Source organism: Solanum lycopersicum, chromosome 12 (assembly GCF_036512215.1).
Source record: "Solanum lycopersicum chromosome 12, SLM_r2.1".
NCBI classification, from domain to species: domain Eukaryota; kingdom Viridiplantae; phylum Streptophyta; class Magnoliopsida; order Solanales; family Solanaceae; genus Solanum; species Solanum lycopersicum.
The window spans coordinates 60,696,995-60,769,083 of record NC_090811.1 but is presented as its reverse complement, the minus strand read 5'-3'; the positions used below and the strand labels follow the sequence as shown (position 1 = coordinate 60,769,083).

Sequence of the window (72,089 nt, the reverse complement as noted above, 5' to 3'; positions counted from 1 at the left end):
AGTGAAGATGGTCAGATACCAATTCGTATCGCCTAGATACCAATGCAAGTAGTAGCACGAAAGAAAGAATGAAAGAGTGAAATTTTCCTAAAGTCTTATAGCCTCTCAAAGAAAAGTAAAGGCGTCCCCCTACCGTTCCTTAAGACTCTACTAGACCTGTTCTTGTGTGATGAGACCAACGAACCTAATGCTCTAATACCAAGTTTGTCACGACCCAAACCGGGTTACGACTGGCACCCACACTTACCCTCCTATGTGAGCGAACCAACCAATCTAAACCTTAACATTTCAATGTGATAACAGCAGAAAATAATGCGGAAGACTTAACTCATTAATAAAATCAATTCAATAACTATCAATATTCAACATCTATTATTCCCAAAACCTGGAAGTCATCATCACAAGAACATCTACGATCAAATGACTAAACTAAGAGTATTCTAAAAGCTAAAAATATATAAGAAGCTAGTCCATGCCGGAAGTTCAAGGCATCAAGACTTGAAGAAGAAGATCCAGTCCAAGCTAGAAGCATTAGCTCACCCTGAATTTCCGATGTAGTAAGACTGGCTTGAATTACTGTTGAGTTGAAGACGATGGCACGTTTGCTGCACTCCACAAATAAACAAGAAGAAAACATAAAAGTAGGGGTCAGTACAAAACACGGGTACTGAGTAGATATCATCGGCCAACTCAAAATAGGGAACAGTATATATATATCAATATTATCGTAAATCAACTATAAAACTCAACATGTAGCCACAACAAGTATTATAATCATCAATAAGTACCATCAAGTTCATCCATGAGGGCTCAAGCCTCAACACCATACTCATTTGGGAATTATGTTCGTTAGATTGAGTATATTAACATCTTTCAAGATTCATTATCTTTAATTCTCTTGTGTCGGTACGTGACACTCCGATCCCTCATATTCATTATTCCTCTTGTGTCGGTACGTGACACTCCGATCCCCTAATTCTACGTGTCGGTTCGTGACACCCGATCCCCTAATTCTACGTGTCGGTTCATGACACCCGATCCCCTAATTCTACGTGTCGGTTCGTGACACCCGATCCCCTAATTCTACGTGTCGGTTCGTGACACCCGATCCCCTACATCATTATATAAATCATCAGGCCTTCTCTATACCAAGGCATCATCAATCCCATTACTTTAATTCATCAAGCCTTCTTCTATACCAAGGCATCATCATTAATAATGTATATTAAAGTTTCCTTTCAAGATTTGGGATTCAATATTTTCATCATACTTATCTTATCACAATCACATAATCATATTCACGCAAACATACAATTAAGCATATAGTAGGGTTTACAATACTACCAATACATATCATTCTCTATTAAGAGTTTACTATGAAAGCATGAAAACCATAACCTACCTCCACCGAAGAGTTGAATCAAGCAAGAATTTTCCCAAAGCTTTGTTTCTCCCCTCTCGTTCGATTCTCTCTCTCTCTCTTGTTCATTCTATTTTCTTTATTCAAACCCTCTTTCTTTTACCCTAATTAGTATATAATTAAGAATAAAAGATGGCAATAATACCCCACTAATTAACTTAGGGTTACCTCTTTTAACCCCTCAAGAATTTGAGTTATTAATATAAACCCTCGAACTTCATAATTAAGGCAAGAATAGTCAAAAACGTCCCTTAAAACTTAACCATAAATCCGACTCTGCCTGGGATTTGCGCAACCTGTGACGGGCCGTCGTGCCTGCAATGGTCCATCCTGCAGGTCGTCGCAGTGTTCAGAGACCCAAATTTCCACCAAGGATCTGTGACGGTCCGTCACACCTGTGACGGTCCGTCCTGCAATTCCATCACAAAGTTCAGAGAGTCGATTTTTAGTACCCAATTTCAGATTTTCTAAGTGTTTTGAAACGAGACCCTGCGACGGTCCGTCGTGCCCATGACGGTCCGTCGTGGGGTCCGTCGCTTCTGCCAGTTTTTCCAGAAATAATGTCTGCTGCTCAAAACGACTAAATGGGTCGTTACACTAACCTGATGAATTTCATTTGCCACCATGTTTAATTAAAATTGACACAACTTTCTCCATCAAATCAAATCTAAACGTTTTCAACCTTCAATTTTAATTATTTTTCCAAAAAAAAATGATAAAATATATCAAAATTCAAATATAAGAATAATCTTCACTTTCTGGAAAAAAAAAACAAATGGTGCACGTTTATGGAAAGAAGATAACATATTAGAGTTTTTTAAGGATAAAAATCATAACTTATTAGCATTCAAAACGAATTGAGACATTTATGGTGTATATCTATAGTTAAAATATTTTCAAATCCCTTAAAATGTGCACATTAGTTATCAATTAATAATATTAATTAAATTCACAGAAATTATCCAATTTTAATTAATCAGTTTTTTTTACGTCCTAATTTTACAGAATTAAAATTAACTTTTTTTTAAAAAAAATGTTATAACTTGATATATTAAATGTTATAGAATGAAAATCAAACTCTTATGCCATAACTTGAGAATATGACTACATAAAATGCTATATACCTAATTTACACATTGATTAAATAGGCTTAATTTGGATAAAAATTTGGACGGGTTGGGCTGCCAATTTGAGCTAAGGCTGTTGTAATTTTAATTAGAATGGATTAAATGATCAAAATTGACCCTTTAATGGCTAAGAAAAATATCTATGTCAAACTAGAAGTTAAATAAAATAAATCAATAAACTAAGTTAACGAGATTCTTAATTTTGACGAAATAGGAAATAGTTAATTTAAATACACATCAAATAATTTAAAATATAGACGATTATGCAATCAAACTAATTAGTAAAATATTCAAACGAAGTAAAATCTTTACGAGATGATTTTTCAACAAGCGTAAAATATACCGATCACATATATGACTACGTAAGACATATATATTATATAAAAATATTATAAAGAGTGATAAGATTACATTAAGTAACTAAATTTTTTTAAAACTTTATGAAAACTAACTATTTCAAAATCGTATAAAGTTAAGAAACTCGTTAATTAATTTCTATTGGGGAGGGTCAAAATTGGGTGTCAACAAACTCTTCTACTTATCTCTTTGTCATCTGAACCCTTAGACTCAATAAAACACAATTTATAGGACCCCTCTGACCATTGACCACGCTTATGTGACTTTAAGATGGTTGAGTTGGCGAAAGTGTGTGATTTCACACTCCTTAAGTCAATTGAGTACTATATTTTAATTTTAAAAATATTAATAAAAGAACAAAATAATACAAAAAAAAATTGTAGGGTTTTCTTAATTTCATTCTTCTTTAACCATCTTCAATTTTCACTTCAAAAAAAATCGACCAAAAAGATTTCAAGAAAATTTGTGGGGTTTTCTTAATTTGGTGAAATATTTGTGGGTTTTGTTCCATTTTTGTTGATTTTGATTGTAGAGTGAGATAGCTGGAAATGGTATGTTTTTCCGGCGGCGTAGGGCAAAGAAGGTGGAGGAGTACGATGAGTTGTAGCCGTTAACAGATGCTACTCATAAAGTTCATGTTCTTGCTGTTGATGATAGTCTTGTGGACAGAATAGTCATTGAGCGTCTCCTCAAAAATACATCTTGTAAAGGTGAAAAAAATTAGATTTTTATGAGGTGAATTTTAGGGAAAAAATGTTTTCTTGGAGATTTTGAATGTTTTGTGGTTGGAATTGTACAATGCCTATTGTGGATAGTGGGATGAGAGCTTTGAAATATCTTGGATTGGATGCAGGAGAGAATTCTGTTAGCATTGATGTAAGAAATTTTTTTGGTGGACTTTTTTTTGAAGTGAAAATTGAAGATGATGGTTGAAGAATAATAAAAGAGTAAAAAAGTGAAAACAATTTTTTTTCTTAAAAATAAATAATTAATGATGTGTGATTTAAAATCTGACGTGGATAACGACGTGTCACTTTTGTTGAGCATTTGAAGTTCACACAAAGCCAAGGGGTTTTAAATGTTGAGTTTCGTTGAGTTGAAGGGTTTAGTTGACAAATAGTTAAGTAGAAGGGTTCATAATACAAACTGATACAAGTACAAAGGTCCACTAGACCATTCCGCCGTGTTCATTATATTTCGACTTTAATTGATAAAAATTGAATAAAGAATAAAATAGAAAATAAATGCCAAAAATGATTCATTGTATTTCAAATACAATTGATACAAAATAAATACTGGATACAATACAAAAGGAAATACAAAATGCAATCCTCTCTCCTCCCTCTCTTGATCTCCCTTGTCTCTCTCCTCCCCTTCTTGATCTTGCTTGCTTCTCATTCCTCTTTTGATCTCGTTCGTCTTTCTCCTCTCTATATCGATCTCGCACACCTCTATCCTCGCTCCCTCGATCTCGCTCGCATCTCTCCTCTTTCTCTTGATCTAGATCGTCTTTCTCCTCCTATCTCGATCTCACCACCTCTATCCTCCCTCTCTCGTTCTCTCTCTCCTCTCTCCTCTCTTTATCTCACTATTTCGCTCGCCTCTCTCCTCTTAGTATGTAATCATTTTGATATAAATCAATTTATATTTGTATTTTTTTCTCTAGAATCTGCGAAAAACTACTCTCTCTCCTCCCTCCTCCCCTAATATTTTATTATGATTCATAATTAAGCAAATTATAGCTATACAGTGCCTAATATTTGTTATTTTGAAAAAATTTCCTTTTTAGCAAAAAACTTAAACTTTAATTTAGTGTAAGCTCCGGTGTAGGCTTCAAAAATCAGGGAAACAAAAAAAAAGTACTTCAGTAAATTATTTATCCTAACAATATGCAACATAACTTTGTCTTGTAATACCCAAAACCTAACTCGTAGTTCAACCCTATTTCCTTTGCCCTTGATCTAACCATTTCACCCCTTTTTTCTCTCAGTTTTTATTTTATTTCTCAAAACTGTATTAATGTATAAATTGTACTCCTAATTGAGACGGAGTGCAACTCAACGTATATTAGTACAGTATATCGTAGAATGTTACATTATATTGTTGCAGGAAAGTGCGTGTATAATGGTATATGATATTGTTGTGTACCATTAAGAAATCGTTTGCTTACTTGTTTAGATGTGAGTTATGCAAAGGTATGAAATCATTTATAAGTGACACCATGTTTGTATCTAGTTAGGAAATAAGTTATTTATGTATAAAATTAGAAAAAACTATGTAATAACATAGACACTTCTATCAGATCACTAGTTCACCTTATATTTTTTTAAGAAACTAAATGTTGATGATCTAACTAATTAATAATTTCTTACCAAAGTTTTGGTTATATATACTGTCACGACCCAAAACCGGGCCGCTACTGGCACCCACACTTACCCTCCTATGTGAGCGAACCAACCAATCTAAACCTTAACATTTCAATGTAATATCAACATAAAGTAATGCGGAAGACTTAAACTCATTAATAAAAACCAATTCCATAACTATTATTTCCCCAAAATCTGGAAGTCGTCATCACAAGAACATCTACTTCAAATTATTAAATCTAAGAGTTTCTAAGAAGCTAAAAATACATAAAAGCTAGTCCATGCCGGAACTTCAAGGCATCAAGACATGAAGAGAAAGATCCAGTCCAAGCTAGAAGCATTAGCTCACCCTGATGATCCGATGTGACGAAGACTGACTAGAATTGCGGTTGAGTTAAAGACGATGGCACGTTTGCTGCACTCCACAAATAACAAAGAAGAAAACATAAAAGTAGGGGGTCAGTACAAACATAAGTACTGAGTAGGTCTCATCGTTTAACTCAAAATAGAAAACAGTATATATCAGATAATATCATAAAATCAACTAATATCCTTAGCATGCAGCATTTACAATTACCATAACCCTTGGTTACAACACCAAGCTCATCAATGAGGACTCACACCTCCTCATCATACTCATTTGGGAATTAGGTTCATTAGATTGAGTATATTAACATCTTTCAAGATTCATTATCTTTATTCCTCTCGTGTCGGTACGTGACACTCCGCTCCTCATATACTATCCTGGTGTCGGAACGTGACACTCCGATCCTCATTCTATCCTGGTGTCGGAACGTGTCACTCCGATCCTCATATACTATCCTGGTACCGGAACGTGGCACCCGATCCATATACTATCCTGGTGTCGGAACGTGACACTCCGATCCTCATAATCTATCCTGGTACTAGAACGTGGCACCCGATCCATATACTATCCTGGTGTCGGAACGTGATACTCCGATCCTCATATTCTATCCTGGTACCGGAACGTGGCACCCGATCCATATTCTATCCTGGTGTCAGAACGTGACACTCCGATCCTCATATTCTATCCTGGTACCGGAACGTGGCACCCAATCCATATTCTATCCTGGTGTCGGAACGTGACACTCCGATCCTCATATACTATCCTGGTACCGGAACGTGGCACCCGATCCCCTAATCTCACTACTTTCGTTCATCAAGCCTTCCTTTATACCAAGGCATCATCATTAACAAAGTAGATTAGGGTTTCTTTTTCAAGATTTAGGATTCAATAGCTTCATCATGCTTATTTTATCACAATTACATAATCACATTCATGCAAGCATACAATTAAGCATATAGAAGGGTTTACAATACTACTCATACATATCATTCGCTATTAAGAGTTTACTATGAATAGTATAAAAACCATAACCTACCTCCACCGAAGACTAGTGATCAAGCAAGAATTTCCCAAAGCCTTGTGTTTTTCCTCTTCGTTCGTCTCTCTCTATCGATTCCCCTTCTCTCTCTTTCTGTTCTTTTCTTTTTCTTATTCAAACCCTCTTTCTTTTACCCTAATTAACATGTAATTAAGTGTAAAAGATGACAATAATAACCCATAATTTAACTCAAGGTTACCTCTTTTATCCCCCAAGAAATTGATTTATTAATATAAACCCACGAAATATATAATTATAGCAGGAATAGTCCAAAACGCCCCTTTAAAACTTAACCAGAAATCCAACTACGACTGGGATTATGCAACCTGTGACGGCACGTCGCGCCTGCGACGGTCCGTCATGCAGGTTCGTCAGAGACTCGATTTCCTTAAGGAGTCTGTGACGGCCCGTCATACCTATGACGGTCCGTCCTGCACTTCCGTCACGACGTTTAGAGAATCGATCCCTGTACCAAATTCTCAAGAGTTGAAGTGTTTTGAAACGGCGGATCACGACGGTTTGTCGTGCCTGTGACGGTCCGTCCTGCAGGTCCGTCACAGAGTTCAGAGAGTCGATTTCAGCACTCAAATTTCAGAATTCCCAAGTGTTTTGGAACGAGACACCCTCGACGGTCCGTCGTACCCATGACGGTCCGTCGTGAGGTCCGTCGTCTCAGCTAATTTTCCATAAATAAAATCTGCTGCTCAAAACGACTAAACAGGTCGTACAATAGATACCAAATTACCCATCGTTCGTTCTCGAACGATCACAAGAAGGAAAACAAGGGCGAAAAGGAGTACCTGAATCCGTAAACAGATGTGGGTATTTTTCTTGCATATCTGCCTCCTTCTCCCAAGTGGCCTCTTCAACCGGTCGATTCCTCCATTGAACTTTGATGGATGCAATTTCTCTCGACCTCAACTTGCGAACCTCTCTATCTAAAATAGTAACCGGTTCCTCCTCATAAGTCAAATTCTCATCAAGCAAAACAGAATCCCAACGGATGATGTAGTTTCCATCCCCATGGTATCTTTTCAACATGGACACGTGAAATACCGGATGCACTCCTAACAGGCCTAGAGTAAAGGCTAATTCATAAGCCACCTCCCCTACTCGCTTAAGTACTTCAAATGGTCCAATATACCTTGGACTTAGCTTACCCCTTTTACCAAACCGCATCACCCCTTTCATGGGCGAAACCTTCAGCAAGACTTGTTCACCTTCCATGAACTCCAAGTCTCTAACCTTTCGGTCCGCATATTCCTTCTGTCTACTTTGAGCCGCTAGAAGCTTTTCTTGAATAGATTTCACTTTCTCTATCGAATCCCTCAAAAGATCAGTACCCCAAGGTCTAACCTCGAATGCATCAAACCAACCAATGGAGACCTACATCTCCTACCATACAATGCTTCAAATGGAGCCATATCAATGCTTGAGTGATAGCTATTGTTGTAGGAGAACTCTGCTAAGGGTAAGAAGTTATCCCAATGGCCACCAAATTCTATCACATACGCACGAAGCATATCCTCCAACACTTGAATCGTTCGCTCAGACTGACCATCGGTCTGAGGATGGAATGCAGTACTAAGGTCCAACCTAGTACCCAATTCCACATGCAATGTTTACCAAAACTTGGAAGTAAACTGCGTACCTCTATCTGATATGATGGAGAGTGGAACCCCATGCAACCGAACAATTTCTGAGATATAGATTTTGGCTAAAATCTCTGCATTGTAAGTCACCTTAACCGGAATAAAATGAGCAGACTTAGTTAACCTATCAACAATCACCCAAATAGAGTCGTACTTACCCATCGTCTTTGGAAGACCAACCACGAAGTCCATTGCAATTCTCTCTCACTTCCATTTAGGAATGGGCATTCTTTGAAGTGTTCCTCCGGGCCTCTGGTGTTCATACTTTACTTGCTGACAATTTGGACATTTGGCAACAAAGTCAACAATGTCTCGCTTCATTCTACTCCACCAAAAGTGTTGCTTTAGGTCACGGTACATCTTGGTTGCACCCGGATGTATCGAATACCTTGAACTATGAGCCTCTGTCAGAATAGTGTTGATCAAATCATCGACGCAGGGTACACATACCCTTCCCTTAATCCTCAAAACACCTTCCTCATCGATTGTCACTTCTTTAGACTCTCCTTGCATTACCTTATCTTGGATTCTGCGCAGTTTCTCATCATCAAACTGTCTTCCCTTAATCTTGTCAAGAAAGGAAGATCTTGCCTCCACATAAGCCAACAATCCTCCCTTCTCATTTACTTCTAATCTCATCAAGTCGTTAGCTAGAGTCTGAACCTCTCTAGCCAATGGACACCTGGAAACTTGCAAGTGAGCTTGGCTCCCCATGCTCCCTACCTTTCTACTTAAGGCGTCTGCCACAACATTAGCCTTTCTCGGATGATACAAGATAGTGATATCGTAGTCCTTCAGTAGTTCCATCCATCTCCTCTGTCTCAAGTTAAAATCTTTCTGAGTAAAGACATACTGTAGGCTACGATGATCCGTATAGACCTCACACTTAACCCCATATAAATAGTGTCTCTATTGCTTTAACGCAAACACTACCGCAGCCAATTCCAAATCATGAGTTGGATAGTTACGTTCATGCACTTTTAATTATCTTGAAGCATAAGCAATCACATTCTTCTCTTGCATTAGCACTGCACCCAAACTCGAATAGGATGCATCACAATAGACAATGAAATTCTTACCTTCCACTGGCAAGGTGAGAATTGGTGCAGTAGTCAACAAAGTCTTGAGCTTCTGAAAGCTTTCCTCACACTCATCCGACCATACAAATGGAACATTTTGCTTAGTCAAGTTCGTCAGTTAGGAGCAATAGAAGAGAATCCCTTGACAAATCGGCGGTAGTAGCTAGCTAACCCAACAAAGCTCCTTATTTCTGACACATTAGTAGGTCTTACCCAATTCTTCACTGTCTCAATCTTAGAAGGATCCACCATCACTCCATCCTTAAAAACTACATGCCCCAAGAAGGACACTGCATCTAGCCAAAACTCACACTTGGAGAATTTGGAATAAAGCTTTTTCTCCCTCAACATTTCCAATACCATTCTCAAATGCTCCTCATGTTCCTCCTTACTTTTAGAGTATATCAGTATATCATCAATAAATACGATCACGAAGAGATCCAAATATGGCTTAAAAATCCCGTTCATCAAGCTCATGAAAGCAGCAAGGGCATTCGTAAGACCAAAAGACACTACTACAAATTCGTAATGCCCATACCTAGCTCGAAAAGCAGTCTTTGGCACATTCGTTACCCGTATCTTCAATTGATGATAACCGGATCTCAAGTCAATCTTAGAGAAGACACAAGCACCTTGTAACTGATCAAACAAGTAATCAATGCGAGGAAGAGGATACTTGTTCTTTATGGTTACCTTGTTCAACTGCCGATAGTCTATGCACATCCGAAAACTCCCATCCTTCTTCTTCACAAACAAAACTGGAGCACCCCAAGGAGATGCACTTGCTCTAATGAAGCCTTTGTTCAACAACTCTTGAAGTTGGGCTTTTAACTCTCTTAACTCCGTGGGAGCCATTCTATAAGGGGTATAGAAATGGGGAGAGTACCCGGTTCAAGGTCAATACAGAAGTCAATATCCTTATCTGGTGGCATACCAGGAAGATCTGCAAGGAACACATCCAGAAACTCACGGACCACCGAAACCAACTCAATCGAAGGTACTTGGGTAGTGTCATCCTTGAGATGTGCCAAGAAAGCTAAACACCCTTTACTAACCATTTTCTTAGCACGAAGAAAGGAGATGATACGCACCGGATTGGAAGTGTAGTCACCCTCCCACACTAACGGATCTGTCCCAGGCTTGGCTAACATCACAGTTTTAGCATTACAATCCAAGATCGCAAAATTTAGAGAAAGCCAAGTCATACCCAGAATTACATCGAAGTCAACCATTTCTAAGATAACCAAATCTACATAAGTGTTGCTCCCCACAAAGTTCACCAAACAAGACCTATATACCTTTTCAACTACCACAGACTCACCCACCGGAGTAGAAACACGAATAGGCATATCAAGTAATTCAAAATGTAAGTTTAGACCATTAGCAAATGCGGAAGATACATATGAAAATGTAGAGCCAGGGTCAAACAATACAAAAGCCATGCAATCACAAACCGAAAGATTACCTGTGATGACAGCATCTGATGTCTCCGCTTCTGACCGCCCAGGAAAAGCGTAACAATGGGCCCTCTCACCTGTCTGTCCGTTGCCCCTACCATGCTGTGAAGTAGTGGCTCCTATTTGCCCATCACCCCGACCGTTTTGGTGACCGCCATTATCTCGACCACCGCGTCCTCCAGAATGACGGCCTCTTCCATAACCACCTCTACCTCTAACATTTGGAGGTCTGTAACTCTGTTTTGGACAATACCTCTTAATGTGTCCAATCTCCCCACATCCATAACACTCTCAGGGTTCAAGCATAGGTCTCTCAGAGAAGTGTTGACCGGTCTGAGGTGGACCCCCAGCTACAGTCTGTAGTGAAGACTGAATTGGTCGAACTGAGTAACCTCCAGAACCCTGTCCTCTAGTGTAAGAACCATTAAACTCACCTCCCTTTTGAAACCTTTTTGATGTCGAGGCCATGGTGAAGTCATCTGGCTTTACTCCTTCCACCTCTACCACAAAGTCTACCACTTCTTGGAAAGATTTCGCTGTAGCCGCTACCTGTAAGGCTGAAATCCGCAACTCTGACCTCAACCCCTTCACAAAACGCCGAATCCGCTCTTGTGGACTAAAACAAAGTTGGGTGGCATATCTGGATAGTGCACGAAACTTAGCCTCATATGCATTGACCGACATCCTACCTTGCTCTAGGCTCAAGAACCATCCCTTTTCCTATCCCTCAAAGTCCGGGGGATATACTTCTCCATAAACAAGCTAGAGAATGAGGCCCAAGTCATAGGTGGTGCCTCTGTTTGTTGACACTCAACATGTGACCGCCACCACATTTTGGCTTTCCCTTGAAACTGATAACTCACGAACTCAACACCAAACCATTCTACTATACCCATCTTGTGTAGTAGCTCATGACAGTCAACCAGAAAATCGTAAGCATCCTCAGATTCAGCACCCTTGAAGACTGGGGGTTTCAATTTCAAGAACTTACTAAAAAGTTCATGCTGATCATTTGTCATTATAGGCCCATTAGTCAGACGTGGAAACGTGTCTATGTCCAATGAGGCATCCATACGAGGAGCCATAGTGGCTGCATGTTGTACCTCTGAAACTGGAGGTGTTGATGCAGAAAACACTGGAGGTGCCTGACCCTGATCAGACAACCCACTAAGATAAGCGAGCACCTGATTTATCATCTCTCGGGTAGGCTGGGATGGCAATCCCTCATTCTGCACTTGTTCATTTTCCCCATCCTCCCCTTCTCTTATTACTTCCTCAGTCGGTGGAGGAGTCACTGCCCTAGTATCAGATGGGCTAGGTGCTCGTCCTCTTCCCCTAGAGGACGTCCTCCCACGACCTCTACCACGGCCTCTTGCCGCTGCTCTTCCTCGAGCTACAGCCCCAGTGGCTGGCTCAGACGCATCCTGTCCCGCCGGTGCTGGTGTTGGCGCAGTCGTTGTTCTAGTTCTAACCATCTGCGAAATAGAGTGAAGATGGTCAGATACCAATTTGTATCACCTAGATACCAATTGGACCCAAGTAATAGCACGAAAGAAAGAAAGAATGGAATTTTCCTAAAGTCTTATAGCCTCTCAAAAAAAGTAAAGGCGTCCCCCTACCGTTCCTTAAGACTCTATTAGACTCGTTCTTGTGTGATGAGACCAACGAACCTAATGCTCTGATACCAAGTTTGTCACGACCTAAAACTGGGCCGCGACTGGCACCCACACTTACCCTCCTATGTGAGCGAACCAACCAATCTAAACCTTAACATTTCAATGTAATATCAACATAAAGTAATGCGGAAGACTTAAACTCATTAATAAAAACCAATTCCATAACTATTATTTCCCCAAAATCTGGAAGTCATCAGCACAAGAACATCTACTTCAAATTACTAAATCTAAGAGTTTCTAAGAAGCTAAAAATACATAAAAGCTAGTCCATGCCGGAACTTCAAGGCATCAAGACATGAAGAGGAAGATCCAGTCCAAGCTAGAAGCATTAGCTCACCCTGATGATCCGATGTGACGAAGACTGACTAGAATTGCGGTTGAGTTGAAGACGATGGCACGTTTGCTGCACTCCACAAATAACAAAGAAGAAAACATAAAAGTAGGGGGTCAGTACAAACACAAGTACTGAGTAGGTATCATCGGCCAACTCAAAATAGAAAACAGTATATATCAGATAATATCATAAAATCAACTAATATCCTTAGCATGCAGCATTTACAATTACCATAACCCTTGGTTACAACATCAAGCTCATCAATGAGGACTCACACCTCTTCATCATACTTATTTGGGAATTAGGTTCATTAGATTGAGTATATTAACATCTTTCAAGATTCATTATCTTTATTCCTCTCGTGTCGGTACGTGACACTCCGCTCCTCATATACTATCCTGGTGTCGGAACGTGACACTCCGATCCTCATTCTATCCTGGTGTCGGAACGTGACACTCCGATCCTCATATACTATCCTGGTACCGGAACGTGGCACCCGATCCATATACTATCCTGGTGTCGGAACGTGACACTCCGATCCTCATATTCTATCCTGGTACCGGAACGTGGCACCCAATCCATATACTATCCTGGTATCGGAACGTGACACTCTGATCCTCATATTCAATCCTGGTACCGGAACATGGCACCCGATCCATATTCTATCCTTGTGTCGGAACGTGACACTCCGATCCTCATATTCTATCCTGGTACCGGAACGTGGCACCTAATCCATATTCTATCCTGGTGTCGGAACGTGACACTCCGATCCTCATATACTATCCTGGTACCGGAACGTGGCACCCGATCCCCTAATCTCACTACTTTCGTTCATCAAGCCTTCCTTTATACCAAGGCATCATCATTAACAAAGTAGATTAGGGTTTCTTTTTCAAGATTTAGGATTCAATAGCTTCATCATGCTTATTTTATCACAATTACATAATCACATTCATGCAAGCATACAATTAAGCATATAGAAGGGTTTACAATACTACTCATACATATCATTCGCTATTAAGAGTTTACTACGAATAGTATAAAACCATAACCTGCCTCCACCGAAGACTAGTGATCAAGCAAAAATTTCTCAAAGCCTTGTGTTTTTCCTCTTCGTTCGTCTCTCTCTATCGATTCTCCTTCTCTCTCTTTCTGTTCTTTTCTTTTTCTTATTCAAACCCTCTTTCTTTTACCCTAATTAACATGTAATTAAGTGTAAAAGATGACAATAATAACCCACAATTTAACTCAAGGTTACCTCTTTTATCCCCCAAGAAATTGAGTTATTAATATAAACCCACGAAATATATAATTATAGCAGGAATAGTCCAAAACGCCCCTTTAAAACTTAACCAGAAATCCGACTCCGACTGGGATTACGCAACCTGTGACGGCACCTCGCGCCTGCGACGGTCCGTCATGCAGGTTCGTTAGAGACTCAATTTTCTTAAGGAGTCTGTGATGGCCCGTCGTACCTACGACGGTCCGTCCTGCACTTCCGTCACGACGTTCAGAGAATCGTTCCCTGTACCAAATTCTCAGGAGTTGAAGTGTTTTGAAACGGCGGATCACGACGGCTCGTCGTGCCTGTGACGGTCCATCCTGCAGGTCCGTCACAGAGTTCAGAGAGTCGATTTCAGCACTCAAATTTCAGAATTCCCAAGTGTTATGGAACGAGACACCCTCGACGGTCCGTCGTACCCATGACGGTCCGTCGTGAGGTCCGTCGTCTCAGCCATTTTTCCAGAAATAAAATCTGCTGCTCAAAACGACTAAACAGGTCGTTACATATACCTGGTTCATGCATTTATGCTACTAGTTACCCTCTGAAATACATATTCATTGGAAGATATGTGACTGAGAAAGTCTCTTTATCTCATATACATGCAAATCACACAAAATACATGTATCTAAGATACTAGATATAATAGTTACAAACGGAGAGAGGTGAGCGAGAAATCAGGGAAAGAGACGAGTGAGAGAGTTTGCGTCTCTCATATAATATGAATCACATTATACATATATTTGGGATATGAGATACATTTCAGATACATTCTAAAATACAGTATATTCAAAATAAATTACACTTAATTTTGACTTTATGTATCCAAAGTTTGAATTCTGGTAAGATTTAAACTATCAAAAACTTGCATGAAGGACTACTCCTATTATTTGCCCATAAAATCAATATTATATTTGATTTGCAATTTAGAAACCCGCATAACTACTACATGTACAAGTAATGAAGAAATTTATGCATTATTTTATATTAGATAAATAGTGGGGTATCTACATAGACTAATACATGTAATACATAATGCATACATTTCCTCATAACTAATTTTTACATTATTAATACATGTATAATTCTGACCAGCTACAAAAACAACCCCTAATTAAGATGCACAAAATATGAATTGTATTCGGGGATATATAGTGTATATATCCACCAAGTATTTTGATACGTCCGCCTTGAACTAAATATTAGATAAGTATGCAATAATACATATAGTAATAGGATCTGAACTGAGCAGGAAGTTTATTTGGTGATCAGAGTAAATATCTCAAAAGATCACTCAATTAGTGCCGGTAAAATGAGTTCATATTTCGGTAATTCGTTCATAGTTTAATGGATTGGGTGAGTGATTTTTTTATATGGTTAAAATATGAGTTGATATCCATATTCAACCCATAAAAATATGGGTAAAGTATGGATTAATCAAATGAGTTAAGTTTCTAACTTTTATTCACTGTAAATTCATGACTTAACTAAAAATATTGTAATTTCTCTTCCTTTTTATGTTCTTCTATAGAACTAATTATTTTTCACAATAATTGAAAAGGTGAAGTCTTTGGCCCTCCAAAAATATATATTTAAAATGTACATTCTTTGTTACTTATAATTATATTTTTTTATTTGTTTAATTTTATATTTGATAATAAATAATAGTGCAAAATAAGCAAATTACGTATTAGTATTGACATTGCTTGAAGTGTATTAAGCATGTTTTAGTCTTCAACTGCAAATATTCATTTACTTTAAAATTAAAAATATTTTCCCCTTGTTATAACATAATTTTTATTTTATATAAAAAGATATGAGATTCTTTTAATACTTTTATGATACAATAAACTAAAAGAAGTATTTTCAACATTTTTCATCTAAAAAAAGACTAAAATATTTTCTCCATGTTGAATTGTAAGTAAAGACTATTTACTCATAATAAACTGGGTAAACTAGTATTTTACCCAACACATTTTTTATTCACTCCATTTTTACCCATATCAAATACGGGTGGGTTGAATTATTACCAATATTATGTTGACCCATTTTCGACTCGCCCAAATTTGACTTAACCCGCCCATTTGCCATCAGTACACTCAACTATGAAGAATTATCTAATGAAGTTATTCAACTTTGTTTTGTATCAATAAAATCACTCAACTTAGTGATTTTCTTTTATAAAGTCACTCAAACTTCCGAATCAAATCAATAGAAAAAATACATGGTGAAAACAGATTCTCATTGAAATAGTAGGAAACTTTCTAAATTTTTCAAACGAAAACATTTCTATTTTTCCTTTATTTTTTACCGATTCAATCAAAATATAGATAGAGATATCCATTGAATATTTTTTTAGAATACGAAAATAGTGATTATTTGTTATTTTTTGGTAACACGTTGTATCAACCACCTTTGAGGAGTCAAGATTATGAGTTTGAGCATTCTAAAAAACAAAACAAAAAGAGGAGATACTTTTTTTTAAACGTGGGGTTCAAACACACAACTCTAGAGTGAAGAACATTTTCACGACCCTTCCATACCATTGAGCGACCTAACAATTTTGTTCGAGATTTATAAGTTAATATATGTATATATTTATTTATTTATTTAATCTTCTAGTACAAATATAAAATTTATGAAAAAATTATTTAATTCATCGGTACCCACAAACCCCACCTAACTTTGCCCCTGTCTTTATTGATCATATGTGCCAAACAAGGTGTATATATGGTAATCGTATACCTAAACAGGCAGTTCTGGGCAGATGTTCCTCAAAGTTACTGGAAAAAAAAGGTAAGTGTCAAAATCACACCTAAGCTTATTCCTTATTTTGAGTTTCATACCTAAACTATTGAGAGTGTATGTTTCATATCTAAACTATAACCTATTAGCAAATGTTTATCTCACTTTAATTCTGAAAAAATAAATTATAAAATGATTTCTTATTTAATTATAATTATTTGGGAAAATACACAAGTATCTCCTTAGACTATGACCGAAATTTCAGAGACACTTAACTATTCTAAGTTCCTATAACCCTCCCCCCCCCCCCCCCCGAACTTTTTTTTGTAATTTTGTGTACCTTTTTGGTTTACGTGACATCCAAATATCTCCCATGCGCCTCAATTGCGTGGTAGTTACGGAGTGTGCCCATAAGACAAAATGTGTATAAAATTAAAAAAAATTAAGTTCAAGGGGTAATAGGACCTTAGTTTAGTTAAGGTGTGTCTCTGGAATTTCAGTCATAATCTAGGAAGATACTTGTTCATTTTCCCTAATTATTTGTGTCATTATTTAAACAAAAATTAATGACCAATATACTATGATCTTAAATATATGACATGCATTATCCGTCGAAAGATTGAGTACATAAAGTTATTCTATTTTGATTGATAAAATGAGATTAAAAAAATTATTTTCTACATTTTTATTTGTTTAAGTGATTTTAAAAGATAGAAAACAAGAATATATAGATTCTTTAATAACATTTTAATTAGGAAGAAGATCTGTTTAAAAAGAATATATATATATATATTGACTGCAAGAATATGTTTGAACCAAAGTATTAACGACAAACACATTTTTTAGTCAAACTATAAATGGATGACGTTTTTGTTCATTTCACATATTTAAAGATATTTTTAACGTTTTTCCTATTTTTCAAATATATTAGACAAATAAAAATAAACATTAAAATTTTATACATTTATCTTATCTAAAAACATCAAAATAACATATAAATATCAAATGTCTAAATTTGGATATTGCGTACTCCATTGTTTTAGGAAAAAGAAAAAAATAACTTTTTTTTTCACAAACAAAAAAACAGTGGCCGAAAAGCACCAAAAAATCCAATAATTAAGTAAGCTTAAAAATTAAGTTATCATAAAGTTTATGAGTTATGAAAATACAAATCTAAATAATTACTTATGATTAATTTACATTATTACATAACAATACGTATTAACTAATAATTACTATTTAATTTTAAATCCTCCCTGATGTTAATGCTTCTTCTTCTTCTTCATCATCATCGACAACGATTCCGTTTCGTCGTAAAGATCAACAACTAACCGGAACTGCCTTTTCCTTATTAATCTCTCAGGCGTATTCCTTCTTTTGCTTTCTTCTTCATTTGCTTCGAAATAATCGTCGTTATGAGAATCTCCGGTAAGCTGAATTAAGTGCAAAGCCGCGTCCATTTCCGGCTCCGTTAGCAGATATTTAAGTTTCGTTGATGATTGCGTCATGATTGTTGTTATTATTGAAGTTGAATGAGAAAAGTTGATGAATGTGAAATTGCAGAATATACAGAGGAGTTATATAAAGGGAAGCTCTCATATAAGAAATCATACTTCTTTTCGGAAAAGGATTATGTAAGGGTAAAATTGTAATTTACTTATTTTTATCATTAACCGCCTTTCTATTTTTGCTCAATTTTTTTCAAAAAAAGGTTTTTGTTTTTATTATTTGATTGAAGAAAGAAAAGATAAATAAGTTATATGACTGCTGAAATGTTTGTAACAAATTATATTGATATAATAATAAATAGTGATAAACTACTTAATTAAGAGTTTTCTTATTATATAATATAAAGAAAAATTCACCTTAATACATATATGTTGCAACTAGTGGTGGTAAATGGGCAGGTTGGGTCAAATGTGGATGGGTTGAAAATGATAAATATAAAACGGATAATCATTCAACCCGCGCATATTTGATATGAGTAAAAATGGATTGGATAATAAATGGGTTGAGTAAAATATTAGTTTATCCATATTTTACACATATTTCATGAATAAATAGTTTTTTACTTAAGAATTCAATGTGGATAAAATATTTTAGTATTTTTTTAGATGAAATGTGTTGAAAATGCTTCATTTAGTTTTATTTTATTATAAAAGTAAAAAAAACAAAGTTAAAGAAATTTTTGAGATGGAGGGGGGGGGGGGGGTTGATAGGGGGCTAGCGGGGGGAGGGGGTCCATTGTAGGATGAAAAAAAATTGAAGTTAAAAATATTTTTTAAAAAAACTTAATATTTTTGAAGGGTGGGTGTTGGTTGGGGGTCGGGGGTGGGGGGACGATGGCTGGGGTGGGGTGGGTTTAAGGTAGGGTGAAAAATAAATATTTGAAATTGAAAATATTTTTTTAAAAATAAATTTAATTTTTTTTTGGGTGGGGGTGGGAGGACGATGGCTGGGGTGGGGTAGGCTTAGGGTAGGGTGAAAAATAAATATTTGAAATTGAAAATATTTTTTTAAAATAAATTTAATTATTTTTTGAGTGGGGGTGGGGGTGGGGGTGGGGGACGATGGTAGGGATAAAAAAATGAAAGTTTGAAGTTGAAAACATTTTTTAAAAATAAACTTAATTTTTTTGGGTGGGGGTAGGTTGGTGGGCGAGGTCGAGGGTAAGGGTGAAAAAATGAAATTTTGAAGTTCAAAATAATTTTTTTAAAATTAACTTTAATTTTTTTTGGGAAGCATGGGGTGGAGGTCGAGAGTGAAATATTAACAGGGACTCACATATGAAAGTTTTGAAAAATCGATTCTAAAACTTGGTAACAGAAGGTTTTTGAAAATTTGGAGAAAACTTGCAATACCCATATTTGACCCATAGTTTACCCATAATATACTCATATTTTAATGGGTAAAATATGGATATAATCGCAAATATTATCCATATTTAAAATTACTCTTTCAACCTATATTTGAAGGGCTATTTGGGCGGGTCAGTGAAAAATAGGCTAAAATTGTCAGCATTAGTTGAAACCAGTTACCATATAAATTAAAAACTAGGATTAATCACGAAAATCCTATCTTTTAGTTTACTTATCATCATTATCTCTTATAAGTTTTACAAAATTTTAAAATCCCTCATTTTCGCAAAATTTCTTGCGTATCACATTAGTGTATCATGTATAAAATGTATCTAGCCCATCATATTAGAATATCTCACACATCAAATTAGTGTATCATACATAAAATGTATATCAGATTAATGTATATGTATAAAATGTAATGTATATTACTTAACGATAAATATATATCACGCATTAAATTAATGTATTAATACTTATATTTTTATACCCATTTTGAAGAATTTTTATAATTATGACCTTTTAAGAAATAGATTGTAATTTAAATTAAAATGAAGATTCATTTCTTTATCAATAGTCATTTAAATTAATTTAAGTTAATTAATTATCAAAAGTCTTCTTCTTTATTCTACCAAAAGTTAATTTACCTAACCTAATTGGTGTTAGTGCTCATATTCATCGAATTTTTGTATTTCTTCGTGAGATTTAAATGATGTGACAATTTTTATTTTAAACTAATAACTAAAACACTAATTAAATTTCTAGTTTTTTCTTGAATAGATAATCTATCCTAATACAAATAAAAAAAGTTTATTATCTAATATATGATTTACGATTTTAAATATCTTCTGATTCAATAAAAGTCGGTCTCTAACTTCATATTTTTATTCATAATTTCTATATAACTCATTTTAGATATTATTGGCTAAACACTATACTAATATATTCAATTACATAACTAAAAATTAATTGTATTATAAATACTAATTCATTTGCAAAGTGTATATTGACACGAATTTCTTTTAAAATATTCTTCTTATCTAACAAATTGCAGAATGTTTACTCACTCAAAATTCTTTTTAATCATTAAATCACAAAATGTTCTTCTTCCTTTATTGAATTTTAGAACGTATACCCGCTTAGAATTCTTTCAACATATTTGCTTACAAATTATTATTATTCCCCGTCCAATTTCATAATGTATATTAGGATTGTATATACATTGTTTACTCTATGTAGCCACCATATTGTATACATCATTGTATACGTTCTTATATATATATATATATATATATATATATAATTAAAGATGATTCGATTGATACTAATTCTTCACAATATGCATATTTGAAAATTTGGTGTATAGTCCACAATATGTATATTCACGTGCATATATATCATTATATGATGTATATCACTGCAAATTTTGTGTCTGAATGTATATCCATTCGCAAACTACTATGGTACTTCACAATATATATAATTGTATACATGATACTTTTCTTCTCCATTAAAATCACTATTGTTGGTGTTGAAGTATTATGTGAAAAGTTGATTATTACTCTTTTGAAAACATAAATAAAACAAATTTTCATAAACGTGATTTTTTTATCGAACGACTTTGAGAGATTTTGAGTCCAAAAGGAGATCTTAAGGAGAATAAATGAATGTGGGGCATATAACTTTATTTATAGTGATTCTCCAGAATTCGAGATATTGAGTAGAAGTAATTTTCATAATTTTTTTTAAAAAAATAAAAAATTCTTAACCTCAATCGATTTTCATAAATGTCTTCTGAAAATCACCAAATTACTTCAAAACCTTGCATACTAGTTACTGTGTAAAATTCTACAAATCATATACCGGATACACTATATTAAATACGGATATAAAGATAGCTAAATACCTAGAATATATTATAAATAATAGATTTTCAAAATTATAGGAGATAAAAGGAAAGAGAGTTAAAAAGTGGAGAACCGTTAAAATGAAAAATATAAAAACTAAAAAAAAAAGATGTATCATGATAAAAAAAAAAGTACATTTTTCAGGTAAAAGAGTAATTGTACAAACATTGAATAAAACAGTACAAAAGATTCACAAAAACCTAAAGGATTTATTTGACCTAATCGTGCCACGTGATCTCTTTAAAAAACGTTCTCAATGAGTTACTTAAGCTCCACAGACACCTTATTTTTAGGAAAAATTACATGGGATGGCAAACATTCATAGCTAATTATATTATAGAGGTATAGTTTAATTTATCTTATATAGTTATAGTTTATTTTTGTTTGTTATATTTAATGGGGTCCACAACCTATTATATAATCAATGGTATAAAAACATTATTTTCTAATTTTGTATATAATTATACACAAAACAATTTTCTCTCTCCTTTTCACATTCCAAATTTTTCTCCTACATTTAATACTCCAGCTATCCGGTTTGAAATTCAAATTTTTGTCCAAAATTAGATTACTCCCTCCCGAAGTTGAAGTCAATTTTGTAAGTACTCCTTAATTTTAGTTGTTTACCTCTTCTTCTTTTTTTTACTTATTCAAAATTTGTATATGTGTTCTGTTTACTATTTTTTTCATATATTTTGATGAAATAATCGATTTTTTGTTCTTGATAGATCTAAAATTGGTCACACAATGAATGAATCATCTTCATCTTTGAGGATTACCAGAGGTATTCCTTTGCATGTCGATGTTGCTGACATTTTACCATCGTTTTCAATGGGTTAACTCAAGATTTTGGGTTTGATGTAGGGTCATTGGGAAAAATCAAATCAAGTTATACAAGAACAAACAATGGAAGAGCTTAGATCAAAGAAAAAAAAACGACCCTACGGCAGTTCAACAAATTATTAACAATGCCAAAGCTAGATGCATTAAAATAGTACAAGGAAGAAGAAAGAGGAAAGCTGTAAACATTGAATCAGAGGAAAATGCTTCTGAAGTTGTCGGATCTGAAGAACATAATATTCATGAGGTACTGTATTAAAACACAAAGTTAGATACAATTTTTTGGTTAATTAGATGTCAATATACAAAAAATATTACTTAAATATTGTATATAGTATAATTGCATGTTTAGTAATTGTATATAGTATATTGCATATTTATGTTATTTTTGTTTTTTGTATATATATACAAAAAAGTAATTGGACTTAGTTATACAGATGAATTTTTTTTATATATGATTAGAATTTGTATATTCTATTACTTATATACAAATTATTGAAGTTAGTATATATTAAGTTTATATACATATACAAAAATTGATATGTACATGTCTGTTTTAATAGCTGGTAGTAGGGAATTGTATATTAAAGGCTCATTATTTTTTTTTATATACATATGTACACAAAGTAATTGGATTTAGTTATATAGATGGGAAAATATCATATGCGATTATAATTTGTATATTGTAGTAGTTATTTACAAATTATTGAAGTTAGTATATATTAACTTTATATATTATTGGAGTTTAACTAATATATTCATGTACATATATAAATATACAAAAAAAGGTAAGTTCATATATATATATATATACAGATTTTTTTTTTTTGAATTTGGACGTTTAGCTTAAAAAAAGGGACGTTTTCCTAAAATTGTGGCATTATCTAAATTTATTGTTAGCATATTTAACGCTTCAGTTACAAACCACTTTTTAAAATATAATTGTATAAATTAAAAAAAATATATACATACCTAAAATAACTAAACTATACCCATATAAAGTAATTAGGTAAACTATACCCATATAATGTTATTTAATCTAATAAGTTTGCCATATATGAACTTTTCCCTTATTTTTACCCTCTGAATCAAAAGTCAAACAAAATCAAAGTCAAAAACTAAGTTCATTTTTTTTCCATTTTTGTGTTTGTAGCATATGGAAATCAAAATAAATAAGATAAGAGTGCTTGACCTTCTTCCAAATTTCTTTTCAATCAATTGTTCAAATGAGACGGTTCATCATAGTAAAACAGCCAGAGGTCCAAAAATACCCAATCATATCCCAAAAACATTTCCAATATTTAAATGAATGATACCCTATACCATTTTTGTTCAAGAAATAGATAGTAAAAGAAATTTTCTGAACAATTTGTGCATTTTGCCCCCACTTAGACACAAAGGCCCATACCAACTTGATACAACAAAGAATTGTCAAAAACATGACCTAATTGTTGTAGAAGATGTTTCTAGAAGCATCTAGCACCACTCGAACCTCCCCGACGGCCCCCTCCTCCATATAGTCAAAAGAAAAAAAAAAGAGAATAACAAAAAAGACTCATTTTTTATTTTTTCAAGTATAAAACTGTGAACCCTTCTTCTTTAAACCCTTCCGTTTTATCAGTATTCTCCGTTTGGTTCCTTCAGGAAAAAGATCAATCGTACACAGCCGGAGTCCGTGGAACAGATATCTTTCTCTTCAAGGTATTGTTTGAATCACAAAACTCTTTTGTAGATCTATGATTTGATTTAGATTTGGTGATGTTTAGAGTTCTCTTTGTGAATTGCATGTTTTGTTAGGTGTAAACTGAATCTGTTGTATGTTTTGTTGATATAGGCTGTTGTATAGGTTGATGATTAGTAGATTATCGTTCCTGCATTGTTGGTTGATGTGACAAATGAGAAAAAATGATAATTAAATGAAGAAACTGAGTGGATTTTAGATTGATAATTGGGGCGGATGGGAAATCCTGTAGACTAGATTGGGTGCTGTTGTAATCTACTAGGTAGATAAGTCTTTGGTTTGTCCTCAATCAGATCAATTCTTAAGATTAGAGATTCACTTAGGGAGGGATGGGGGTGGGAGAATAGAGCAAGCTAATGGCTTTTTTGGATCAGTGTTTGGTTTGAGTTTTTATTATTGGAAGGAAATGTGTTTGGTTTAGTTTATACGAGGCTATGTAGAGCCCTGTTTTATTGATATAGGGTAAATTTTGGGCGATTTTGTGTATTGGGAGATAGTAGATTAAAAAAGATTCAGTTCTCGTTGATGCATTACTATCTTTTCCTGTCTTATCGATACGTGCATGAGATTCATGCACGAAAGTTTCCTTGGCGGGAAGTTGGATAAAATTTGGATACTTGGAGCTTTGGATATTGTGTAAATTAGAAAAAAGATACCATCTTTGAACTTGGAGTCCACGCCGGTTTGATTGTTGACTTTTTAAATGACATGTCTGGAGATCATTAAATACGTTAGGCCAGGTTATGTTTTCTCTCTCTAATCATAAATGGAAAAATGAACTTCTTTGCTCTATTCTGTGAATCCATCATTACTGGATAGGGTAGCCCCACCACGAGGTAGCCTCTTTCTTAGCTTATAAATGAAAAATCAATCATTTTATGAAGTCGCTCTTGGTTGCTACAATTTAAAACCCATCGCTTCTTCCATGACGCACCTTCAACTTATCGAGGACATGCTCCCTAGAAAGGGGCATATGGGATCAGGATTAGGGTAGAAGGTTAGTACATAGTCGAGCGTTGTCTAGTCTCCCTTGTCAGTACTGTTATTATTACTATCCTACTATCCTACTATCTTATTTGTCGATGGTTCTATTAGTCAATGATTTCATTATTACTTGATGTTCCCTTCTTTCAGTTATCTTTATTTTGTTGTTGTTGCTATGGTTATTTTCTCCGCTATTTTATTCGTGACTTCTTCACTTTGTTATTTCCTTTTGTTAATGATATATTTTATACCTGAGCCGAGGGTCCATGGAAAACCTCTCTACCTTCACATGGCAGGGGTATGGTCTGCATACACACTTACCTTCTCAGACCCTGCTTGTAGGATTACACTAAGTTTGTTGTTGTTGTAGCTTCTTAATGTGATACATCGGATGCTGGTGTTTAGTTGATTATATACTTCTTTTGATGTTGTCCAGGGACTTTATCGTGCTTCGTGCTTGTGCTGTTGGATATTGAGTGACCGAAGTCAGCAAGGATGAGTGTGGTTGGTTTTGACTTCGGCAATGAAAGTGGCGTTGTTGCGGTTGCTAGGCAGCGAGGAATTGATGTTGTACTTAATGACGAATCCAAAAGGGAAACTCCAGCCATCGTCTGCTTTGGAGAGAAGCAACGATTTCTTGGTACTGCTGGTGCAGCGTCAAGCATGATGAACCCAAAGAACACCATTTCACAGATAAAGAGGCTAATAGGGCGACAATTTTCAGATCCTGAGCTGCAAAGAGATCTTAAGGCACTGCCCTTCTTAGTAACTGAAGGGCCCGATGGATATCCCCTGATCCATGCACGCTATTTGGGGGAAATGAGAACTTTTACCCCTACCCAGGTTGTTGGAATGGTGTTTTCGGATCTGAAGACTATAGCAGAGAAGAATCTCAATGCAGCAGTAGTTGATTGTTGCATTGGAATCCCAGTTTATTTCACTGATCTTCAGAGGAGAGCTGTAATGGACGCAGCCACCATTGCTGGCTTGCATCCTTTGCATCTAATTCACGAGACAACAGCTACTGCATTAGCGTATGGTATTTACAAGACGGATTTACCTGAAAATGACCAATTGAATGTTGCTTTTGTGGATGTTGGGCACGCAAGCTTGCAAGTTTGTATTGCTGGCTTCAAGAAAGGCCAATTGAAGATATTGGCTCATTCATTTGACAGAAATCTTGGTGGGAGGGATTTTGATGAGGCTCTTTTCCAGCATTTTGCTGCAAAGTTCAAGGAGGAATATAAAATTGATGTTCTTCAAAATGCTAAGGCATGCATTAGACTTCGAGCTGCTTGTGAAAAGTTGAAAAAGGTTCTTAGTGCAAACCCTGAGGCACCTTTGAATATAGAGTGTTTAATGGATGAGAAGGATGTCAGAGGGTTTATCAAGAGGGATGAGTTTGAGCAAATTAGCATCCCTATACTGGAGAGAGTGAAGAAACCACTGGAGAAAGCTCTTGCTGAAGCTGGGCTTACTACTGAGAACATTCATGCAGTTGAGGTTGTTGGGTCAAGCTCTCGTGTGCCCGCAATTATGAGGATTTTGACGGAGTTCTTTGGTAAGGAACCAAGGCGCACCATGAATGCTAGTGAATGTGTGGCCAAAGGTGCTGCACTGCAATGCGCTATTCTCAGCCCTACTTTTAAAGTGCGAGAATTCAAGGTAACAGTTTGTCAACCTTGCATTCTCTTGACTGATATATTATTGTATAGTTATCTTGGATTGAGGGATTTCAATTTCATTAGGTGTTGCAATGTTGTTGATAATCCTTAGTTCTTATTTTTTAAGTAGGCACTAATTTAATATGTGAAGATAAATTAAGAAAATGCTTTTGATTTTTCCTTTTGTTTCATTTAGTGGTTTGAGTATGACCGGTTATGGTTATATGAATGACAAATTGGAGATAGAAGAAATTGTCGTCTTGAAGGATAAAGGAAATGGATAATTTATCATAGAACTACGAAGATCTTTATTGAAGCAGATGCTATACTATTAACCTTTAATAAAAGATTATTTACTAATTACACATCAAAGTTCCCAGAAGAAAGAAATTATGGTGATTTATGAGTGTAAGAAGTACTAAGAGTTATAGTTGGCTGATTGTAGGTCAATGAGAGTTTCCCTTTCTCAATTGCATTATCATGGAAGGGGCCTTCACCTGATGCACAAAATGGAGAGAATCATCAGAGCACAATTGTTTTCCCCAAAGGGAATCCCATACCCAGTGTGAAAGCTCTGACATTCTACAGATCTGGCACATTTACAACAGATGTACAGTATGCTGATGTCAGTGAACTGCAGGCGTCAGCAAAGATCAGTACTTACACGGTATTTCAGATTTTCAATCATTAATTAGTGTCTATGGTTTCTTTTCTAAAAATTAGAGGATAATAGGTCCTCTAGTTTCAGGCGAGTCCTTGGCTGACTTGGATTTTGTTTGGTCTTTCTGACAGATTGGACCATTCCAATCTTCAAAGGGTGAAAGGGCCAAACTGAAAGTTAAAGTACGCCTAACCCTGCATGGTATTGTCTCGGTTGAGTCCGCAACTGTAAGTCCAGAGATTTGTGGCTTTCTCGTTCTTGTTTTTTTCTAATCGAAAGAATATCATCTAATCTTATGGCTTTTTCTGTAATATAGCTCTTAGAAGAAGAAGAGGTAGATGTCCCAGTTGTGAAAGAGACAGCTAAGGGACCTGCCAGAATGGAAACAGATGAAGCTTCAGCTGATGCTGCTCCTTCAACTACATCGGAAAGTGATGTGAATATGGAAGATGCTAAAGGAACTGCAGCTGCTTCAGGGGCTGAGAATGGTGTTCCAGAATCTGGAGATGAACCTGTCCAGATGGAGTCAGATGCTAAGGTAACATCTCGCTTTCACGTCTTTTAATTACTGCTTGAGCTAGTTTATGTTTCTCTATCAATCATACTTGATTGTTATAAGATCAACCTATGGCATCTGTTCAAATTGTCAGGATTTGATTTATGCATGAAATGCAGGAAACTCATGAATTCACCAATATTTTAATTCGGCATTAGTGTAGTGCTTTTCTTGCTTAATTAATGTTGGGTTATATTTAGAATTCTTCTTCTGTTTCAGTGTGTTTAGCTCAAAGATGTCGCATTTATTGTGTTCATTTTTTTTCAGGTCGAAGCCCCTAAGAAGAGGGTCAAGAAGACATCGGTACCAGTGACTGAGATTGTTTATGGTGCAATGGCAGCTGCTGATGTTCAGAAGGCTGTTGAGAAAGAATTTGAAATGGCTCTTCAGGACCGTGTTATGGAAGAGACAAAGGACAAAAAGAATGCTGTTGAGTCCTATGTTTATGACATGAGGAATAAGGTATCAGTTGGCTTTTTATGGTGGTTGTATGAAAACATTTGTTATGTCACTGACAACTTTCTTCTTATTATATCCAGCTTTCAGATAAATATCAAGAGTTTGTAACTGATTCAGAAAGAGAACAATTTATGGCTGTACTTCAAGAAGTGGAAGATTGGTTGTATGAAGATGGAGAGGATGAAACTAAGGGTGTTTACATCGCCAAGCTTGAGGAGCTTAAAAAGGTCTGTGTTTCTAGCATTTCCTTTTTTGCTAGTCTTTTTGGCATACATAGAGCTCATTTAGTGTGGATCTGCAGCAAGGTGACCCGATTGAGCAACGCTACAAAGAGCACACGGAGAGGGGTCCTGTGATTGATCAATTTATTTATTGCATAAATAGTTACAGAGAGGCGGCAGTGTCAAGTGATCCCAAGTTTGATCACATTGATTTAGCTGAGAAGCAGAAGGTATGCATGGGTGTGCTTGATCTTGCTATTTGCCTTTTCATCATCATATGCTCGCCTATCTTGTTCCTGAGAATGTGGTTTGATGCTTATGTTTCTCTTGCAATTCCTAGGTCTTGAATGAGTGTGTCGAAGCTGAGGCTTGGTATAGAGAGAAAAAACAGCAGCAGGATGCTCTTCCAAAATATGCCAACCCTGTTCTTTTGTCAGCTGATGTTCGAAAGAAAGCAGAAGCACTTGATAGGTCTGTTGTTCATTGAGTTTCCTTTTCTTTTTCTTGATGAAGGTGGTATTTCCACAGTGTACCTGCTACCTTCCACCAGCAAAGGTATTGGGTATCTTGGTACACCAAGGTTTGGACAAATGAATAGTTGCTATTGTTATTGCCTCTGGTCGGATTTTGCCATAACTTGTAGATCGCATTATTTGGGCTAATTTTATTGGAAAGTCTGTCAATATCATTTCTTGCTTTGCTAGTTGCTGTCCTTCTACATAAGAGCATTTCTTTGTTTATTTCTTCCTTCCCTATATTTTTCTGTCTGCTTAACCCACTTTTTAACTATTTGTTTCTACAGGGTCTGTAGGCCTATAATGACAAAGCCTAAGCCAGCTAAGCCAGCAACTCCTGAAACACCGTCACCTCAATCTTCTCAAGGAGGTGAGCAACAACCTCAGGGTGCAGCGAGTCCTAATGCTACTGAGGGTGATAGTGCTGACAGTGGCGCACCACCTGCTGGCGAGCCAATGGAGACGGACAAATCTGATGTGCCAAGTGCATCATGAATTAAGTTGATGGTTTGATGCTCGAAGATTTGGAAGGAAGAGAGAGACTTTGTTGGGTTTGTATTACGTTTTGCGTTTCACCCTTTATACATTTTAAAAGATCAGACCTATAGTAGCAGTCGAAAGATTTTGTCATTAAATTGTTGTGATCTATTTCGGCCATACGGATGTCTTGTCAAGTTATATTATTTGATAACGACTCTCAAAAAACCTGTTTTTTCAGAGGGTTTTGATGTTATGTACAACTGCTGCCGTTCTCTGACATTTTCTGTTGGTCACTAAATGATTTGTTGAGCTGGTGTTTGGCTCCTTGTAGCTAGAATGTGTTTGCGCTTGCCTTTTTCTTTTTTTCTGTGCAATTATGATCTATTGCTTGAGGTATCAACCTGAACTTAGGATCTGAAGTAACTATGTACTCCAAGCAAAGATTGATATAATGTTCATTTATATTGATTTGGGCATTGGCAAATTGAGAAAGGGTGAGTAATATGGCCTACTTCGTTTCTTGTAATTTGGAGTGACTGCTTGCTGCAAGTGGCCTATTATGTTTCTCAATTATTTGATGATAATGGCAACACTAAGTACAATGAAAAGGAAACAGGAAATGGTTTATAGTTTTATATTGAAATACGTCTCCAATGTGGTTTTATATTATTTCACTAACCCTGTCATTGTGAATGTGGCTTCAAATGAGAAGGAGCCCCGTTTGGTCCAAACTTAAATTTAGTATTTTTAATTTAACAATGTCCTTTGATCACTACTTTCTAAACTTATATAGAAATATGTCAGAAGTTATGTCTCGTGGAATTGTGTATTAAGATGGTATCAACAAATGCAGTGATTTTAATGCATGCATTAATATGATAAAAGACTTAATTATCCTCAAAAATTTTTTTTACATCTTTTCCTCCATAAAAGTGAAGGGTATCTTTGTAAATACGTTTTTAATGCAATACATACTATTTTTAATGCACTAAACCAAACAATGCATTAAAATAATTTATGTATAATTAATGCACTAATACATGCATTGCTAATGCAAGCATTATCAATACATTTTATTTATCATTATTCTTATACACTGTACTAGACAACTAATATTTCTTTTTATCAAGATTTAAGTACTTAACGAGTCAAAATAAGTCTAGGATTTAAAATAGAGTCATAAGATCATTAAGAGGTATTCTTATGTGGATAGTATTTTCTGTCACTCTATTCACAATCTCACCCACCATTGCTACCCGATTTTCCATGTCACAACCACCACCACCACTATTATCAACTACTTTATCGATATCAATCACCAGCTGCCTCTGTCATCATAAACGTCATTGTTGCTAACTACTAATATTAGGTGTTGCTACTATATTTATCTCTTCCATCATTATGATTATATCCATTGTTACTATCTTCCTTGTCCCTATAGCCGCTATCACTGATATAATAATGAATCTTATTGATTAAGGGTTGTACATCCGAACAGTTACTCCTATTAATCACCTCCACTACTACTATCAACTACTATTACCATCATAGTAAAGTCTTAGTATCAACAAACTGTGTCTCACAACTAGCACTGTTGCCACTACCAACACTAATGCTAGTTGTTACGATCACCGTGGTTAGTCTAAACTACTAACTTCCTCCATTATCATAACCAGCACTGCCGCTGACTACAACAAAATATCTCACCAATCATCACACATTCTTCGGTTATCATCAACACCGTCAATTGTGGACAACCGACTTCATCATTACAAGCACCAACACCATTATCAATCGCCATTGTTATTTTTATTATATTAGTCACCACAACATTAACCATATCCACCTTCACACTATCACCACTATCATCATAACAACAATTATTATCATCACTATCACTACTTTCAGCTATCTCTATCATTACTAGCAAATATAAGTGTCCGTTTGAATTACCTTATTTTATGTGTTTTTGACTTTTAAATAGCTTTGAAGGTATTTGGAAAAATTATAACTAAGCACCTATTTTTAGGCTATTTTTTTAAAAAAAAAATAAGTCAAAAGTCAAAAGAGTACTGGTACAATTATTTATTTATGACTTTTAACTGTTTATTCAAATTGTATATTTATATGTATCATATAAATAAATTATGTATATTCAAATATTAAAAAATCTTAATCACTCAATGTTCAAATCTAAATGCCGCATCTTAATTATTCAAATATACATTCAGATTCAAATATTTAGTGGCGGATCCAAGATTTTAAGATCATGGGTGCACTTTTTACTATAAATATATAAGCACTTTACTTAATGTGAAATAAAAGACTTATTATTATAAATAAGACTTATAAGTCATAAGTTACCGAGCGAACTATCACTAATATTAATATATTCTTTTTAAAAGAAAAAAAGCTTCTAAAAGATGATTTGCGACGATCTTCCATAATTTGAAGATATTGAATTATTGTATCATATCATTGAATGTTGACAATTACATATATTTACACTCTGATGTTTTTAAAATCTTGTTTTTTTGTTGCAATAAATGAGTTATAAGAAATTAAAAATGTAAAAAAATAAGCTAAAAAAGAAGAAGTTAAGATTGAAATGTCAGGAGAAAAAAGGGCGAAGATTGAAAAAAAGGAACAAGAAGAGAAAATGTTTAGTAATATATGAAAGCAGTTAGTAATAAGCCTGAATTTTTTTTGCTTCCAACGAGTTTCAAACCCATGTTCTCTTGCGTGATGAGAGTGGGATAATCAACTTCAGAATCAAAGCGACTATATTACTTTAGTATTAGTGGGTGTTAAACTGTTTAATATATTAATTGTAAATATTTTTTATCTAACTTTATACCTTACGCGTTAGTGGGTGCTTGAGAACCCGAAGCCTACAATGTAGGTCCGCCCCTGCAAATATGTCACGCTCCGAGCTACTCCCCAGACGCCGACACGGAACTTAGAACCACAAGTGATCCCAAGCTAACCCTGCTGGTATGATCATGAGCATACTAAAGATAATAAACTGATGCGGAAGCTAAATCATAATTAAATCTGAAAAGATGGGGACTACCCATATTCTATAACTGAGATATTTGAAAATCATGAGTTTAATATAAAGAAAATATTAACTCAATACTAAGCTGAATCTAACTGTGTATGAAATAAACCTCTACACTGGACTAGAAATACTGGGACAAGCCCCAGCTAAATCTAGCAAAACTGAAACTAAATAACTGAAGACTGAAATTAAACTCATGATTGTTGTCCTCGGAGAATGAGGATTCACCACTGAATCTGCTAAACTGGAGATCGGAAGTCGATCTATGCGTGATTTAGATGCTGAGAACCTGAAGCTACATCACGAGAAGATGTAGTGCACGTATGTGTCAGTACTTGAAAGGTACTGAGCATGTAGGATAGAGTAAAGCTGAAATAAGACATAATTGAACAAGCACAAAAGTAAGTATAATAATCTGAACATAATATACTGAATTTCTGAGCTAACTGAATGCAATAACCAATTTATAACATGTTGAAACTGAATATACAGATAAATAGTCAATGCAGAGAGTCTAACTGATCTGTGGGAGCTACTAATAATCGATAATTAAAATCACATGAGCTAAATGTGGAGTCTGATGTATATGCTCCATCGAGAGGACCCAATATACCCTGCCAAATGTATAAAGGCATGCTGGCGTGATTACTAAACTGATTGCCCACAGAGGGGACTTACGACCTACTTGGCTAGTAGTTCTGGGACTAATTGGGTACGCTGAACCCTAGTCCAACTCGGTATTATGCTACTCCCATGAATTCTGTAAATTAATTGATTATGTCTGAGTTTTTGTAAATACTGGATAGCTCAAAACTGAATATGTAAACTGAGAATGCAACAATTAATCGGGTAATTATGCATTTATAACTGAGGCATGTATATTTGAAGTGTCTGAAATATCTGACCTAACATGTGTATTCAAGAACTAAAGAAATACAAAGATAGGGGTCTGAAATTCATGCGATAATCTGAGTAATAATATGATAATCTGATTTGGAACATATATTTATTAAATTCATGAAATTCTGTTAAAGTTCTAGAAACCCTAGTTCTAATCATTATATGGAAATCAAGAATCTGACTGAAAACTAGGGACCCAATGGGTAAAGGAACCCACTAGTGCAATCTCACATACCTAGTGATAAAATTCACGAAAAAATACTTAAGTTTCGGGGCTGGAACTGCTGGAGCTTGTGGCGTTCTTGAATTAGGGTTCTTGAGCTTTTTCTCCTCTCTGCTTCTAATTTTCTATGTTTTGATTTAATGATTTGACTTGGATATGTTTTAATTATGTTTCTAAGCTTAAATTGACTAAAATATGATGATTTAGTGTCAAAACAATGTAACTTAAGGTTTAAACAGAGTGGAAAAGGTCAAAAAGACCCCTGGAAATGTTGTTGTTGGACCAAACAACGGCCAGGACTGATGGTCCGTCGTCTGACCAATGCCCCATCGTTGGGTCCGTTGATTGGGCCTATTCGATAGGCCTTTAATAAAATGGGCACAACTTTTTACTTAGAGGTGTGATGGTAGCAAGGTCGGTAGCTATGGAAAGATAATTCAATTATCTATTTGTGGGTAGGTCATGGGACACCTAATTCATTTTATGCTAAGAGTTATGACCATTTGAAGTTGACCCAATTGCATTTCCCCTTAACTGTCTGCAAAATTTCCACCTACGGACCGTAAGTCTGTCCGTCGTCTAAGACTCAACCAATTTTTCTAGGCTGAAATTTTTGGGAGTTTCTGATCTCATCGACGGTTGTGCAGGATGGACCGTGGGTCAGGCTACAGTCCGTCGATGCCACCGTTGGTTGCACCTGTAGATTTTTTTTTTGTAAAGCTAATTTTTGGTCTATTTTGGTTGCGGGGTGTTGCAAAATATCTAAATCTTAACTGAAACAAATAAAGCCTAAGTATAACAGAGTTTATAATGAGACAAAGTAGCCTCTTTTAGAATTGTTATTCAAAATGCACGTGTAATGTATAATATTCAAGACATTCAAATTTTATGGGACTATAAGACGTGTTTAATTCCAGTTAGGAATCTTGGAAGCTACTTTTCTAACGTTTCGATTCCACTAGTGATATTGTCCGCTCAGGATCTAGGCATGCACGACTTTAAAACACGTCACTTGTTGATAAGGCCTGCTTACTTATATACCTAACATCTCTCTTGTGTTTTGGTGATGTGAGACTTCTTATCTTAAGCTGGAGCATCACATATACCCCCTTTGTGGACTCAACATCGTCGTTGAGGTTTGCCCTACCTTATGATATTGATGTAGACTCAACACTGAGGTTTGCCTCGCTTATCGAGATTTGGTTAAACTTAGTTGAATTCTAGCTCAAATTGACAAGGCTGACATAGGAATGACGAAGTTACCATTTGTAACAATCCGATCTACTAATGATATTGTCCGCTCTAGGCCTAGGTCCGCTCTAGGCCTAGGTCCGCACAATTTTATAATACATCATTAATTGGTAAGATCTGCTTACTTATACACCTAATATCTCTCATGTGATTTGTCGGTGTAGGGCTTCCTGTCTTAAGTTAGGATGTCATAACTCTACCCTAAAACCTTATCTCATGCTTATATAAAGGGAAATATATTTTCTTGGAGAGGCATCTCGAATATTCTGCAAATTTATGAGATATTCATAAAGAGATCAAATTTAAATTATCCTAGTTTGAGAAAAAAATTTACTTTTTTTCCAGTGAATTCGTAAAACTTTAGACGCTTTAATTTTTGTTGTAAATTAAAAAAATTTCAAACAACTTTCAAGTAGTAGTATCAAATCCTATTTAAACACTATTAAACTATTTCAAATTTTAATAGTTTGACAAAAATAAAAAACAAAAAATTGTATTAAATATTATAAAAGCTTCAAATCAAGTAAGAAGAACAAATAAATTTAGAACATACTATAAACTGCGAATCGCAACCTCAAATTGCTAGATGATATAATAAATATGAATTGGGTTATATAAAAAAGAGCACACAATTGCTTTTTTTTTTTTTTAAAAAAAATAATTTAATGTGTATACATATCAACAATTTTTTAAAAACTAATTAGAGTCTCATTAATATTCGTAACAGTTGCCACTTAATATATTTTGATTTGTTGTTGTGGAGGAGGACTAATTAGAGAGACAAACAGACATCCAAGACAACATGATGTTTGCTAACTCTTTGGGTTTAGACCAAGGTACTAGCAACACAACTGACAATGCTTGTGCACTATCTATGGTCTTAAATAGTGTGTTAGTAGAGGTTATGATAGGGTTTGAGAGAAATTGATTCTTACTCTTACCTAAATGCATAAACAGAAAATGGAAAACGTCTTGGAAATTGAATACGTTGATTTAAGAAGTATAATAAATAGTTGAAATTCATGGATCATCAGTCATTGCTTTAGGAAAACTAACAAACCTGTCAATATAACATTGATGAGTTATAACGTTGGTGCATTTCATGATTTTAACTCTTTCACTAATCTCTCAAGGAAAGTTAGGGTAATAATTAGCACAGATAGATAGATGAAGCTCTCTTCCTTCAGAATGCAGAATGTCAAATCTTTCTAACTTTATTTATGACCTCCCCCTCTCCCCCACGGCCCACCCAAATCCTTTTTAGACTCCTTTCATTTTTTTGGTGTTATAACTTGTCGAGTTTATCGAACTTGATTTTGATCTTGTATTAAGTTTGATTAGCCAAACTCCAAAATGTAACTCTTTCATATCAAGTTTGATCCGTGCATACATGGACAATCATTGTCTAATTAGTTATGGTTTCTTAATCATTATATAACTTCTTTTTGAATCAAGTCTTAAGCTATTTTACTATTATATGAAACGGCTAGTAGCAAGTAACTGTTCGTTGACATATCTATTTTTAACTAAAAAATTTTCTAAATCTCTCATTTTGTTTTAATTTATCTGCTTTTTTTAAAGTTTGTTTCATATTTGAAAGTTGCATAAAATATTATATTTAATTAGTTCTCAAAACTACTCTACATTTTTAAAAAATAATATATATACACACTATTTGAAAATTATATACTATTTGAAAATTGACATGACCTAATATATGTTGTTATGGTTAAATTATAAACGGAAAAGGACCTAAAATACCCTTAAAGTATTGAAAATGATACAAAATTACCCTTCATCCACCTACTGGCTCCAAAATGCCCTTTTCATCCACCTATTGGCTCCAAAATACCCCTGTTTTGAGTTCAAAATTGACCACTTATTTAATGATTTTAAATTTAAACTATTTAAATATTTTTTAAAATACTTGATGCTCAACTATTGGTTATAATTTAATTTATTTGTACCATTTATAAACAACTCAGTACTCACTCATTACTAATGAAACCCCACCCAATTAATAATCCAACTATTATATCAAAATCGTCATAAACACTACTAAAACACGATGAAATTATAGATTCCTGAAAATGACATCCAAAATTATTCGAGTCCGAATCAAAGCTCCAATTAAATTTATATTGAGCCTTTTATTTATGAGGACACTTTCAATTGAATTTTCTTTCAAGATTGAATTAGAAATTTATTCTAATTTATGATTAAATGTAAAGAATTAATATATCCCGAACTAATTCATGAACTTTTTCAAAATACACTTTTATAAATATTTATCATTTGTTTTAAAACCTTTAATATATTATTTTGAAAAAAAAGTTACCTATGAAGTAACATCACATAATTGAGATGTAAGAATAATTAAGATGAACATAGTCAGACTTTTAAATTTGTCGGTAATTTTTATTTGGACACTTGAGTGTATGATAATTTACTTCTATAGATATTTTCGTCTCAAATTACACTCAATTGGCAGTAGCTTTTCTGTTGTTGCATTAATATTGTGACGGGTTTATTAATTTGGTGGGTTTAATTAGTAATGGGTAGGTAGTGGATTGATTTATAAATTATACTAATAAATTAAATTATAACAATAGTTGAGCGTGACATATTTAATTTTTTTTAAAAATAGTTTATATATAAAATCGTTAAATAAGTGATCAATTTTGAACCAAAAGGTGGATGACAAGGGAATTTTGGACCCAATAGGTGGGTGAGATAGATATTATGGAGCCAATAGATGGATAGAGGGTAATTTTATACCATTTTCAATACTTTGAGTTTATCGAACTTGATTTTGATCTTGTATTAAGTTTGATTAGCCAAACTCCAAAATGTAACTCTTTCATATCAAGTTTGATCCGTGCATACATGGACAATCATTGTCTAATTAGTTATGTTATCTTAATCATTATATAACTTCTTTTTGAATCAAGTCTTAAGCTATTTTACTATTATATAAAACGGCTAGTAGCAAGTAACTGTTTGTTGGCATATCTATTTTTAACTAAAAGTTTTTCTAAATCTCTCGTTTTATTTTAATTTATCTGCTTTTTTTTTTGAAGTTATTTCATATTTGAAAGTTGCATAAAATATTATATTTAATTAGTTCTCAAAACTACTTTACTAATAATACCACATTTTAAAAAAATAATATATATACACACTATTTGAAAATTATATACTATTTGAAAATTGACATGACCTAATATATGTTGTTATTGGTTAAATTATAAATAGGACTTCCTATACATATGGCTATTTGTGCACTAAGGGTGAGAACTTTCTAGAATACCTCTAGACCCATCTAGGACCACTCGAACCTCCCCCTACTCTCCAAAAAAAAATAAATTAAATAATATATAAAACTCGAAAATACTACACAAACCCCTCTTCTCTTCATTTACATATATTTTGCTCTCCTTTAAACCCTTCTGTTTTGTCATACTATTTCTCCTTTTGCCTCGTGGAACTGCGATTCCGTTCTTCGTCTTCAAGGTATTGTTTGCATCACAAAACTCTTATTCTCTGTATTTCAATTTGTAGATCTACGATTTTTTTTGCTTTTGATTGTTAGATTTGGTGATGTTTAGCTGGAGATGTAGTATTATCGGTTAACTTGCATGTTGTTTAGTGTTTTGTTAGGAGTAAACTGAATCTGTTGTGTCTAGACTGTGTTGTAGTTTCATGATTTAGTAGATGAACTGCAGTTATTGTTCCTGCATTGTTGGTTGCTTCGGCGAACTCTTAATCTATTCTTAGAAAATTACAAGACGTAAAGAAATGATTAAGGAGGTTTATGATTAGAGGTGTGAAGGTCTGGATCAAAATCCTTTAGGCTTGGTATGGTATGATCTTTGCTTAATCCTCAATCAGATCAATTCTTAACATTTGAGTATTTTTTTTGTATGATTGAGTTCATATTAGGTAAAGTTTGTTTGGATTGATCTATTCTAAGTGTTTTAGCAATTTTGTAGTGTTTTGAGCTAGATTAGAAAGTGCTTTTAAGCATTTGGATCTAAGCCAAAAAGTTATAAGTTAGGATTTCTAACTATGGCTTTTGGCTTGTAAGTCATAAGCCAAAGTCAATCCAAATTGGCTCTTAAGTTAATACAAGGCAATGTGGAGCCTATTTTTTAAAATTTTGTATAGGGTAAATATAGGGATTTGGTGTATTGCTAGATTGTATATTAAAAAATTGAGTTTGCGTTGGTGGTTTAGTGTAGTTTCCTGCGTTGTCGGTTGGTGTGCGAGATCATTCATGCATGAAAGTTTCCTTGGCAGTAAAATTAGATAAAAATTGTGTACTTGAACTTCGGTAACTTGGGATATTGGGGAAATTAGAAAAAGAAGAATCATTCTTGAACTTTGTGTCTATATTATTCTTTTTGTTGACGTTTTTGATTGACGTTTCTGGACATTGTTGGTCACGTCATGCCATCTTAATTCATTCTTTACTAGAAAGTAAACTTATTTGCTCTCTTGTGTATCCATAAATACTGTATAGAGTAATTTCATTCCAAGAAAGCCCGTCAACGAGCGATCAGCTTTCCTAGCTGGAGATTGTTGATTACTTCAGGCTTCTCTCTTTACTTGAAAGAAAAGACAGAACTCATTTGCCCTCTTCTGTGTATTCATAATTACTGTATAGAGTAATTGCATTCCAATAAAGCCTGTCCACCAGTGATCGGCTTTCTTAGCTTATTGATTGAAGATCAATCACTTTTTGATTTTGCTCTTGGGTGCTACCATTTAAAATCCATGGCTTCTTTGATGTAGATTCTCACACAGAGGATGCTGGCGTTTTAGTTGATTCTTGTCTGTTGATGTTGTCTAGGTACTTCCTTTGTGTTGTAGTTATCGTATCCAGAAAAGATGAGTGTGGTTGGTTTTGACTTTGGGAATGAGAGTGGCGTTGTTGCGGTTGCTAGGCAGAGAGGGATTGATGTCGTACTTAATGATGAATCAAAAAGGGAAACTCCAGCTATAGTCTGCTTCGGAGAGAAGCAACGATTTCTCGGTACTGCTGGTGCAGCTTCAAGCATGATGAATCCAAAGAATACCATCTCCCAAATAAAGAGGCTAATAGGGCGGCAATTTTCAGATCCCGAGCTGCAAAGAGATATTAAGACACTTCCCTTCTTAGTAACTGAAGGGCCTGATGGATATCCCCTGATCCATGCACGATATTTGGGAGAAGTGAGAACTTTTACACCTACCCAGATTCTTGGAATGGTGTTTTCGGATCTCAAAACTATAGCAGAAAAGAATCTCAATGCAGTAGTAGTTGATTGTTGCATTGGAATTCCAATTTATTTCACTGATCTCCAGAGAAGAGCTGTAATGGATGCAGCCACCATTGCTGGCTTGCATCCTTTGCATCTAATTCATGAGACAACAGCTACTGCATTAGCATATGGTATTTACAAGACAGATTTACCTGAAAATGACCCTCTGAATGTTGCTTTTGTTGACGTTGGGCATGCAAGCTTGCAAGTTTGTATTGCTGGCTTTAAGAAAGGCGAATTGAAGATATTGGCTCATTCATTTGACAGAAATCTTGGTGGGAGGGATTTTGATGAAGCTATTTTCCAACACTTTGCTGCAAAGTTCAAAGAAGAATACAAAATAGATGTTTACCAAAATGCTAGGGCATGCATTAGGCTTCGAGCTGCTTGTGAAAAGTTGAAGAAGGTTCTCAGTGCAAACCCCGAGGCACCTTTAAATATAGAGTGTTTAATGGATGAGAAGGACGTTAGAGGGTTTCTGAAGAGGGATGAGTTTGAGCAAATCAGCATCCCTATACTGGAGAGAGTGAAGAAACCACTGGAGAAAGCTCTTGCTGAAGCTGGGCTTACTACTGAGAACATTCATGCAGTTGAGGTTATTGGGTCAAGCTCCCGAGTACCTGCAATTATGAGGATTTTAACAGAGTTCTTCGGTAAGGAACCGAGGCGCACCATGAATGCAAGTGAATGTGTGGCCAAAGGTGCTGCACTGCAATGCGCTATTCTCAGTCCTACCTTTAAAGTGCGAGAATTCAAGGTAACAGCTTGTCAGCTTTGCATTCTCTTGGTCAATATATTTTTCCATAGTCATTTGGATTCAGTGTTTTCAACTTCATTTTATTTAAAACCAATCAAAGCAAAATTAGCAAAATTATGTATGTAGGCATTAATTTAGTGTGTGAAGATAAGTATTAGAACATGCTTTTGATTTTTCCTTTGTTTGATTTAGTTGTTTGCATTTGGTTAACTTGAATCAAGTGTAGATATAAGGGTAATGAACGACAAATTAGGAGGTAGAAGAAATTGCCTTCTTGAAGGATGAAGGAAATGCACGATTTATTATAGAAGCACTAAAATTTTTTGGTGAAGCAGATGCCAGCTGTGTTGCTTTTAACCTTTACTTAAATATTATGCTACTAGTTGCTCATCTAACTCCCAGCAATAGATTGTGGTGATTTGTGAGTGCAAGAACTGTACTAAGAATTCTAGTTGGCTGATTGAAGGTCAATGAGAGCTTCCCTTTCCCAATTGCATTATCTTGGAAGGGGCCTGCTCCAGATGCACAAAATGGAGCTTTAGAGAATCATCAGAGCACAATTGTTTTTCCCAAAGGGAATCCGATACCCAGTGTGAAAGCTCTGACATTCTACAGATCTGGCACATTTACAATAGATGTACAGTATGCTGATGTCAGTGAACTGCAGGCGCCAGCAAAAATCAGTACTTACACGGTATTTCAGAGTTCCACTTACTAATTGGATTTTATGTTTTTTTTCTCTTAAAATTAAGAGGAAAGTAGATCCGCTGGTTTCTGGTGAGACCTTGGCTCACTTGGATTCTCTTTGAACTTTTTGACAGATTGGACCATTCCAATCTATGAAGGGTGAAAGGGCTAAACTAAAAGTCAAAGTACGCCTAAACCTGCATGGTATCGTCTCTGTTGAGTCTGCAACAGTAAGTCCAAAAATTCTTTTTTTGTTCAATTATCTAGTGAATGGAAATAATATCATCTGATCTCATGATTTTGCTTTGGAATTTAGCTTTTGGAAGAAGAAGAGGTGGAAGTCCCAGTTGTGAAAGAGACAGCTAAGGAACCTGCCAAAATGGAAACAGATGAATCTTCAGTTAATGCTGCTCCTTCAACTACAGCAGAAAGTGATGTAAATATGCAGGATGCGAAAGGAGCTGCAGCTGCTTCAGGGGCTGAGAATGGTGTTCCAGAGTCTGGAGACAAACCTGTCCAAATGGAGACAGATGCTAAGGTAACACAGCGCTCTTTTACTTCTTATAATTACTCATCTAGCTAGTTGATATTTCCTCTCAGTCGTACTTGATTGTTATTGATCAGACTATGCATCTCTTTAAACCATCAGGATTTGATTTATGCATGTACCATAGGGAGCACATGATTTAGCTATATTCACCTATATTTTAATCCTTGAAGTGCATCACAGTAGTGGTTTTGTTGCATAATTAATGTTGGGTTGTAAGTAATAGGGAAAAGGGTCAAAAATACTCTTGAACTATAGGAAAAGGTCTAAAAATACCCTTCATTCATCTTTTGGTCTAAAAATACCCTTTCATTAACATTTTTGGCTCACTTATACCCTTGAAACTAACAATTCTCTCTTTACTCTTTATTTTTTAAAAAAAAATTTATAATGTGTCATTCTCCTATTTATCCAAACCAAAGCAATGTACTTCAAAGTACCCAACTTTTTTATAAAAAAATATTGTAATCTTTTATTATTTATTTATTTTTGAATCCAACTTCTCTCCATTTCCTAAATTTTTTATTTGAATTGAAGACTCAAGACAAAAGAAAAAATTGATGGCTAATATTTCATTAATTAAATCAAGATTCTACACATGATATAGATGATTAATATTTTATAAAAAAAATTATTATGTCATACTCATAACAATATATTAATCTATCTTCAATTACATTACACACATTTTTCTCTAGTTTCCTACTTAAATTTTTCCTATGGCTACGATCATCCATCTGCTTTTTTTTCCCCTTCATTTTTTTAATAAGTTAATCTTTTAAGTAAAATTGTTTGTGGAACTATTTCTTTAAAAAGTTGTTATCGCAGATTATCAAAAAAATTAAGTTAACAGTTTTTTCTATTTATTTATTTTGTTAAAACAAGAAAATAGATATTGTGGCACGATTAATATTTTTATAATATATTAATTATTTAAAACAAATTTTTTTATAAAAAAAATATATAGAGAAAATACAAAGTTACTAGATTTTTTTTAAAAAAAAAATTGGGATTTTGAAGAGGTATGTATATTTCTATTTAAATAGATTATGGGGAAATAATTAATAGAGATGAGATTTTTATATAATCTAATAAGAAAATGATAAATAATAAATATTCTTTTTTTTTAAAAAAAAAAAAATGGTTGCAAGTTATAAGGTATAAGTTAGTCAAAAAGGTAATGAAAGGGTATATGTGAGCCGAAAAGTTAATGGAAGGGTATATGTGAGCCAAAAAGGTGGTATTTTTTGACCAAAACATGGATGGAGTGTATTTTTAGATATTTTCCTATAGTTTAAGGGTAGTTTCGGCCCTTTTCCTCAAGTAATATTCTTCTTTTTCTCAAGTGTATTAGCTCATTGATGTCGGTTAAGCTTAGCATTTATTGTGTTCATTTTCTTGCAGGTTGAAGCCCCTAAGAAGAAGGTCAAGAAGACATCTGTACCAGTGACTGAAATTGTTTATGGTGCAATGGCAGCTGCTGATGTTCAGAAGGCTGTTGAGAAAGAATTTGAAATGGCTCTTCAGGACCGTGTTATGGAGGAGACAAAGGACAAAAAGAATGCTGTTGAGTCCTATGTTTACGACATGAGGAATAAGGTATCAGTTGATTTTTTATGGTGGTTGTATGAAAACATTTCTTACGTCACTGACAATTATCTTCTTTATATATCCAGCTTTCAGATAAATATCAAGAGTTTGTAACTGATTCAGAAAGAGAACAATTTATGGCTGTACTTCAAGAAGTGGAAGATTGGTTGTATGAAGATGGAGAGGATGAAACTAAGGGTGTTTACATTGCCAAGCTTGAGGAGCTTAAAAAGGTTGGTTGTTTTTTGCATACCCTATTTTTGTAATTGTTTTGGCATATACAGAGCTGATTTAGAGTGGATCTGCAGCAAGGTGACCCGATTGAGCAACGATATAAGGAGTACACTGAGAGGGGTCCTGTGATTGATCAATTTATTTATTGCATAAATAGTTACAGAGAGGCGGCAGTGTCAAGTGATCCGAAGTTTGATCACATTGATTTAGCAGATAAGCAGAAGGTATGGATAAATCTGCTTGATCTTGTTATTTGCCTTCCCTTTTTTCCATCATATGCTCACCCATCTTCTTCTGAGAATTTGGTTTGGTGCTTATGTTTCTGTTGGACTTCCTAGGTTTTGAATGAGTGTGTCGAAGCCGAGGCTTGGTTTAGAGAGAAAAAGCAGCAGCAGGATGCTCTTCCAAAATATGCCAACCCTGTTCTATTGTCAGCTGATGTTCGAAAGAAGGCAGAGGCACTTGATAGGTACTTTTGTTTACTGATATTGTTTAACTATAACTTGTAGATTTAAATATTTGGGTTAATTGTACTGTCTGTTGGTGTCATTTCTTGCTTCTCCAGTAGTTCTGTCCCGTCTTTGTAGGAAGCCCTTTCTTTCTTTCTTACTTCCTTCCCAATTTTTCCGTCTGCTTAGCCCACTTGTTAACTATCTGCATCTACAGGGTCTGTAGGCCTATAATGACAAAGCCTAAGCCAGCTAAGCCAGCAACTCCCGAGACACCACCACCTCAATCTCCTCAAGGAGGTGAGCAACAACCTCCGAGTGCAGAGAGTCCTGATGCAGGAAATGCAACTGAGGGTGCCAGTGTTGGCAGTGAAGTACCACTTGCTGCTGAGCCAATGGAGACTGACAAATCTGAGACTGCACCAAGTGCGTCATGAGTTAAGTTGATGGTTTGATCTTCAAAGAGCTTATGAAGGCACAGACCTGGGTTCGTTTTGTATTACTTTTGTCATTTTACCCTAGACTTTTTAAAGGATCTATAGTAGCAATCAACATTTTGTCGTTAGATTGGTGTGATCAATTTCGTCTGGCCATGTCCGTTCAGGCTATATTATTGTTAATGATACTCTAAAATCCTGGCTTTCAGGGATTTTGTTTCAATGTGAAATTCAATTGCTGTTCTTTCTCACATTTTGTTGCTCCTAAGTGATGATGATGCGCACACCCTATAGTAGAATCCCAAGTATTCATTTTTAAAGGTGATATTTAAAACACATGTGCAGTTTACAGTATGTTCAATCTTTAACCATTTGCTGCAAATAGTACAAAAACAAAACTAAACAGATCAAAAGAGGAAGACGCAGAGATTTCTTCTATTGGAAATTCAAAATGACTTTAACGGAGAAGTTCGTGTACCTTCAAAATATACTGTTCCATAGTATTGCAGAGGTTGTAAGTTGTACGATGCCATTATTACTTTAATTATATTCTTCAATTATACTTCAAACTTAAATTAATTAAGTCCTCCCCCTCTTACTCAGAATAGCTAGCGAGAGGAATACTACTGATTATCTTTGAAAGAAGGCTTTTAAGAATGAAAAAAATATTATCTTTAGGATAGAGAGCCCCCCGTCTGCCTTTTCATATACGAGTGAGTGAGCGCTTTTTCTGCTATGAATGAATTACCTCTCCATTTATTTTCAAGCTTGCTCTTCAAAGTAATAGAAAATATTTTTTAATTATACTCTAAACTTAAATTACATCCTTAAAATGTCATTTTTAGCAGAAAACATTCTTCAAATATTTTAAAATAAACAATTTTCATCCTTGTACTTGAATTTATTGTAAAACTAATCGATATATCCCACAAAAATTAAGTCGTCCCTTCCTAATTATTATTCTTAAATATGTGAAGAATATTATTCTGAACTTCTTCGTAATTATGTTAAGAATTATGCAAAAAAATTTAATTTAATCCTTTTTTTCATTCATTTTCATGTAATTTTAATTAAAAATACTATTAGTTTGAATATGTTTCTTCTCAATTGAATATGCTAGAAGCGACATTTGTTGGAGACTTCCGCTTTTAATACTGTAAAATGAAATTAATCAATATTTTGGTCACTTTAATATTAGATTGACCAAAAAATCTATTCATTTATTGGTTAAGAAAAAAGGTAAAAATAATTAATCTTTAACTTCTTTTCGTTACGAAAAAGGCAAATCATGTGTACTCATATCTTCCTATCATTTTTAGTTTCCATGAGCAATAGTGTCTAAGATTTATTTTTAAAGAACTTCTTGTAGAAAGTAATGAAATTTTCCAGAATAACTTTTGTTGATAGTCACGTTAACTACTCATTTTTCCGTAAGATCCCTTAATTCTTTGACAATATCTAATAAAAGGATGAAAGTTGTTCACTTACATATACTTAAAGAATGTTTTCTGCTAAAAATGATATTTTTAAGGATGTAGTTTAAGTTTGGGGTATAGTTAAAGGATGTTTTCTGCTAAAAAAAAATACTTTAAGGATGTTTGTGACATATTAAAAGATATTTTTGGGCAAAATATCGACCTACAAAATGCACAGGTTCCATAGTATTGCAGAGGTAGCAAGTAAAGAGCCTTAAATAGCCAACATTCAGAATTCAAACGACCTAAATAAAGTTCAAAATTTAAATTCATTATAAACTAAATAACTTATTTTACAAAAAAATTATTATTGTAACTAAAAACAAACTTCAGAAACAAGTTAATAATCTAATAAACTTATTTTCTGTTACAATGGCAATTCACCATATTTTTTAACTTTTAAAAAAGGTTAAAATGACATATTAAAATAATTTTAAAATACTATTTTTTCACCTATCATGTTAAAAAAAATTATATTTCGCATAACAGCTACTATAATCTAATATGATATATATAATCTTTTAATTAAAAATGTGACACTATTTTTTTTTATGTATAAACAAACCTAAATCTAGGGTGTGTTTGGTATCAAGGAAAATGTTTTCCTAGAAAATATTTTCCTGGAAAACAAGTAGATTTTGGACTTATTTTCTTATGTTTGGTTGGTGAGTAGAATATATTTTTCGGAAATGATTTTTAATGTTTGATTTATGAATGAAAAATATTTTTGAGGAATATTTTTTATTTTTACTAGAATACAAAATAATTTATGAAATTGAATATATTTTTTAAAAATAATTTTTTTTTGGGTGGTGGTGATAAGGGGTGGGGGTAGTGGTGGTGGTGGTGGTGGGGGCGCAGAGGGAGGAGGTAGGAATGAAAAAATAAAAATTTGAAGTTGATAGTATTTTTAAAAAATAAAATTAATTTTTTGGGGTTGGTAGGGGTGGGTAGGGGGCTGGCGAGGGGGGAGGTAGGAGCTTAAAAATAAAAATTCGGAGTTGAAAATATTTTTAAAAAGTAAAATTAGTTTTTTGGGGAGGGGGTGGTGTTGGGGCCGGGGGGGGTAGAGGGGGAGGGTGGTCAGAGATCGGTGAAAAAATAAAATTTTGAAATTGAAAATATTTTTTTAAAATTTATGTTTTTCCAAAAAAAAAATATATATAATTTAAAATTGGAGGAGAGCTTTGGAAAATGTTTTCCTTAATTTTTGAAGGGAAGTCATTTTCCTTAATTTTGAGGAAAATGAGTTGATTTGGAAAACATTTTCCAAAACTTTTGCCCAACCAAACATGAGAAAATTGAAAAACATTTTCCAGAAAATGTTTTCCTTCGTACCAAACACACTCCTAAACACAATCCAACTAAGTAGCTCAAATCCATTTTTCAAAGACCCGCACTCATCAATAATATTAATCATAATAACTAATTTCAAAGATAATTAAATTTTTTAATTCATTTCTGGTACAAAATTTAATATATGACTCTTAAAGTGATTAAAAAATTTATGTTAAAACCAAATAAATATTTGGAAGTAAAGCTTTAATAATTTTTTTTTTTTTAAAAATGCAGCTATATTAAGAAAATAATTCCTGCCAAATGAAGGATAAAAATAAAAAAAATATTCTAAAAGTAATTTTGTAGATTGAATAATTAAATTAATTTGAAATATAAAAAATATTTTAATAATAAAATGATTTTTCTTAAAAATGTGTCAAATTAAAATTTAACAAATAAAACGGTATTGAGTTGATAAATATTTTAATTAGTTAAAGTTTTACTTAGCATCTATCCAAAAATTGTCAATTTCCCAAATTCACTGCCCAATACGGCGGCGTTACCACCGCTACCGCCCAATCTAGCGGCCGCATTACCGCCACGACACCACCACCACCTGTCGTATAAATTGGATTTCAAGGTAGCTGGAAAATCATGGCTGCACCCGTTATCTTTTTTTTTTCCGGTCAGAGGCATCTGCCGACTGCTAGATGCACTTCTTTTATTCTATGTCGAGTTTATTTCTCATGATTTTTAGCAAATATTGTTTTAGGTACCGACTGTGGGAAGCATACTTGCTTCTTCAAGTTGAAGTTACAATGATGATAGGAACTGTTTGTGCAAGGAGAAGTATATCCACATTTTCTTGTTTATGTCAAAGAATTAAGCAGACAGGTGAGTGTGATGCTTCTTCTTCTTCCTGTGAACTATATTATTTATTTTGTTCGTTGATTCAGGAAAGAGTTGTATATAGTTTTAGGATACATAAAAATAGATCAATGTTCTATTAGAATCCAATTTTGGTGTAGTTTTTGATTGCCCTGGAAAGTTTGAAGTTACTATGTGATGCACATACTGGGATTTCTCATGGCATGTATAACTTGTAGAAAAAAAACTCTTTTTCCCCAAATGCCCAAAGATAGTGAATGGTAATAGCCTTTTTGTTTGTTTGTTTATGTTGCAGAAAGTGATATTGTTAAAATGTTTGAAATCTCAAGGCCTAAGGCCGAAACAGAAGGCACTCAAGAGAAGAGACCACCCTTAAGAAGGGGTTCTGTAAGAATATTGGATGAGAGGTTTATCAGGATTCTGAAGATATTTAAGTGGGGTCCTGATGCTGAAAAGGCATTGGAAGTGCTAAAGTTGAAAGTAGACAATGAATTGGTTCGAGAGGTTATGAAAATAGACACGGAGGTCAGTGTGAAAATTCAATTTTTTAAGTGGGCTGGTAAAAGGAGGAACTTTGAACATGACTCTACTACTTACCTGACTTTGATTCGATGTCTTGAAGAAGCTGGGCTGACAGGTGAAATGTGGAAGACGGTGCTAGAAATGGCGCGGAGTACATGTGTTATTACTCCTGCTGATCTATCCGAGACTGTGAGAATTTTGGGCAGGGCAAAGATGGTAAACAAAGCACTATCAATATTTTACCATATTAAAGGTCGCAAGTGCAAGCCAACTGCAACCACTTACAATTCCATTATTATGATGCTGATGCAAGAGGGTCAACATGAAAAAGTGCATGAGCTTTACAGTGAAATGTGTAATGAGGGCAACTGTTTCCCTGATACAGTAACCTACAGTGCTCTTATATCATCCTATGCAAAGTTAGGTCGTGATGATTCTGCTATTAGGTTATTTGATGAAATGAAGGACAATGGTTTACATCCCACTGCAAAGATATATACAACCTTGTTAGCAGTTCACTTCAAAATGGGCAGGGTCGAAATGGCTTTAGCATTGGTCGATGAGATGAAGAAGAATGCTTGTGCCCCAACTGTGTATACTTACACTGAATTGATAAGAGGGCTTGGTAAAGCTGGTAGAATCGAGGAAGCGTATTCTATATTTCTGTCCATGATAAAAGATGGATGTAAGCCGGATGTTGTGTTGATAAACAATGTGATAAACCTTCTAGGAAGGGGAGGACGTATAGGTGATGCGTTTAAATTGTTTAATGAAATGGAATCATTAAACTGTAAACCGAATGTTGTGACATATAATACTGTTATAAAATCCCTGTTTGAGTCGAAAGCGCCAATATCCGAGGTTTCATCTTGGTTTGACAGAATGAAAGCAAATGGTGTTGCTCCAAGCTCTTTTACTTATTCAATACTTATTGATGGGTATTGCAAGAAAAATAGAGTTGAAAAAGCCTTAGCTTTGCTTGAGGAGATGGACGAGAAGTGCTTTCCTCCTTGTCCAGCTGCCTATTGCAGCTTGATCAATAGCCTTGGAAAAGCAAAACGCTATGAAGCTGCTAATGAGTTGTTTCAAGAACTAAAAGAGAGTTGTGGATCTAGCAGTTCTCGGGTATATGCTGTAATGATAAAGCACTTCGGGAAATGTGGCCGTTTGACTGAGGCTATCAATCTTTTCAATGAGATGCAAAAGCTGGGATGTTCTCCTGATGTATATGCACACAATGCACTCATGTCCGGACTGGTGAGGTCAGGTATGCTAGATGAGGCTTTTTCCATGTTTCGTAGTATGGAAGAAAATGGTTGTGCTCCCGACTTGAACTCATTTAACATAATACTAAATGGTTTGTCCAAGACTGGTGACCCGCAGCGAGCGATCGAGATGTTTACAAAAATGAAACATTCAACAATTAAGCCTGATGCTGTCTCTTACAACACCATTCTTGGTTGCCTAAGTCGTGCTGGCATGTTCGAGGAAGCTGCAAGACTGATGAAAGAGATGCGTACCAATGCTTTTGAATATGATCTTATAACATACTCCTCAATACTTGAAGCAGTCGGTCATGTTGATGAGGATGGTACATGTCAAACTTCATGAGGGAGCTTTGGTATGGGAGATTCTTCTAGTTAGTGCTTTTCTTTATTTACACTATTTAGGACATGGGAACCGTTTAAATCATCTTGGCCTGGCAAAGTGCGCAGCTCTATGTAGGGTTTTATGATGCTCTAGTAAAATTGAGTGGCAAATAATTGCAGCATTTTGGTTATTCTCCCTGCTGGTGTTGGCTTCTGCAGATATGTGATTGAATTTTCACTTTGGGGTAAGGGTTTAAAGTGGTATCTTCAGCACATATATTAGCATGCAGACGGAATCTTCCTCCTGTTCACTGAGTGGAATTGGTAGCACCCTGTAACAAAAGACGAAGGATGGTTAGCTTTTGGCAGTTGGACCTGATTAGTTTCCTTTTGCTTCATGATTCTCTCTGTCATAAATATATCTAATTCCATCTGTGGGTATGTGAGTTACAAAATTTCCATTAGTGAGTGTTTCTTCTGCCATTGGTAGTTCCTTTGTTTGAAGAAGTGAGAACTTGCTTTGGGACACTGTGGTTCTGGCCTTATATAAAAAAATTCCTTTGGGAAGGAGGAACGGGGAGAAGGTAAGTTTCACTTGTCCTGTGCATCGGATATTTTTCACCAGAATTCCACTTCTTTGTGCTCCTGGATATTTAACATCTGCTTTTTATCTCCTTAGAGTATGGCAAAAACTATTTTATATGGGCTTGGTGTTCCTTAAAGATCCAATGAAGTTCATTTTTTTCCTTATTGAACCCTGTGGCTACATGGAGGCTGGAGCTAGCAATCCTTGGCCTTCTGTCGGTTAAGTGGATCATTGTGAATCTTTTATGACCCTTCTTGCTGCAGTTTCTGAAGCTAGCGTGCTTCTGTGATCAATTTACTCATAATTATGTTTAGAAATTTCACGTCAAGGATTATCTACCCTCCCTTTCTCCTCTCTCAAAATGACCAGGGTGTACCTATTGCTTCCTACAAGTGAAATTCTCCAGTGACCTTTTGGTGCACTCCAATTTCGGGTCTAGAATGAGACGGGGTAGGAGGCATCAGGATCACTCATCCAGCTCATTTTCTCTTCAGTTGCCAAAAGGTATGGTTGTGATGATTTTACCAATAAAAGTAGTATATCATGAATTCATAATGGTTCATCCAAGAAACCTTTTTGTCCCAATATAACAGATTAAAATTATGGTGGGGAGGTGTGATAAATAATCCAAGGAAATGAGCTTTTTGAAATAGAATTTCTCGAAGATCAATATGTAAACTTAGTCATAAGAAAAGATCAATATGTACACTTTAAATGTGAAATTATAAAAGTAACACTTCAATGTTTTTACCTAAAGCTTTATTTGCTTTGAATAAATCATTTTTGTTGTATATTTAAGACATCTTAGGTTCTGGTGTGTAAACCTTATTTTTAAAATTAATTTAGATTATTTATACCCTCTTTATGCAGTTCCTCAGAACAAATATAATACAAATTGCATTGCATAACTATATCATTTTGGTAAGTCAAGTAAACTCTATTATTTATGTGCATTTTGGTGAAGTTTTATTTATTTATCCGCGAGATAAATGTCTTTACCTAAAAGGCATTGCTTGTCTCAGTCATTCTCTTTGTGTTACATAGCTGTTTGTGTTACATCTGGGTTAAATTTCAGGACCATTTGTACACAACCCTCTTAAAGTTTGAAATGACAAACACCTACTTGATACGAAAAACTGACAGACATCTTTGCTCTAATATAATGTCTTAATTGATTTTTTTGGAAAGTTAATTATTTTAATTGAATTTATACAATAAACTAAGCTCCAGTTGGACATGGTTTAGGGTTGATTATGCCATAAAAATTTGTCGAGATATTGGTAACCACCTCAGAGATGTATGACTTGGTAGACTTCCCTGTTCTTCTTCTTTCTTCAGCTGGTAAATGATTCCAAGAGAACAAAGAAAATCAAAATTATATCATTTGGAGAGAGTACATGATAGGGCTAATTACCTTTAGCAGCATAAGTTGATAAAAAACAAAAACCTACTCTGCTTGTAGCTTTTTTGCCAGAAGTGCAGGTCTCTCAAAGGAAGAAACAGTTGTGAATTCGAAAATTCAAAAGGGGGTTCATAAATGATGGGAGATCATGAAGAGTTACCACTTGGTGTTGGTAATGGTAGTGGCTGTTACTGAATTGGGAACATACATAGAACGAAGGGGAGACTGTGGAGGAACAAATATGATGGGAAAAAGGGATTAAAAGAGAAAAAATGAAACAAGAGGAACAGATGAAAGTGAGAACAGAAAGAAGGGAGAGGAAACAAAATGGAGGACTAAAGAAATGAAGAGCAAGTTTAAATCCAGGTGGGGGATGTAGCTGGGTGGTATCTTTTTATCCATGCCTTGGTTGGCTTAGATTCTTCACCGTTGATGCTTAGGTACTATTGTACGTTTCTTTAGCTTGAAGATGCTTATCAACTGATCCAGTTCCCTTCTGTCATTGAGCAATGAATAGAATCAGAATCTATTTCTTTCAAAAGATACTTAAGATAAATGATGGGTAAACTAGTAAAAGGTTTCTCAATGACAACATTATTTTGTTGCACTTCCACCGTTAAGTCATGGAGGTGTCCGTCTTTCTTAACCAGAAGGAAGGTCTATTTTATTTCGCCAAAACTAGAGTGCAGGTCCTTATATTTTCCTAGTTCATACTTCTGATACTGAATGCCAGACTTTTTTCTGTGGTTCTCTAATCTATGCTGGTGGGATGTCACCCTTGTGTGCAATTTGTATCAAACTGGAATGGAAATGCCATTGATTTTGTTGTCAGATCAAGAAAATAATATGTATTTCTTTTGAAGGACACTGGTGGTGGCTGCCATAATTGTTGTATCTGGTGTAGAATTTTCCTCATCATCCAAGCTGCAAAACTACGTGCATCATACAGTGCATAATAGTCCCTTGAAGCCAGCAACACTGCATCACCATACTGAAACTTATGTATATTTAGGCACAGCCACCAGTTTGAAACCAAAGTTATTCTTGTTTTACACAACTATTGCACAAGGATGAAAACGCTGACCTTATCCGTCTTGAGGTTCAACTATTGATACAGATGTTATCGATTGGGTGCATGCCAGGTCTTATTGTCTTAAACATATAACAAGCTGACCAATTGCCATAAATCTCTTGGAAAGAGAGCTATCATATCTTGTGTGGGTATCACCAAGGAATGCTGAAATGTAACATCTTTTTTGATAAGTTGCTCAAATGTACTAATGTTACAGGAACTCTTTTAAGTTATGTTCACCATGGGAAGTCTGCCCTTTTGAGAATATTGAAGGCAATATTTCGATATTGGGAATACATGTAACAATTGTATATAAAAACACCCACTTCGAATGTTACTTTAAATATTTCGAATATCTTGTTGATAGGTGTGTGGTTACAGTTAGAAGTGTCTCCAATTGCAGCTTCTGTTATAACCACCAGAAGCCTTTAGATGGAAAATGGCAGCACATAGTAGTGTTAGTATATTGTAGTATGAAGGATGATCTAAAACAATTTTAGAATAACATTGACGATACATGTCAAATGAGCAGACATTGCTTTTTTTGCTCAAAAAGTGAAGTTACTTGTGGTAGAGTTTGTACATCAAATGAGCCTAATATCTGAAGAAACATCACAAATGGCTTCTCTATTTTTACTCAGGTTTTCCTGTGAATATTCACCATGGCTTTAGCTCATACAATACACAAACACAAAATTACTCTGAATATCAACACCAGAACCTATCAACTCTAAATCATGGATTCACCACTGCCCACAGAAGCCGCACCTACTCGCTTTGCTGGACCCTCATATCAGAACTTTAATTCCCATATCTTGAGAAAACTCTGATGGGTCCCTGTGATTGAACTCAAGTAAGTTCTAAACCATAAAACTATAGAGTATTGGACAAGAGTGGATTAGGTTAACAGACCTCCATAATGTTATTATTGACTGTTGAAACAACATCCAGATACATTCTTACATCACATTAAGTTGCCTTGCATATAGCCATCAATGGTGAGAAACTAAAATGCAAGATATAATACAACAGTGGAAAATAGCCAACATACAACGAATAGAGAGATAATCTGGCTTGTCATCCACTAACATTTTCAGCAGACATGTCGTTCTCTTCATCACTTCCTTGACGTATTCTTGCAATTTCTGCCTGAGCTCTCTCCATAATTTGCCTCTTTTGGAGTTCCAATTCTCGGTGGAAGTCCATCCTCATTTTCTCCAGTTCCATCATTTGCTGTCTCTTGCTATTCTCAATCTTCACATATATCTCACTAAATTTATGGATAGAATCTGCTATTAATTTGAAAGAATGTCCATTCCCATTCCCGTTCCCTCCTGGTTGTACATTTCTTGATCTTTTTGGTGGAAGATCCTCTGAACCATCCTCCTCACCATCAGCAGATTCTGAGTTAGCAGGACTGTCCCTCATCTCATCCAAGCCATTAGCACGATTCAGATAAGCTTTTGGGCTCATGAAAACATACTCTCCAGAGTCCATTCCACATGAAACACCAGCTTTCTGGGGAGTTGATGTTAGTAACATGTCCATCTTTTTGAAGTACACCCACTTGCTAGTGCTACTTCCAGTCTCTGCAAACTTCATCTTCTCCTTTTTGTATTTCTTTTTCAAAGTATCCAAACGGTTACGACATTGGGTGTCTGTCCTCTCAATTTTGGACCCCCGTGACACTCTGTCTGCAACTTCTTGCCATTCCTCTGATCGAAGACTCTTCCTCCCATGTCGAACAAACCTAGTGCCCCATGCATCAAGCAAAATAAATGTCTCATTTTCAGACCAATCTGAAAGTGGATTCCTACCACCAAATGAAGGCTTAGGAGCAGTTGCAGCTGTAGTAGATGGTGGTGGTACTCGAGGTGCAAACTCATAACTTGATAACAAGCTCTTTAACTTCCTCTTCTTTTGATGCCTCTGCAAATCACCATACTCATCATCATCATCGTCATCGTCATCAAACACATCTTTCCCTATCCGCTGAACACCATTTTCTTCGCCATCATCATCTTCTTCTTCTTCTTCGCCATCAACTTCTTCATCATCATCCGCCTCCTCCACATACTGATTGTCGACATGCCTTGAATAAGAAGGGTCGTGAACAGGAAGCTTCTGGCGATTGGATGACTCATAACCCTGGTTCATGCCATAAGGGTTGGAAGGATATCTCCCATTATCCTCAATGTCATCCATTGAAGCACAAGAAACCAACCAAGTATCAACTACTACGACACACAAATACCTAGAGGGAGTCTAAGTTAAACTTCCAAGCACAATGTTTTCTTGATCAATTTCAATCCATTTTAACTCCAAATTAACACTTTATTCCTAGCAACTAGATGAACAAGTTTCTCCATCATATTTATACCATCACAAAAACCTAATTAAAAAAAAACAATCTCAGATACAAGCAAAATCCCTTTTATCTAATTCAAGAAAATATGCCTACAACAACCCAAAATCCAAATAGAAACTTCTCACATACAATTGAAAACCTTGTTATATTCAAGAAAATATGCCAACATAGACCCAAAATCCAAACAAAAACTTCTCAGACACAATTGAAACCCTCTATCAAATTCAAGAAATTATGCCTACAGAAACCCAAAATCCATACAAAAACTTCTCAGACACAAGTCAAAGGAAAACCCTATAATCCTTTACCTCATAAGGGGGAAATTTGTACTCAAACACCTCTTAAAACTGGAAACTTAATCAAACCCCTAAACAACCCAAAAAAACAAAGAACTTTTCATTTTCCAATCAGAAGAGATACCTGCTGTTTAACTCCCTTATTTCAAGAAATGATTATTTTTTTTGGTTTGAGCAAATCAAACACCTTCACAACCAAAACCCATCTAAAAATCAACAACATCCAACAGATTAAGTTCCAATAAATAAATAAAAAGAACACCCTTTAACTCCCTTACCTCAAAAAATGGAATCTTGTTCTTGAAATTGCCTTAAAGTTTGAAACTTTGAGGGAAAATCAAACAGGTTGCAAGAACAAATTGAAGAAAACTTTTAAGGATCTGATACTGTGAAAGAATTACATGAAAATAAAAAAAATTGAAAATTTAGTAGGGTTCATCTTCTGGGGTAGCAAAGATGTGAGAGAGAGGGGGACGCAAAAATCAGATGAGAGTGCAACCACCAAAGTTGTTCAAGTGCGCCGATTGTGATTTTTCCTTCCGGCTGCTTTTGGGGTCCATCAACAGCACGGGTGTAAGGACATGTGTCCTCACATTATTAGGGCCAACTATTTATTTTATTTCTTCAAAAATTAAAGGGAAATAACTAAATGTTATAAAATCTAAGCTCACAATAATAAAAGGAAGATAAGAGAAGTAGATGTAGGAGAAAACTTTTTTCTTATTCAAGTATATTATTAAATGGTGAGTGATATCTTTATTAAATGGTGAGTGATATCTCTATTTATAGTGTTGAGATATCACCCTCAAAGGTCACTACATTAATAGATACGTAGTTATGTCTTAAGGTTCTTATTACCTTGGAAACACTTATACATGAATTCAGTTAATTGTTGGATAACTCTAACAGATCATCCACAGATTTATAACACTCTCACTTGAATGTCCTTTGATAATGTGTCTCGTTAGAACCTAACTAGAAAAAATTATGGTGAAGGAAAAAGAGTAAACATATCTTTTGATACACATTATTTGTTACCTCATTAAAAACCTTGCCAGGAAAATCTAGTGGAACAAAACTTTGGTCAAGAAAAAAAGAGTGCAACACATATTATACTCCCCTGATTAAAACATCGCTCACTTTTTTGCGATGATGTCTCCAATCTTCGTACATTGTTCTTTTTCAAAGAAAAATCACACATTTTCTGAATATGGTGTGTCATTTATCTCAACCAAAGGCACTCTCGGCTTGCTTCATGGAGGGCTTTTATTTCTGCATAGCAACATTTGCTTCATTGATCGCCAGGATATTATTGTGCCTCCATATGCAAACAAATAGCATGTTTGAGATCATGCTTTATGCGGATCAGATAAAATATTTTGCATATGCGTAACCAATCAACTCTGACTTGTATTCTTCGGATAGAATGAACTCATGTCTATGGTCCTTCAAAGATATTCAAGTATATACATAACACCATTCAAATGTCCTTTTGTTGGGGGAGAAATCAAATCTTGCCAGTAAGTTTACTGCAAAACAGATATTTGGTCGAGTATTGTTAGCAAGATGCATTAGTACCCTGATTGCACTAAGATATGGAGTTTCATCACCAAAAAGCTCTTCATCCTTCTCTTGAGATAAAAAAGAATTATCATTTATTTCAAGCAATCTCATAATCATTGGGGTACTCAATGAATGTAATTTATCCATATAAAACTGTATCAAAATTTTGTTGTGTATGTTGATTGATGGACAAATATTTCATTCGAAAAATTTTCAATCTTAGGTCAAGACAAAATTTTGTCTTCCCAAAATCTTTTCATTTTAGATTCCCTTCTCAAATATTCAATAGCTTTTAAAAGCTCCTTAAAAGTGTTAGTAATTTCAAGTCATCTACATACACAATTTATAACAAATTCAGATCCTAACCTTTCATAAAAATTCAAGGATAATTAGGTTATTCTTTTTGTATCCTTTTCTTCCTTGATTATTTCAATCCATATAAGGATTTTTTAAGCTTTATAGAAAAAGTTCTCTTCAAACTTTTATATGCTCAAACACCCCGATTACTTCAAGGATTTTTGTATAACCTTCATTATTGTCTAGCTAGACATAATAATTATTCATTATATGCATTCAAGTGTTTCATATGTTGTCAGATCAAAATAAACCTCATTGCATCCACCATAGGAGAAAACATCTCCAATAATATCAGGAATTTTGCGACAAACCTTTATGCCCCAAGGCACAAGTTGTACTTGATATATTACGATTATACCATCGTATAATAATTTATTGTACCCACTGACATTATACCTTGATTTATGGACTATCAGTCCAAAACGTCACTTTTCTAACTGAAACAATATACTTGAATGATGCATTTTAATTGGTCAACCATTTATCTGTCCATACTATATGAAAAATTTGAATTCAAGATTATATCATTGAGCGCGACTTCATATCGAAGATATCGTCGACGGTTATTTTATATCGATTCCAATATGACATAATTTATCTAGATCTCTTCATTTTTCATCATTTTACAGATACCTGAAGCTTTTTCAAGGTTTTATGAAGTGTTATGTTGTGTTGCTCTCTTATAGCATTTGCCTCATTATCATAACCATGTTGATCATTTGATCTCTCCTTCTTCCAGAAAATTTATACTTTGAATCAATTGGTCTATTATGCTTCCGGCGTATCATAGACTCCGTCCTTCAAGAACTTCACATTGGAGCATTTGCAGCTGAATTATATCATAAGGTCAGTACATTCATCAGGTAGTTGATTTGCAACATTATGCAAATGAAGTATCACTTGAACTTTAAGTTCACATATTTATTTAACAAGGACCCAGATAATTCATAATTAACCTCATAAATAATTTTAGTTGTCAATCATCTCTCCCCCTAATGTTAGGAAATCTAACATTTATCCCAACCTTATTTGGGAATTCATCCTTGTGCGTAGTGCAACAATTAAAATCATAACTGCACATGCAATATTTTAGATAAAAATTATTTGGTTCTTGACCCTGAATCAATTTTAATGGGGAAACCTTGTTGGCTTGATGCATACATATGTTACTACATGTTAAATAAAACTATCTCATACCAAATCTTATTTGGAAGTTTTGTTCTCATAACCATGATTTAACTATAATTGGAGACATGAAATTTTTGCTAAATTAATCAGCATTATCAATATAATTTCATAGTTTAGAACTCTGCTCTTAATTTAATAATTCGAGCAAACAACCTTGCAAACATCAATTTTGTAAGTTGACAACAAAGCACATATGATCATCACATAGATACGTCTATCATAGTTGCAAATGATTCACATAGCAGATGAATGGACCAATATTTATCTTTTTATATGTTTCAAAAACTTCAGGGGATTACAATCCCAACCTTAGCTGGTACAATGATCATTTTATCAAAGATCAAGAGAACAAGCAACACAAAGAGTTTTTGAAGAATCTTTTATTTCTTAATCATATAAGCCCCATAATTCTCAATTATATTTGCATCACATTCAAACCATGATGGCCAACTGGTCATACCAACTGATATTTATTTCAGTACACATATAATTTACTTTTGCATGTGATTTCATTAGCATGTTCATGTTTGTCTGCAATAAACAAGAGAAAAAGTGGGGTAATCTTTTACATAAATATTTATAACCCTCTTCGGTTGTAGTAATATGAATATAATAAATATTTTCATATTTTATAGTCTCAATATTTCTTTTCAATTCATTCGAAACTTAAAAAGTTTCTTTTGAGACTTATTACAACCGTACTCAATATTATTGCTCTGGCAATATCACAGCTCGTTAAAGCATGTAATTAATTTCTGTATACTATCATATATTTCATGACATCATCCACATGATGAATATCTCCTTCAAGGAGAAAATTATATTGTTATTGTCATGGTCAAAATTATTACAAGTAAGACATGTTTCTTGCTTTACTTTTGTTTTACCATAGGTACACAACCAATGACAAATTTGTATCGTCACATAGAATATTTGGTCATGGCCACAACCTTTATAGGCAAGAATACTTCTTTCTTTTTGTTCTTTCATTGGTTCATAACAAACATATTATAATATTCTAACGTATAAATGCACACGACTATTGATTGTTCATGTCAAATAAAATTTATTTATTTCTCTCAAACCTCCCGTAGAGGTGAGTTTGACATATATCCAACCATACATGAATATATTTTTATTAATATTTTTCCTTCATATTTTTCCATATGCACTTTCAAGAAAAGGCAAACATTCACATGCTTATTACAAGTCGCAATCTCTTCATGAGTTGTTGATAACTATTTATACATGTTAGACCTTTGTATTTGACATATTTACATGATCCACCTCAACATCATTTTGAAAAATAAAGTGAACCGCCATTTTATATTCTTTTATTTTGATGGAGGATTTATAAAACTTGTCAAATTATTGGATTGACAACATTCACAAATCCAATGAGCTTTCATACCATTTTGATAATAAAAATTGCCTTCACATTCTGAAAGACTATTTTAAGAACCCATAGTGTTTTTCCTTTTATAATTACCACAACGATGACTATTATAATTCCGTCATTTCACATCCTTTTTCAAATCGTTAATCATTTGTCATCTTTCAGACTAATTATTTACAGCTACCACATCATACGATAGAATGGAGCAATTCAATTGGCGGATTTCAAAGTTATCATACATTACTACCACATTCTTTTCAAGGAATGGAGCATGAACTCAATCATGATGCATCAAAACTCAAATTGATGTCTTACCCTTTTAGTGCGATAGAACATAAATCTACCGTCTTACCCTCACATTTTTCATTATGGTACATCCGGACTTTAACCTGATGTCTTACCCTTTTGGTACAATGAGATTTGAATCCACCGTCTTACCCTTAACCAACGGTATAATAAACCGAAGTACAACATGACTCACCCTTTTAGTCTTTTAAAACAATCAAAATAATATTTAAACCATGCTATTAAAATTTTATACCTTCTTCCATTTAAGAGATTTTGTATAGCACGTCATATTCAACCAATGGTAGTATATGCTTTTCATTCCTGATAATTATTAGTGACTGAATACTATTGTACTCTAAATCATAAAAATATTTTAGAAAATATATACCTGATTTTATGCATATAATACCTAGGTTCTCATAACGGATCAACCAAAATATGAGTTATAAAAAAACTAAAACTAAAACTCAATCTCAATTGGTTAGAATCTCGTGTTGATAACGTGTTATAAAATCTAAGCTCAGAATAATATAAGTATAAAGAAGAGGATAAGAGAAGTAGATTTAGGAGAAAATTTTCTTTTTATTCAAGTGTATTGTTAAATGGTGAGTGATATCTCTATTTATAGTGTTGAGATATCACTCCCAAAGGTCACCACATTAATAGATACATAGTTATCTCTTAAGGTTCTTATCATCGTAGAAACACTTATACATGAATCCAATTAATTGTTGGATAACTCTAATGGATCTCCACATAAAACAATGGATTTATAACACTAAATGATTTATAACCTATTATCGAATTTTCAACTATATATTTACTTATTACCTCTTTATACTATTTTACAGAGAAATTATTTGCTTCATAACCGTTCATCTGTTAGAATGTATAAAAATGTAACGATCGAGTTTCGTCGTTACAGAAATGTCCATGGATAAAAATTAGGGTCGGAAATTTTTTTCGTAGTGTTACGATTTTTCCAATCTTATCTAGATTTGGAGGAAATTGGAATCGTCAAGGTGTAGGAGAATCTAATAGAAATCGGGGTGGAGTAAATAGGAATTTTATTACATAATCGGTTAGATAACTCGTTAGGAAATCCGTATGACATTACAAAATTGAATTTGGATAATAGACCTCCGGGATTCGCCCGTAGCGTTAAGGGTACTTTCTAGTGTAGTGGATTAAGAGTATGTTATGAAAGATGGAAACTGAAAATCCCTTAAAGGCTAACTACCTCGCTTCGTGCTGCTGCAGCAGGATTCTTATCGCTGCAGCAACGTCACTACAGCGGGATAGGTACCACTGTAGTAGAAGAGGCGAAAATTGATTATAGAATTTTTGAGATTTTTCATGACGGAGCTCACTGGTTCAAAAATTGTCACTACAGTGGGATTGGTGTCGCTACAGCGATGCCGCTACAACGGGATGTGTGTCGCTGTAGCGGGATGGCGGATTTTAAAATCATAAATAAGACCGTTACACGACTTTATTTTGTATTTTTTGACTTTTTGGGTTAAGAGACGACCCATGGGCTATTCTAACTCGTTTTCCACCATTCTTGAAGCTAGAGGTAAGCTTTTCACTCTCCAAATTTATTTTTGGGTCCGTAGAGCGTTTTAGAATGGGTAAATATTGATGGAGAACAATTTCTTGAAGAATCCTATAGTGGAATTAACCCCAAAATTGATTAGTTGGGGTCATAGGTTTGAATTGGGGTTCATAGTTTGTTAGTATTCCGGAAATTTAATGCTTCTTTATTGACTTCCGTATATAAATTGTTATTTGTAGACCACGAACAAGCGGAACAAATCCGAAAAGGGAAGGATCAAGTTGTCTAGGGTTTCAAGCTTATTTCGAGGTAGTTGATGGTTGTGATTCTATGATTGTGTGATATACACTTGTTTTGCTCGTTGTGATACTTATGTATGTATGGATGTTGCAATATCGATCATAGATGTTGAAATGAGATATATGAATATTGATACCATGAAATCGTGACTTGAATGGGTGATCTTGATGTGTTATTGAGATATGTGATTTGGATCGGCTGTCACGTTCTGGCACACTAACTTGAATCGAATTGCTACATTCCGACATGCTAACTGGGATCGGATTGCCATGTTCCGACATGCTAACAGGGATCGCTTGCCACGTTCTGGCATCAAAATTAGATCGGATCACCACGTTTTGGCATGCTAACAGTTTTGACTTTGGGTTTTGTTAGAGGACCAACTATGTGATGAAGCATGTGAATTGTGATGTTTAATCTTATGATAGTATTGAATATGTTGATATTTATGCATCTGTTATAATGTTCTAATTGCTTGTTTATGTTACACTAGTGGGATAGTCGAGTGATTCTACCAATACACTGTGATTGTGTACTGATTCTACACTTGCTCTTATTTTTGTTAAGTACAGGACATCTTCACGTGGCTATTGACAAACTTTGCTTAGGTGATCAGCGATTGCTTTGAGTTCAAGGGTGAGCTCATCGTTCGAGCTGCCATAGAATTCTCTTTAGTCTATGTCCACTATTTTCGGACGTAAACCTTATTTTAGTCAGTTAGATAGTTCACTAGAAATTCTTGTAAGATTTGGTTCTTGCTTCTAGTTTTGGTACATTGACTTTCAGATACTAGGTTTATCTTCCGCATTGTTAGTTAATTATTAGATCTTTAATTGATGGAACTTAGCTTAATTATTTAACTTGCTTTCATAACTTAAATGCGTTAGTTTTTTGATTTATTGTTTTGATTGGTTGCTAGTAGTGGTTCTCTCACCGAGTTGTAGTGTGGGTGCCAATCACGACGATTTGGATCGTGATAAATAATTAGGTGCAATAATCTGATGGACCCTTATACTTGTATGAGTTTGTATTTTAAAATCTCTTACTTCATACTTTATCAAATTAACCCTTAAACTTATTAAAACACAATAGTTGAAAACAACCCAACCATTTATCAAACCTATGTGGCATAAATAGTGTTGAGTTTTAAGAATGTGTAAATACACTCGCTTCCAAATGTGTCATTATACTATTTTCAATTTAAAAACTTTTTTCGAAGAAAAATAATTTTTTTAATTAAAAAAAATCTTCTTTAACCCTCTCCCACCCAGCCCCCGCCCCAATTTCTATTCTTTTCCACTACTCTTTCCACTATAACCCTAAATTTTCTTCTCTTCTTATTCAACAAAATCACCCACCACATTCATTCTCTTTTTCTTCTTCTAAATCAACAGTCATATACTTTTGTTTTTTTTCTTCTTCTTCAATACAATCTCCTCTTTGCAACAACTTATCTAAATTTTTAAAGTTTTTAATTTTAAAAGTTCATACCATTATTTGTGTTGAATTTAATGAGAAGGCATTATATGGATAAACGTATACGGTTGATAGAGGTATTGAAAAAATTGAAAACTCCACTGATAAGTTTGAGAAAACTTGAACAACAAATGGGTCTTATGAATTTATAAAATTAATTCAAATTTGTGATTGTGACTAGTAGATTTTGTGTTTATGAATCTCTTGTTGAAATTTCAAGCCAAATAAAGAAATTTCATCTATTTGATATGAATTTGGTGCTCAAACTGTGAGCATATATGGAGGTTGAAGAACATGGCTATTCAAAAAATTTCATAAGTTAAATATTTTTTTCTTAATATTTAATTTCTAACATGTCATTGGAAAATAACATAGAATTATACATGTAAGAGGTTGGAATACACACACAATGATCTGATGAGAAAAGAGTTCAAAACATTATGTTTTGATGAGTTTAAGGGTTTAGTTGACAAAGTATTAAAGTAGGAGGGTTCAAAATAGAAATATATACAATTATAAGAGCCGATTAGACTATTTTACCTAAGAATAATGCTAAATAGATTGTACTAGTAATTCTTGCATTAGTAATGTATGTATTAGTTATGGTTGTGTTAATTTTACATAAATTATTTTTATGCATTGTTTGATTTGATGTGTTAAAAATAAGATATAATGTATAAAAATATTATTTACAAAGATACCTGCCACAATTATGGTGGAAAAGATGAAAAAAAAAAGGTTTTCAAGGGTAATCGAGTCTTTAATTGAGTTGATGCATGTGTTAAAATCATTGCATGCTCATACCTAGAAATTCATGATATTAAAATGCACACCCTTAATACACAATAGAGTGTACAACCAATGAAATCATTAGTTATATATATATTAGAAAAGAGTACCGAACAAGGTACTGATAGTAACAAAGTTAATGCATGTATTATTTTTTCTAATACACTCAACCAAGCGATCCTTACTGAGGTGACAAAGAATGTATAGTTTATTTTCTTTGAGGGAGTGAAAGGCAAAAAAACTTCTTTTACTTTAGATTAGCTTCTTGTTTTCTTTTTGTTTTTTCAAAAAAATTATATTTCATTTTTTTGTACTTTTTACACTTCTATGACGACAGAATAAAGAAAACAAATTAATTTGTTTTGATGCATAAAAAGAGTAATATTATGTGCTAGGCGTGTGTAAATCACTCCATGATACAAATCTAATTAAGGATTTTTAAGGGGCTATATATATCACTTTTAAAATGATCAGGGGGCTAATGAGATTCTCGTGAAGTACAAGTGTGTAGTTGAGAATTCGATAATAGACTGGGGACTTTTGAGTACTAATAGTGAACAAGAAATGAAAATAAAAGATATGAGATAGAATGTAACTTTTATTAATTTTTTATATTTTTAGCTGTATCTTTCACATAATAATGATCACCTATTTAAAGTTTACAAGACAGTTTTAAATGTTAGAATTGAACACTTTATTTAATTGGTACATGAATTATCAAGAAATGGTATATGTATAGTTGATAGAAGTTATGAGTGAGCATTCATATTCACGTTCAAAGGATTTGTAACACTTCTTGTTGTATGTCTACAAATGATGAAAAGAAGTCAAGTGAAGAAATTAAAGTCCATCCGTCGTGTAATATTGCTTCATTAAAAATCTTGTAAGAAAAATTTAATGGGATAAAATCTTGATTAAGGGAAAATGAGTATAACACATATTTTACTTCGCCTGATGAAATTTTTATTTAATATCTCAGAGAAGACTCATTCCAATCTTATGTCTTAATTTCTCAATTGTTGATGTTGATAATATTTTAGTGAATAAATTTGTATGATTATAATCAAACGAATTTTTGAACATTTGTCTAATCATTTTATTGAAGATCATATACGAAAAATATAGGTGAGATATGCTATGATTAGTCTCTTTTGATATATCCTCCATTCAATTGGCAAACAATGTTATCTTCATATAATATTATTGAAATCTTTGTTTTCAAAGAAAGACTACATAATTACAAAACACATTGAGTCATTGACCTCAATCTACGCACTCTCAATTGACTTCATGAATGAATTAATTTTATATTATTTGATGAACTGAAAATTATTACTTTTTAATCAAATGTCATGATATAATTGTACCTGAATAAATAGCATATAGATATCAAGTTTTATATCACTACAACATTTTATGTCTCCAACCACCCTAGAAAAGTGTGGCCTAAACTATGAAAAAGTGTGGCCTTTGGTAAAAAGCCACACTTTTTGACTTTAAGCCACACTTTTCCAGGTGTGGCCGAAAGCAGCGAAACCTTAGAGTTTAGGCGACGCTTTATAAGCGTAGCCTTATCAACTACGCTTAAAAGCGTAGCCAAAAGGAAAAAAGGCCATGCTTTTTACCTACGCTTAGAAGTATTGCCATATGAGCAATACTTTTAAGCGTAGCCTCAAAGTCAAAAAGGCCACACTTTGTAGCTACGCTTAGAAGTGTTGCCTTATCAGCTACACTTACAAGCGTAGCCTAAAAGAGAAAAAGTCACGCTTTTGCCTTATCAGGAAGACGAATTTTACCATTCATATTTGCAAGAAAAAAGAAGGGGAACATGGATACTTGTTCTGGAATTAGGGATGTACATAGCAAGTCACACCCCAATCCAAAGAACAAAAGATGACGAGAAGTTGATCATCCACATTTTGAATTCATAAAATGCACGATAGCAAAATCAAATTCAGTTAGTGCCAACAGTTGAAAGTGTCCATTTTATCATAAGGGACATAATGGATGAACCATGGATGAAAAACTTCAACGGATGGTAGAAGTACAGTGAATCCAATGATAACATTTTCTGTAGATCATAGAAAGAGAAACATACCAAAATGGATTGTAATATATTGTTATAGGGGTGTCAATTAAACTCAGTGGCATACACAGAGGAGAAATAAAGTGATTTATTTTGCTTAGGAAGGAGCCATCGGAATTTCTTTTCTCCCTCTGCACCATCCAATAAGCAGCACGGCGCTGGTAAGGTCTAAGCTTAGGAAGCAAACCAGGGAGGTCATCATCAAGCATCGGCTCCTCCCTGCAGACAACATCACAAATGAAAGCCAAGTATGAGGAAATTTGCATATATCCAACATAAATTGAAACTTAAGTCAGCAGAACCACTCACTTTGATGGCTTAATAGCTTCATAGAAACTAGCTACATCAAACCTAGAAAGTTTCCTTGCAGAAGAAGAACTTTCATCCAGCCCCGAAGCTAGACCAATATCTGCATGTGCTTCCACCTGGTATCCATATCTAGCCTCTGCTGTGACAACCTCTGGACGTAGCCAAGCCATCACATTCATCATGCTCTTTTTCCATAGCTGTCTGGATGTATCCAGAAGTGACTCACACCCATCAAAGGCACTTTTCAAAATCTCGACCTTCATCCGTATAGATGCTAAATAACTCGGAACAATAACAGTCCTCAATGTGAAGAACTTCAAACTAGCCAGATGGACTAACCCTGATATACCCTCATCAGGTCCATCAAAACTTCCCTCTATCAACACAACTGTTTCCTCCAAACCCTCTTTCTCCTGCTTTGCTACAATTTCAAGACATACACTAGTAGCAGATAATACAGGCCAATGACCCAACTTTATCCTAGTAAGATGCTCATTAACATTACTGACCCTAAACCTCAATAAATACCTAGAATCCCTGAAAAAATCCTCATCCAATACATAAGTACCAAACTCATCACTAACATTCAAGTTTGATAAAACAATTTCAGAAATATCCATATGTTTGTCCAATAACCAATTAGACCTATCAATTTCAACAAAAAATGGCACATCAACTACAAAAGACTCATCTTTTTCCGCAGTTCCAGCATCTGTTTCACCGTTTAATTTCCCCTTAGGAACTTCTCCTTCCAAAATTCCAACAGAATGATTTGGCTTAGATTTCTTCCGACCCATTGCAGTAACAAGTAAGATATACAAAGTGCAATACGGTTAACGGATAAAAACCAATCCTTTATTCTTATTCGAACAACCAAGAACCTGTAAATAATAAAGAGTCTCACATGAACTAACAAATATTTGGTACATAATTTGAACGGTTTCTCGGAAAACCAATAGAAGTGAAATAAGCTACAAAATTTCCGAGGTGAATTCTGTAGAGAATTGAAAAAAAAAGTACTCTACTAGTACAAGCGACAGAAGGCACTTTCATCCACACTTTAGTTCTTCAGCTAAGCTCTTTAGATTTTTCAGATTCCACACTTTAGTTCTTCGATCCACAGTTCTTAAGCTTCAACATTTCATCCCTTTGAGAAAATCATGTTCTAGAGAAGACAATCTGCAGCTCAGATGTTGATCAGTACTTCAGTTAACCTAAGTTCTTCAGCTCAACTACGTTCTTCAGTCAGCTACGTTCTTCAGCTTGTTCTCTTCGATCTTCACTTCACCTACGTTCTTCAGCTGCTCTTTAGAAATGGATGTTTTTAGAAACTTTTAGAAGCCCTGTTCCAGGAAAGAAGAGAGAGAGAGAGAGAAGTTTTTGGAAATGTTTTATTAATAATTTTTTTGGCCAATAAAATATGGGAGGGAGAGTTGAAAATGTTGGAGGGAATATAAAATTTTAGTGAAAAATTTAGGTCACACTTGTAATGTGTGGTTTTTATAATTGTAAAAAATAGCACACTTTAAAAGTGTGGTCATATATGTAAATAGATGTTGCCATTTATTTCATATTATGACAACGCTTACAAAGTGTAACCAATACCATTAAAGAGTACGCTTTACAAGTGTTGCTAATATTGTCGTTGCCAAACGTTAAAAATTTAGGCTACATTTTAAAAGTATTCCCAAAAATATTTTAGGCAACACTTTTTAAGTGTTGCTCAGATTTGGTGTGGCCGTAGGCATAAAATGGTGTAGTGTATGGATCAAATGATTATCTTAACAATGCATAATCGATCATTTCTAACTTAGATGTAATAAAAAAAATCTCTTATCAATCATTTTTCGAAGATATTTGAACGTATGTTTAACATATTTCTATGTCCTCCTATTGAAAATAAGCTAAATCTCATCAATAAATTTACTGTAAACAAATATCTGATCGACTACGATTGAAAGGATATGTTAATTTCTCGATAACATTGAAATATGGAAATTTATCACCAATTTTTTTATCATTTTCTTAAGATTGACTTGAATCTATATTTTATGTCAAACTATCTCACAATATTCGAAACATGATTTATTTATATAAAATTGCTTTAAAATTTTGTAGTACATGTTGATTGATGGATAAATATTTTATTTATCGAATGAATACCCTGTAGACTAAGAAAAAATTTTATCTACCAAAATCTTGTATTTAAAAAATAATAATCCAAACACTCAATAATCTTCTTGAAAGCTCTTAATTAAGAGTGTTAATAATGTTTATGCCATCAACATACTACATATATATATGTATCATATTTTTCTATCTCAATTTACGTGACACATTCTTATTTTTTGAGAGTCAAATAATTTAAGATTAATTAAGAATTTGCTCATGAAATCTTCAAAATTTAAGAAATGAATTATATATTTATAAAAGTAAGAGGAAAAAAGGTGACATAATATTAGTATGAAGAACTCAATTTTAATTCAAAAGTTGAAGTTAAAAAAACTTTTTAGCCAAAATAAAAACCCCATAGTACGAACTATCAATTACAATGAAGTGTTTTTTTAACTATGTCAAAGATAGGATGTAAAAACATGTCAATTAAAATGGTTACGCATGAGCATAAAATGAAATTTGAGATTAAAAACATGATTTTTAGTTCAGCCTAGACGCGCCTGACATTTGATTTTCGTGTTCGCAAGATCCAACCCACATGATTGTGATGGGTCTTATTCAGTAAACGACGATTGAGACCATTGACCAAACGATCATGAGACTGCAGATTATTGTTGACCGTGATAACTACGTATTGATCACACAATCGTGATGTCTAAGTTCATGTCAGTTCAATTTTTAGCATTTTGTCCTCTTTTTACCTCAATTTCACTTGATTTCTTTAAATATTTTAAATTCATTCTTCGCTTCAGATCCTGCATATATGAAGCAAATCACATAAAAAGCATCAATTCACATCTAAACAAGCCAAAAACATAAGTTTAAAGACAAGATACATAAAAATACCACTTTTCAAACCCTCAAGCTTAAGTTATTGCTTGTCCTCAAGCAAGATAGAATCAAAGCATCAAGAACATATTTAAGTCAAACACACCAATGATTCCTTAAGCGCTAGAACTTGTCTTCGGTTGGTACTAACAAATAGTCATCGCATGCAAAATCTTTACAAAAGAATTCCCCTCATTTCTCATATCTTATATTTTAAAAAAATAAATAATAATAAAGCGATTACAACTCAAATTCAAGAAGTGATTCAAAATCATTAATTCCTTCACATGATCATTTGACTCAATTAAGATTGTTTTCATTATCATTACTTTCTATCAATTAACGTGTCCTCAGAAGAAATGAAATGTCCTAAAACACTAACAGAATATTTACAAAACAAGGGACAAAGACACAAACACTCACAATCACAAAGAAACATCTCATGAACACAAGTACCACTCCATAGGCTCGCACTTTAGAACCTCGCTAAATTAATATTGGTGGAATTATGAAAAAAAATTAGGTATTATTCAATCGAAAATTTAAAGGGTGTTACCGAAATTTAATAAAAATTGATTTTAATTATTACATCAAAATCATTGTACTTACGAATTTATGTATCTTATTTTTTTGAATAGATATACAAATAAATTTGTTATACCATAAAGTACAAAATATGGTTTGTTGTAATATTTTTATTTATTAAATAATCATTGTTTATTTATTGTAATACTCATTTTTAATTTAATATAATTAACAAATTATTATGTCCATTACTTCTTAATAATTAAATATTATTCATTGTATTTTTAAGAAAAATATTTAATGCATGATGGTGAAAGAAAAACTTTATACACAATATAGAAAATATTGCTTAGAAGGTGTGGTAAATCAGGTAGAATTTATTGTGTTAAGGTTGTTCATGATTATTATGCATATCTGTAACATTTCAAGGATTAAATTCGTAAATAATTCGTGATACTTAAAATCAATATTTTTGAATCAAGACGTTAAAGTATGACTCCCCAAGGATTAACTAACAATCATTACTTAAGGAGGACCCTAAAACCCCCCTTA

The 72,089-nt window shown here is 34.3% G+C and overlaps 5 protein-coding genes across 12 annotated transcripts; 3 read left to right on the top strand and 2 right to left on the bottom strand.

Annotated features, from left to right (window-relative positions):
* Window positions 1-23,645: 23,645 nt before the first annotated feature.
* LOC101265903 (heat shock 70 kDa protein 15-like) lies at window positions 23,646-30,124 on the top strand. Its single transcript, XM_004252285.5, has 10 exons — window positions 23,646-24,207; window positions 25,668-26,896; window positions 27,341-27,562; window positions 27,688-27,783; window positions 27,873-28,094; window positions 28,380-28,574; window positions 28,652-28,798; window positions 28,873-29,022; window positions 29,133-29,263; window positions 29,595-30,124. The coding sequence occupies exons 2-10, from the start codon at window positions 25,727-25,729 to the stop codon at window positions 29,800-29,802; spliced, it is 2,541 nt and encodes an 846-aa protein (XP_004252333.1). The 5' UTR covers window positions 23,646-24,207; window positions 25,668-25,726; the 3' UTR covers window positions 29,803-30,124.
* Window positions 30,125-38,475: 8,351 nt separating this feature from the next.
* LOC101266200 (heat shock 70 kDa protein 15-like) lies at window positions 38,476-45,477 on the top strand. 2 transcript variants are annotated; one of them, XM_004252286.5, is made up of 10 exons: window positions 38,476-38,735; window positions 40,075-41,282; window positions 41,749-41,976; window positions 42,104-42,199; window positions 42,286-42,507; window positions 43,921-44,115; window positions 44,193-44,339; window positions 44,415-44,564; window positions 44,679-44,809; window positions 45,007-45,477. In XM_004252286.5, the coding sequence occupies exons 2-10, from the start codon at window positions 40,113-40,115 to the stop codon at window positions 45,224-45,226; spliced, it is 2,559 nt and encodes an 852-aa protein (XP_004252334.1). In that variant the 5' UTR covers window positions 38,476-38,735; window positions 40,075-40,112; the 3' UTR covers window positions 45,227-45,477. The 2 variants fall into 2 exon arrangements, with proteins under 2 accessions (XP_004252334.1, XP_010314276.1); XM_010315974.4 differs by having other exon boundaries at window positions 38,502-38,735; window positions 40,017-41,282.
* A 2,989-nt stretch (window positions 45,478-48,466) lies between these two features.
* On the top strand, window positions 48,467-64,246 carry LOC101252669 (pentatricopeptide repeat-containing protein At3g16010). Of its 6 annotated transcripts, XR_011213452.1 has the most exons (6): window positions 48,467-48,619; window positions 48,752-48,873; window positions 49,163-51,562; window positions 51,658-52,068; window positions 59,362-59,468; window positions 63,922-64,246. XR_011213452.1 is itself a non-coding variant. In XM_010315973.4 (3 exons), the coding sequence occupies exons 2-3, from the start codon at window positions 48,798-48,800 to the stop codon at window positions 50,998-51,000; spliced, it is 1,914 nt and encodes a 637-aa protein (XP_010314275.1). In that variant the 5' UTR covers window positions 48,467-48,619; window positions 48,752-48,797; the 3' UTR covers window positions 51,001-52,355. The 6 variants fall into 6 exon arrangements, 1 of the variants encoding a protein (XP_010314275.1); XR_011213451.1 differs by having other exon boundaries at window positions 49,163-52,068; XR_002026411.3 differs by lacking the exons at window positions 59,362-59,468; window positions 63,922-64,246 and adding an exon at window positions 53,830-54,393.
* Window positions 54,937-57,446, bottom strand: LOC101266492 (trihelix transcription factor ENAP1). 2 transcript variants are annotated; one of them, XM_004252288.5, is made up of 2 exons: window positions 56,981-57,446; window positions 54,937-56,430 (listed from the first exon to the last, which is right to left on the bottom strand). In XM_004252288.5, the coding sequence occupies exon 2, from the start codon at window positions 56,241-56,243 to the stop codon at window positions 55,116-55,118; it is 1,128 nt and encodes a 375-aa protein (XP_004252336.1). In that variant the 5' UTR covers window positions 56,244-56,430; window positions 56,981-57,446; the 3' UTR covers window positions 54,937-55,115. The 2 variants fall into 2 exon arrangements, with proteins under 2 accessions (XP_004252336.1, XP_004252337.1); XM_004252289.5 differs by having other exon boundaries at window positions 54,937-56,292.
* Window positions 64,247-67,406: 3,160 nt separating the features above from the next.
* On the bottom strand, window positions 67,407-68,849 carry LOC101252370 (uncharacterized). The gene is made up of 2 exons (XM_010316143.4): window positions 68,010-68,849; window positions 67,407-67,919 (listed from the first exon to the last, which is right to left on the bottom strand). The coding sequence occupies exons 1-2, from the start codon at window positions 68,804-68,806 to the stop codon at window positions 67,643-67,645; spliced, it is 1,074 nt and encodes a 357-aa protein (XP_010314445.1). The 5' UTR covers window positions 68,807-68,849; the 3' UTR covers window positions 67,407-67,642.
* Between the last annotated feature and the right edge of the window lie 3,240 nt (window positions 68,850-72,089).

What these genes read in the sequence shown, in the direction of transcription:
- LOC101265903 (XM_004252285.5), top strand. Translation starts at nt 25,727, where the DNA reads ATGAGTGTGGTTGGTTTTGACTTCGGCAATGAAAGTGGCGTTGTTGCG. An exon ending in TCTCGGTTGAGTCCGCAACT is followed by an intron (nt 27,784 to 27,872) that starts GTAAGTCCAGAG and finishes TCTGTAATATAG; the next exon opens with CTCTTAGAAGAAGAAGAGGT. An exon ending in AGCTTGAGGAGCTTAAAAAG is followed by an intron (nt 28,799 to 28,872) that starts GTCTGTGTTTCT and finishes GTGGATCTGCAG; the next exon opens with CAAGGTGACCCGATTGAGCA.
- LOC101266200 (XM_004252286.5), top strand. Translation starts at nt 40,113, where the DNA reads ATGAGTGTGGTTGGTTTTGACTTTGGGAATGAGAGTGGCGTTGTTGCG. An exon ending in AGCTTGAGGAGCTTAAAAAG is followed by an intron (nt 44,340 to 44,414) that starts GTTGGTTGTTTT and finishes GTGGATCTGCAG; the next exon opens with CAAGGTGACCCGATTGAGCA. An exon ending in AAGGCAGAGGCACTTGATAG is followed by an intron (nt 44,810 to 45,006) that starts GTACTTTTGTTT and finishes CTGCATCTACAG; the next exon opens with GGTCTGTAGGCCTATAATGA.
- LOC101252370 (XM_010316143.4), bottom strand. Translation starts at nt 68,806, where the DNA reads ATGGGTCGGAAGAAATCTAAGCCAAATCATTCTGTTGGAATTTTGGAA. An exon ending in GAAGCTATTAAGCCATCAAA is followed by an intron (nt 67,920 to 68,009) that starts GTGAGTGGTTCT and finishes TGTTGTCTGCAG; the next exon opens with GGAGGAGCCGATGCTTGATG.
- LOC101266492 (XM_004252288.5), bottom strand. Translation starts at nt 56,243, where the DNA reads ATGGATGACATTGAGGATAATGGGAGATATCCTTCCAACCCTTATGGC.
- LOC101252669 (XM_010315973.4), top strand. Translation starts at nt 48,798, where the DNA reads ATGATGATAGGAACTGTTTGTGCAAGGAGAAGTATATCCACATTTTCT. An exon ending in TCAAAGAATTAAGCAGACAG is followed by an intron (nt 48,874 to 49,162) that starts GTGAGTGTGATG and finishes TTTATGTTGCAG; the next exon opens with AAAGTGATATTGTTAAAATG.